Below are 72,089 nucleotides of genomic sequence, written 5' to 3' on the forward strand. Positions count from 1 at the left end.
TGTTTATAAAAATATAGACATGTATCTTTTTATATAGAATTATATATTATCATATATAGACATGTTCTATATATTATCAAATATAAAAATCAAATATATTTGATACTATATATAGACATGTATTATAGACATGTATTATAAATATGTATAGAACGTGTATATACATGTATTATATATAGACATCTATAAACATGCATATACATGTATTTGACATGTATTATAAACATGTCTATATAGACATATTATATACATTATAGTTCATAATGTATTATAAATATGTATAGAACATGAATATACATGTATTATATATAGACATCTATAAACATGTATATACATGTATTTGACATGTATTATAATACATGTATTATAAACATGTCTATATAGACATATTATATACATTATAGTTTATAAATATGTTTATAATACATGTCTATATATTATACATGTCTATATAATACATGTATTATAAACATGTATAGACATGTCTATTTAATTCTTAAGTTTATATTTGATACTATATATAGACATGTATTAATATAATACATGTCTATATATATTTATTATAATACTATAATATAATGTTTATATATAGACATGTATTTATTATAATACTATAAATATATAAACATGTATATTATAATACATGTATATAATGTTTATATATAGCAATTATAGACATGTTCATATATACATGTTTATATAATCTAGATACTCATTAATGCAACAATATTTAACTGCCCATTCATAATATTCACATAGGAATATTAGCATATTCCTTGTAATTAAATAGTAACTTTAATTGAAACAATTTCTGACCAAGCTTTTTATGTAATGAATCAAGCTGAAAAAGAAAGAGGAGTTCCGAGACTAGTTATTAACTATAAACCATTAAATAAAATGTTACAATGGATTAGATATCCAATTCCAAATAAGAGAGATTTATTAAATAGATTATTTAATGCAAAAATATTTTCAAAATTTGATTTAAAATCAGGATATTAGCAAATTATTATAGCAAAAAAAGATAGATATAAAACTGCATTCACTACACCATTTGGACATTATGAATGGATAGTTATGCCCTTTAGATTAAAAAATGCTCCATCAGAATTTCAAAATATAATGAATGACATATTTAATAATCACAGTGAATTCATTATAGTTTATATTGATGATATTTTAATATATTCAAATTCAATAGAACAACATTTTAAACATACTAAAATATTTCAAAATATAGTAAAGAAAAATGGATTAGTATTATCAGCACCAAAAATGAAATTATTTCAAACAGAAATAAGATTTTTAGGACATAATATAACCAGAGGAACTATTAAACCTATTACAAGAGCTCTAGAGTTTACAAGTAAATTTCCAGATGAAATTAAAGACAAAAATCAATTACAAAGATTAGTATACAAAGCCAATATTATTTCATGTAGAATTCAAAGTACCATGGATTTTTTGCTGGAGTTTCAAAATTCATCAAGACCTAGAGAAACCCCTTCCAATGTCATTAGTCAGAGAATTCAAGATTAAATGGTGGACAGGATTCAATCAAGAATATGGAGATCAAACAAATGTGATAAGATTCCTAACAACTGGAGACAAACGCAAGTGGACAAATCAATCAACCACTATGCCAACTACTCCAACCACTATGACAACCACTCCAACCACTATGCCAACCACTCCAAAAAAGAAAGATAAAGAAAAAGGTGTTAGTATGGCATCCGAGGCAATTTCAAACGACTTTCTGATGAAAAAGATGATGCAGAATCCCGAGATGCTTAAAGAATATTTGGACTATTTGCAAAAGCAGGATAAGAATGAAGAAACCGACAAAATTGCAGAGTCAGCTGGATCATCCGAATCTACTTTTGACCCCTTTGGAGGACCATGCGGGCAAGACCCAAATGACTTTTGAAAAAAGATGTCGGCCACATTTCAAAGAAAAGGCAAATGAAATTCAAATGCAGATGAAATGCAAAAGACGATGCTTCTATAAATAGATTCAAAAACAAATGAGAAGGCATCGGTGAAACAACCAAATCCCTATCGTGTAAAAATCCTTAGAAAAATCTCACAAACCATCCTTTATTCAACCACTCTTGTATTCCATATCTCTTGTACCTTTCTCCAACTATTTAATAAGAAGATCAAGGATTTCTTATTACAACAAAGCTTCCGTAATCAAAGGCCACTCTAAATTTTCAGTAAGTTCAATTTATATTACGATTTCTATGAACATTTCAATAGAAAGAAGTGATACCACTTCTACCCAGGCTACTTCTTTCTATTGAAATGTTCATAGAAATCGTAATATAAATTGGACTTACTGAAAATTTAGAGTGGCCTTTGATTACGGAAGCTTTGTTGTAATAATTCTTCTAGTTCTGAAATTCTTTTTTGCATTTTACTTTCTTTTAATTGTTCTTCAATTTTTAAATAAGATTTTTCTTCTTTAATATAATTTATTTGTTGTTGTACTTTAGTAATACTATTTATTGTTTTGTAAATAGAAGAGGTTTGTAACGTTTGTAATTCTCTTTGTTTTACTGGAGTTAGAAATCTAAAAATTACCGTTTTTCCCATTATATTTATTGAAATTCCTTCATGGCTTACTGAGAAGGGGTAAATTTGAATTAAAAAAGGTGTTCCTAATATTATATCATGATTGATATTTTTTACAATTATGAAATTATGTCTAATACAATATTCATTGTTACATATTGATCCTTTTGTAAATTTATATCTTACTTGTAAATTTTCTCCATTAGCTGCCATTAATGTTTCTTTTGTTCTTTCGCAATATTTAGTAGGAATTATTCCTTCTTTAATACGACTTGAATCAGCTCCACTATCTATTAAAGCTACATATGTTTCTTTGAAATCTTCTACAGTGATTGTTACTAAAGCATACCATTTTTGAAATATCATTTTTTCTATAGTATTTAAGTATTGAATTTCATCTGTTGGTTTTTCTGATATATTTATTTCTTCTGTTTTAGAATTGGAAATGGAAGGTTGATTTTCTATTAATGACATTTTTGCTTCTATTTCTAAATCTTTTGTCTTTAATTATATGATTTCTTGTTGTAATTGTTTTACTTGTATTTTAAGGTTATTTATTTCTGTTTGAAGATCTTTAGTGGTTTCTTTTTTCATTATATTTATATTGGGATATTTATCTATTAATTTCGAAATACTAAAAGGTTCTATTATTTTTGGCATTTTATCTTCTTGAATAATTAAACTTTTCAATCTTTCTAAATATTCTCTTTTAGCTATTGGATCTTCTATTTTTTCTATTATGTCTAATATAAATTCCTTATCTTCTTTTTTAGTTATAACATTTATATATTTTGAAGTATTAGAACAATTACAATTTTCTTCACTTTCTGAACTAGATATATCATTATAAAAATCATCTTCAGAACTTTGATTTTTTCATTTATTAATTTATTTTTTATTTCTTCCTCTTCTGCACAAATTTCAGTAATTTTTTCTTTTAACTTACATTTGTTTGCTTTATGTCCTATTTTTCCATATTTATAACAAGCAATTTTTCTTTTAATAAATTTTCTCTTCTTTTCTGGTTTATCTTCTTTAGGTTTTTTATATTTTATTTTCTTATTATATTTTTTAACTTTCTTTTTGTAAGCTGATGGTGATTTAATTCTTTTAATTCCAAATGTTTCGCAAAATGATCCTACTTCTTTTGTTTTAGAACCATATTTTATTTGTAATCTTAATTCTGAACATAACATTAATCCTTCTTTTTTCACAAAAGCAAATAATTGTCCAAAAGTAATATTTTCAAATGAAATTACATCTGTTCCCATTTCTTTTTGTAAACTATCCATTATTCTTTGTGAAAATAAATTTGGTAATCCTGTTATGAATCTTTCTTTCCAAAATGAAGCATTACAATTTGGTCTTCTTAATACATTAATTAAGAACATATCTTTATACCATCTAAAATCTGATAATGTTGGACATCTTAGATTTGTTAGAAATGTTTTATTAGAATTTAATTCTTCTTTTGGATTTCCTATAAAATACATTACTATTGTTACTATTAAAAATTCTGCAGCATCTGATTGTATTTGAATATTTCCTTGATCATCTTCAATTTCTTGTGTATGATCTAATATTGATAATTTATCTTGTAACGTTAAAGCATTATCCCACCAATTTTTTAGTTGTCCAGTGAATCCTGAAACTAATAATGTTGCAATATTTCTTTCTTGAATATTTTTAATTTTATACGCTAGTCTAGCCATTCCCATTTCTTGTAAATTATTTAATACTTCATATTCTGCTTTACCATCTATATTCCATTTATATATTGAATCTCCATCATATTTAGTGGTACGAAATTTTGATCTTTCTTCATATTGAATATCTGGAGGACTAGGTCCTGGATAATAATTTTTTGTACTTATTATTTTCCAATCTTTTTTATTGTTATTATACATTTTTCTTCTTCTTATTTTATTTATTTGATTGTCTTCGTTTTCTTCAAATTGATTTTTTATTGGTAAAATTATATCTTCTAAATCTGAATTTATTGATTCTTCAGATGAATTTTCTAATTCTTCAGTTGAGTTTTCTTCTATTATTTGATCTAAAGTATTTATTCTAGGGGTTGATGGTTTTACTTCTATTGTTAAATTTTGTAATGCCTGAGATATCTTTGTTAATATATTGTCTGTATTATTTACTTTTTGATTATTGATATTTGTTACTAAATCTTGTTCTTTTTCTCTTGTCAGACTTCTAGGTTGAAAATGAGGTGCTGAAATGTCATTAGGAAATTTTAATTCTGGTTTCTTTATGGTATCTATTTTTGTATTTATTACTTCTATATGTTGGGAAATTGTATGAAGAATTTGATTTGTATAATTATTTTGCTGATAGATCTTTTTAATGTCTTCTAAATTTATCGTATTATTTGAACTTGGATTTGTTAGAAATGTTTTATTAGAATTTAATTCTTCTTTTGGATTTCCTATAAAATACATTACTATTGTTACTATTAAAAATTCTGCAGCATCTGATTGTATTTGAATATTTCCTTGATCATCTTCAATTTCTTGTATATGATCTAATATTGATAATTTATCTTGTAATGTTAAAGCATTATCCCACTAATTTTTTAGTTGTCCAGTGAATCCTGAAACTAATAATGTTGCAATATTTCTTTCTTGAATATTTTTAATTTTATACGCTAGTCTAGCCATTCCCATTTCTTGTAAATTATTTAATACTTCATATTCTGCTTTACCATCTATATTCCATTCATATATTGAATCTCCATCATATTTAGTGGTACGAAATTTTGATCTTTCTTCATATTGAATATCTGGAGGACTAGGTCCTGGATAATAATTTTTTGTACTTATTATTTTCCAATCTTTTTGATTGTTATTATACATTTTTCTTCTTCTTATTTTATTTATTTGATTGTCTTCGTTTTCTTCAAATTGATTTTTTATTGGTAAAGTTATATCTTCTAAATCTGAATTTATTGATTCTTCAGATGAATTTTCTAATTCTTCAGTTGAGTTTTCTTCTATTATTTGATCTAAAGTATTTATTCTAGGGGTTGATGGTTTTACTTCTATTGTTAAATTTTGTAATGCCTGAGATATCTTTGTTAATATATTGTCTGTATTATTTACTTTTTGATTATTGATATTTGTTACTAAATCTTGTTCTTTTTCTCTTGTCAGACTTCTAGGTTGAAAATGAGGTGCTGAAATGTCATTAGAAAATTTTAATTCTGGTTTCTTTATGGTATCTATTTTTGTATTTATTACTTCTATATGTTGGGAAATTGTATGAAGAATTTGATTTGTATAATTATTTTGCTGATAGATCTTTTTAATGTCTTCTAAATTTATCGTATTATTTGAACGTGATTCAGCTTCTCTACCTTTTTTAAAGGGTGAGGCTATTATATCTCCTTGCCCTATATTATTTTTACTTCTTGTTGTGACGCCCCCACATCTCCCTAAGACGAACCAAAGGGTATCCGCGGGACGCTTGCCCAACTCTCGCCAGGACTCAAGCAATTCCATTCAATTTAAAACCAAACCGAACATTTCGAAGAGAGCAACATGAATGCAAATAATGCGGAAGCATTCACACTTAACAGGTCACTTAACATGTAACCAGTACATCGGGTAATCATAATACGACTTAAATTCTAAATACACGTCAGGGGCCAAATTTTTACATTTCAATTCCAAAAGTACAACCCAAACCAGGACCTAGCCAAAATATAGTAGGAATCTTAAACAAAAGTACAACGAAGGGTTTCTCCATACTTCTCCGAGATTCGGTCCTGTTAAGGAAAACAAATCTATAGGGTGAGCAAAACGCTCGTGAGGCCAAGAACACACATGAAAGCATATTGCTCAAATAACAATCTCAATTTACAAGTCAAGCAATAATACTGCAATAAATAACAATTCGAGCGGGAAAAGTAAACAGAAACAATTCAAGGATATAGTAGCTCTCAGGAGCTGAGCTCCACTTGCACGAGCAATAACCTCCACGAATTGACACTCCGTCAATCGGGTAGGTTTAGTCCGTAGAACTCCACTTAACCTGTCCCCTTTCACCTTACATACCCCTGTATTAGGCCCGCCTGTCATTAGTTTGTGGCGATACTATTCGAGTATGCCAAGCAAGATCTCTCATTAGGTCAAGCTTATATATGTCATGGTTCGCCAAGGTTCCTGACCAAGCCCATGCCGGCTCGAGTCCAAGGTCGGTCAATGAGATTTGGGCGTCCCCCATGTGCACTTGTGTGTCGAGGAGATTCACTCTAACGACGTATGCAGCTAGCATACCAATACATTTCATTCATTCAATGCATTTCAATCATTCATTCAATGCATTTCAATCATTAAAATTTCATTTCTAATGAGAACGAGTGTGGTAAAGTACACACTCGACTCCACTTTCAAGATTTCCAAATTTTTAATAACAATTAAACATGTAACAAGTTTACATACACCTGACACTCACCAAATATTAGGTGTGAGTAAGGTCAAGGGAAGTTCAAGCGTCCACCGGGGAATCCTCTTGAAGATCCTCGTGTGTGCCTGAGAAAATAATAGTGAATTTATCATTCACATCCCAAATATCGAGGAATAATTCGTTCACTAGCATTAATCGAGGGAATTCCATGAAAATGAACCTCAATTACTCGTAAATCGAGGTTCGAGTGGGGTTTGATAACATTCAAAAGTATTTAAGTCTTTATCTAGGAAATCGGGGATAAAACGTTTAGATAATATCAAAAGAATAAAGAGTTCTTGAAAAACTCTATTTCCTTGAAATTGGAAAATTTTTAGTTTTATTATGAATCTTTGAAAAATCGTAACTCACTCGGCACAAGTCGAGAATTGGAAAACTTTATACCGTTGGAAACCCCTTAGAAAGTACTATAAGTTCCTAGAAGGTACTTTTCCATGAATCGAAGTGGAAAGTGCTCAAAAATGAGCTTGAAGGTACAGACTCGGTTTACAAAGCAGAATTAAGTTGGATTTCGGCCAACTTTGAAAATTCGGCACGATTTACACGTTGCAAACCGGCCTCTGAAATTTGTAACTCAATTAGATTTGCAAGTGAGGTTTATACCAAAGTAAGCAGATCAAGAATCGGAGTTTTGAGTACCGAGATACGGTAGCTCAAAGTTGGGGGAATTCAAAACTGGAGAAGAATTTCCAGATTTGAACCTCCAACACTAGAAATTTAATTAGGTATCGAAACGAACTTGGATTGGTACTAAAATTGGCAGTATTTTACTCCTATATGAAAGGTATCTCTCTGTCAAAATTCAGGGAAAAATACCCTCGGGAAGGTAGTTAACTAATCATCCAAAGTTCCGGAAAATTTCTAAGGCAATCTGCCTTTTGACTTTCATTTCCCAATTCAAATCGTTTAACCAAGAAAGCTATCCAACCATGGTTCATTTGTGAAATAAAGGTCTAAGATACATCCATGATACCTTTGGTAATGGTTTAGCATCAAAATTTCAATTAATAAGATCACTCCCGGGTTTTGTCCCAAATCAGTCCAAATATTACGTTTTTCCAAAACAGGGCAGCCCTCTTGTTTTGGTCACAACTCAGTCAATTTAACTCAGAATTGAGCATGGTTTATGGCGTTGGAAAATACATTCATAGGAATAAAAGTTCACAGAAGGAAACGTTCTGAAATTTGGCAAGCAACCAGCTCGAAATTGAGCCTCAAGTTGCTGCCTCTACAAACCATTCCAGCAGATCCGAGAGACAGGACAGCTATGTTAAAGTGAATGGTTCGGCTCCTACACATGGAATCAGAATACGTATTTTATACCGTTGGAAAGGTATGGCTGTCTAGTTTCGAATGCCACCGACAGCACTCGATTTCGACGTTGGAGGACAAAGTTATAGTCAAAATGCTACCGTTGGACAGGGTTATCCGAAAATAATTTTCCAACTTGCCTAGTTCACGAATAAATTCATTTGCCCATCTAAACGTTAATGTTTTCCAATGAAAATTTTTACACATATAACATAACATATAAACATCAGGTTCACGCCAATAAATCACCAAAAATTGGCCTTATCATGGCCGAACAAAACAGGGGCAGTTTCGAAAATTTCTTATCATGACCTCAACTTTGAGTTTCCAACAATAATACTCCATAAATCCATCATTTTAACCACTAAACTACCATTAAATCCAACATTAATCCTCTAATCAGCAACAACCCAAGTGTGGTAATTCATAGAGCCCACTTTTCAAATTTTCCAACAATATCAAGCCATCCATACACATGCAATAGCTTAAAGATGTATTTCTACCATCATAATCCAAGTTTAAGGTGTAGGATGAGGTTATACCTCCTTAGTGCTTTAAACTAGAAATTTTCGGTCCTCAAGAGGCTCCAAGAAACCGTGAAATGCAGCCCTTTAGTTAGCTAGATCCAACCTCCAAGTAGTTTGCTAGATGGTCTTCAAGTTTGGTGAAGATTGATTGAAGTTTTGTGGTTAATTTGATGAAGAAATTTGTGAAGCAAGGGAGTGAGAGAGAGGGAAGGCTGGCCGGCTGTTGGTGAGAGAAGAAAGAGTGAAATTTGATCAAGGTTAGCTTCCAAGAGAAGATTAAAATGAGTGGTGTACATTCACTCCAAAGTCAACCCTTGTTAGGGCTCGTTTGGTGCGTTTAGGGCTCGATTTCTCTCGCGTTTGGTTCACTAGTGCACTAAACCTCTAATGTACTTATGTTCATATAAATATTATTCACTCTTAATTGTCTCGAAATAAGGGTCTAAAATCCCTCAAATAAAGTCGCGCGTATGAAAACGCGTACCGACAATTTTAACGCTATTACGCGAAACCTCCAAGAAATTCTTATAACGATAATACTATTAACTATCACTTAAGTATTTAAATCTAAAATTACCTATTTTAAAGCCGTTGTACATGTCCCAAAATTTCCGGGCTAATTGTACTCCTAATTGGCAAAAATTCTCCAAACGTATTTTCACCTTTTCTCTAAACAAGCTCCTAAGAAAAATAAATTTTGAAACGAGACACTTTAAAAATATAACGAAATTATATTGACATGTATTTAGGTCTAATGAGACTAGAAAATATTCCTCGTGGTAAAATCCAATTAGATAATTTATTAAGCCATAAATTAGGCTTAAAAATAATAGTTTTTTTTTTTGAGTCCTCACATCCTCTCCCCCTTAAGAAAATTTCGTTCTCGAAATTTATCTTGGTTGATGAACAAGTCTGGATACTTCTCTCTGATTGTCTCTTCAACTTCCCATGTTGCTTTCTCTACTCCGTGGTTCTTCCATAGAACTTTCACTAGTGGTATCTGCTTGTTCCTCAATTCCTTCACCTTTCGATCCAGAAGTTTAACGGTCTCTCCTCATAGGTCAGGGTTTCATCGATCTCAATATTCTCCGGTTGTAAAACATGAGAGGGGTCTGGATGATATTTCTTAAGCATGGACACATGCAGCACGTTATAATTCGAGATAAGCTCGGTGGTAATTCCAGCTTATAGGCTACAATCCCAACTCGTTTTATAATCTTATAAGGCCCTACAAACCTTGATTGTAGTTTTTTCCCTTTTCCGGACATCAAGCTGGCTTTTAAAGGCGTAATCTTGAGAAATACCGTATCTCCAACAGTGAACTCCAAATCCTTTCTTCGATTATCGGCATAACTCTTTTGTCTACTTTGAGCAGTTTGAATCCTTTGCCGTACTAACATTACCTTTTCATTAGCTTCCTCAATCCAAGACACGGTAGTCGGGTCTAAAATTTTTCGTTCACCTATTTCATCCCAACAAATTGGAGACCTACATCTCCGACCATAAAGTGCCTCATACGGGGCCATCTGAATAGAAGAGTGGAAACTATTATTGTAGGCAAATTCCACTAAATTCAAAAAACTTACTCCAACTCTCTCCAAAGTCCAGAACACAAGTCCGTAACATGTTCTCAAGAGTTTGAATTGTCCTCTCCGACTGTCCATCCATCTGGGGATGGTAAGTGGTACTAAAGTTCAATTTAGTCCCTAATACTTCTTGCATCTTTTGCCAGAACCTCGAAACAAATCTTGGATCTCTATCCGATACGATACTGACAGGTATTCCATGCAATCTAATGATCTCATCCAAATACAACCTGACCAACTTCTCCAATGGATATTTCATATTAATCGACAGAAAATGAGCTGATTTGGTCAATCTATCTACGATTACCCAAATCGCATCATGGCTTTTCTGTATTCTTGGTAACCCCGATACAAAATCCATAGTGATATTCTCCCATTTCCACTCAGGTATTTCTAGAGGTTGCAAAAGCCCTGATGGTTTCTGATGTTCGGCTTTAACCTGTTGACAAATTAAGCACGTTTGGACAAATTGGGCAATCTCCTTCTTCATATTTTCCCACCAATAAAGACTCTTCAAGTCCTGGTACATTTTATTCCCTCCTGGATGTACTGTAAACTTTGATCGGTGTGCTTCTTTTAAAATTTCTTTTCTAAGCCCTTCATCCTTTGGCACAACAACCCGATTCTGAAATCTCAATACACCGTTCGTTGCCAAGTTAAAATCCGATTTGTCCCCCTTTTTAACCTTTTCCGACCATTTCTGTGCTTCAGTGTCCTTTCCTTGAGATTCCTTGATACGTTCCATCAAAGGAGAATTCAATACAATGTTCCTCAGAATTACTTTCCTCGGTTCCAATCGAAGATTCCACTGACTAACTTCTTTCAACAATTCAAATTCCTTAATCATCAATCCAGCCATCTGTACTTGACGACTCAAAGTATCAGCCACTACATTAGCTTTCCCTGGATGGTATTTAATCGTACAGTCATAGTCTTCGAAAAATTCCATCCATCTACGCTGCCTCAAATTCAGTTTCTTTTGAGAAAATAAGTACTTAAGACTTTTGTGGTCTGTAAAAATCTCAAATGTCACTCCATACAGGTAATGCCTCAATTTCTTTAAAGCAAAGATCACAGCTGCTAACTCCAAATCATGAGTCGGGTAATTTCCTTCATGCAGTTTCAATTTCCTAGAGGCATACGCTATCACTTTATCATTTTGTATCAAAACACATCCCAAACCTTCCTTAGAAGCATCTGTGTAAACCACAAAACTATCCTGTCCATTAGGTAGAGCCAGAATAGGCACTCTAGTCAATCGTCTTTTCAACTCCTGAAAACTTCCTTCACACTTAGGACTCCATATAAATTTTCCATTTTTCTTGGTCAACTCAGTCATAGGCCCAGCAATTTTTGAAAAATCCTGGATGAATTTTTGGTAATACCCTGCTAATCCTATAAAACTCCGAACTTCCGTTGGGTTTTCCGGTCGTTTCCATTTCGAAACAGCTTCAACTTTGGCTGAATCCACTTTAATCCCATCCTTAGAAATTATATGCCCTAAGAAAGTCATTTCTTTTAACCAGAATTCACACTTGCTAAACTTAGCATATAATTGATGTTCCCTCAAGATTTGTAAAACAATTTTCAAATGTTTCTCATGATCCTTCACATTCTTAGAATATACCAAAATATCATCAATGAACACCACTACAAATTGGTCCAAATAGGGCTTAAAAATCCTATGCATTAAATCCATAAAAGCAGCAGGAGCATTTGTTAACCCAAATGGCATCACGGCAAACTCAAAATGCCCATATCTTGAGTTAAAAGCAGTCTTGGGTATGTCCTTCTCCAAAATCCTTAACTCGTAATAACCCTGTCTCAAATCCAATTTTGAGAATACTACAGCTCCTTGCAATTGGTCAAACAGTTCATCAATGTGGGGTAGTGGGTATTTATTCTTAATCGTAACATCATTTAAGCCTCGATAATCTATACATAACCTCAAACTCCCATCTTTCTTCTTTACAAACAAAACTGGGGCTCCCCACGGGGAATCACTCTCTCGTATAAAACCCCGTTCCAACAAATTCTGTAATTGTAACTTCAATTCCTTTAATTCAGCGGGAGCCATCCTATATGGTGGCCTTGAGATAGGTGCTGTACCCGGAGCTACATCAATTTTAAAAGCTATTTCCCGTTCCGGGGGTAAAGACTCCAATTCTTCAGGAAAAACATCTGGAAAATCCTTTACTACTTGTGTGTCTTCCAAATTCACCTTATCATTAGGAGTGTTAATAAGAAAAGCCAAATACCCTTGAGCTCCTTTACTTAATAATTTTCTAACCCGAATTCCTGAAATAAGTGCAGACGAAGCTAATCTACCCCTTACATCCAGTTTCAGGGTTGCTTCACCTGGAATATGCAACTCTACAATTTTCGTCCTACAGTTTAACTGAGCATTATAACGGGCTAACCAATCCATTCCCAAGATTACATCGTATCCCTTAATCGTCAAACCGATCAAATCGGCCCATAATTTTCGTTCCCCTACATAGATTTCACTATTCTTGTACTCCAGATTAGCAATTAAACTTTTGTCTCCAGTAGGTGTTTTAACCTCCAAGTCATATGGTAACTTAATTGGCTTCAAGTCTATTCCATTCATGAAGTTAGGGTTTACAAAGGAATGAGTTGCACCCAAATCAATTAAAACCCTAGCTAAACGATGAAAGATTGGGATTGTACCTTCTATCATCTCAGTTGCCTCAGGAACTTGTTGATAATCCAGTGCATAAACCCTAGCCGGTACTTTCGGTCGGCTCCCTCCGGCACTGGTCTGCTTAGAAGTTGACTTTTCTGGCCTTTGAGCATTTCCCCCCGTCTTTGGTGATTTTGGAAAATTGGCGACTTGATATTCAGTACTACCACAAAATAAACATTTCCCCAACTTTCTCCAGCAATCGTTCTCAGAATGGTTGGGTTTACCACAATACCCACATGTAACTTGAGGGGTCACAGTCGATCCAACAGAAGGTGCCCCCCTAACTTGAGTCGTCCCGCTACGACCTCCTCTAGATAGAGCTCCCTTAGAAGCTCCAGCAGTTCTCGTTCCTCCTTCCCCTCTTTCCATTTTAGAAGGGTGTACATTCTTACTGGTCTGCCCAGAAGTGCGACTAGGAAAATTCCTTTTTCTGTTGTAGAAATCCCTCACTTGAGATCTTGCATTCTCAACCCTTTGCGCTTTCTCTAAAGCCTCAGTAAAGGTAGAGATTTGGGCTGCAGCCAGGCCCTCCTGAAGTTCCACATTAAGTCCCTGTACAAACCTTCTAATCCTCCTCCGTTCATTGGCTACTAACTCGGGAGCGTATTTGTAAAGTTTAGTGAACTTCCCTTCATACTCTGCTACAATAAGGGTTTCTTGTTTCAACTTAATAAATTCATCATCCCTCTTCTCTTGGATTAAGGGCGGAAAAAACTTTTCATTAAACTCCCCTGTGAAATTCTCCCAAGTCCAAGGGGTTTGAGCCCTTTCCCATTTTCCTTTTATCAGATCCCACCAAGCACGGGCTACTCCCTCAAATTGGAAAGCAGCAAAGTTCATTCGCCTATCCTCAGTGTAATCTAAAGCAGCGAATATGTTGGTCATCCTTTCTAACCAATTCTCCGCGACCTCAGGATCAGGCTCGCCAAGGAACTTAGGCGGGTTAAATTTTAAGAATCTCTCTAGGGCTCTATCCTCTCCTCTTTCCTGACCCCCAGGTTGGTTAAATGGTCCAGATCCTTGTCTATCAGCTAAACGCTCTAGGATATCCGTCATCCTGTTAATGTCAGTAGCCACTTGATTACCCTCTATATTTTCCTGGCCCTGGGTCGGTCCAGTTGCCGATCCCTGGTTATTCCCCTGAGGTTGGGCCGGTCTAGTCCCCCGCCCACGGTCTCGACCCCTTCTTAGCCCTTCCATAACTTAGGCGTGCTTAATGCAACAAATAAATAAATAAATTATGCGGTGCAAAGTAAAGAGCAGGAGCCGATCAAGAAAATATTGAAATTAACAATAATTTACAATCATTAATATATCAAGTTCATACAATTAGCAAGTCATGGGGTAGTCACAAAAATATAGCACACAGGTCCCACAGAAGTACTTTTAGTCACAGAAGACTAAAGTAAGAGCAAGTGCGTCAAAATAAGCCACACAGTCATGCAAAATACAATGGTCTCAGCACTTAGTATCACCCCAACTAATTCAAACTATACTGGTCAAAAGAGTCAAAAGAGTGGTCAAACTGCCTAGACCTAGTCCACAGTAGGATTATCAGGAGGAACCTCCTCCTCAGGATCCTCCTCGGGATCCTCCTCCTCAGCATCAGGAATCACCTCAGTAGCGTCCTCAACCAATCTAGTAGCATCAGCCAGGATCTCGAAAGCCCGGTTACGGACATCCCGTCCTAGCCTAGTGAGTCGAGCCCTAGTATCCCGAAGCTCCTCATTAACCACTGCAGATGTGGCTACCTCACCTTCAATCACCTCCTCGAGCTCGGCAATCCGCTCACCCTGAGCGCTAACCATCTGCCTAAGCTCGTCTACCTCAGCCTGTAGATCGCGGTTGGCATCCACCAACTGACGACGCTCGTCGTCCAGAGCAAGCACTAGATGGTTCGGGTAGGCGAAAGTCAACCTACACGAACATCGAAGGTATCTATCATATGGTGAGTAGCGTACGCGAGCTCCTCCCGCTAGAGCTCGGTAGAAGATAGTCCAAAGAGGCTCATAATGACCATTCGCATGGCCATTCCCGTTAGCTGTCGGGGCTCCATTTCCAGCATCCATCTCTGCAAAATAATAATACTTTTCAGATTAGAAAATTAAATCACTACCTAGTTCCAATATCCTGCAATGCATGCCTAACTTAATCGTTGGTTCATCCAAATTGTCACTTGAGCTAGGACTAACTTAGTTGCTAGCTCGTCTCAAGTATCACTTAGCGTATGATTAAGTCATCCCATATCGAGTCTTAAGGGTAGAGTATCTAATATGTCTCCCATATAGACCTCTAACCTAGTGCTCTGATACCAACTGTGACGCCCCCACATCTCCCTAAGGCGAACCAAAGGTTATCCGCGGGACGCCTGCCCAGCTCTCGCCAGGACTCAAGCAATTCCATTCAATTTAAAACCAAACCGAACATTTCGAAGAGAGCAACATGAATACAAATAATGTGGAAGCGTTCAAATTTAACAGGTCACTTAACATGTAACCAGTACATCGGGTAATCATAATACGACTTAAATTCTAAATACACGTCAGGGCCCAAATTTTTACATTTCAATTCCAAAAGTACAACCCAAACCGGGGCCTAGCCAAAATATAGTAGGAATCTTAAACAAAAGTACAACGAAGGGTTTCTCCATACTTCTCCGAGATTCGGTCCTGTTAAGGAAAACAAATCTACAGGATGAGCAAAACGCTCGTGAGGCCAAGAACACACATGAAAGCATATTGCTCAAATAATAATCTCAATTTACAAGTCAAGCAATAATACTGCAATAAATAACAATTCGAGCGGGAAAAGTAAATAGAAACAATTCAAGGATATAGTAGCTCTCAGGAGCTGAGTTCCACTTGCACGAGCAATAACCTCCACGAATTGACACTCCGTCAATCGGGTAGGTTTAGTCCGTAGAACTCCACTTAACCTGTCCCCTTTCACCTTACATACCCCTGTATCGGGCCCGCCTGTCATTAGTTTGTGGCGATACTATTCGAGTATGCGAAGCAAGACCTCTCATTAGGTCAAACTTATATATCTCACGGTTCGCCAAGGTTCCCGACCAAGTCCATGCCGGCTCGAGTCCAAGGTCGCCCAATGAGATTTGGGCGTCCCCCATGTGCACTTGTGTGTCGAGAAGATTCAATCCAACGACGTATGCAGCTAGCATACCAATACATTTCATTCATTCAATGCATTTCAATCATTCATTCAATGCATTTCAATCATTCATTCAATGCATTTCAATCATTAAAATTTCATTTCTAATGAGAACGAGTGTGGTAAAGTACACACTCGACTCCACTTTCAAGATTTCCAAATTTTTAATAACAATTAAACATGTAACAAGTTTACATACACCTGACACTCACCAAATATTAGGTGTGAGTAAGGTCAAGGGAAGTTCAAGCGTCCACCGGGGAATCCTCTTGAAGATCCTCGTGTGTGCCTGAGCAAATAATAGTGAATTTATCATTCACATCCCAAATATCGAGGAATAATTCGTTCACTAGCATTAATCGAGGGAATTCCATGAAAATGAACCTCAATTACTCGTAAATCGAGGTTCGAGTGGGGTTTGATAACGTTCAAAAGTATTTAAGTCTTTATCTAGGAAATTGGGGATAAAACGTTTAGATAATATCAAAAGAATAAAGAGTTTTTGAAAAACTCTATTTCCTTGAAATTGAAAAATTTTCAGTTTTATTATGAATATTTGAAAAATCGTAACTCACTCGGCACAAGTCGAGAATTGGAAAACTTTATACCGTTGGAAACCCCTTAGAAAGTACTATAAGTTCCTAGAAGGTACTTTTCCATGAATCGAAGTGGAAAGTACTAAAAAATGAGATTGAAGGTACAGACTCGGTTTACAAAGCAGAATTAAGTTGGATTTCGGCCAACTTTGAAAATTCGGCACGATTTACACGTTGCAAACCGGCCTCTGAAATTTGTAACACAATTAGAGTTGCAAGTGAGGTTTATAGCAAAGCAAGCGGATCAAGAATCGGAGTTTCGAGTACCGAGATACGGTAGCTCAAAGTTGGGGGAATTCAAGACTGGAGAAGAATTTCCAGATTTGAACCTCCAACACTAGAAATTTAATTAGGTATCGAAACGGACTTGGATTGGTACCAAAATTGGCAGTATTTTACTCCTATATGAAAGGTATCTCTCTATCAAATTTCAGGGAAAAATACTCTCGGGAAGGTAGTTAACTAATCATCCAAAGTTCCGGAAAATTTCTAAGGCAATCTGCCTTTTGACTTTCATTTCCCAATTCAAATCGTTTAACCAAGAAAGCTATCCAACCATGGTTCATTTGTGAAATAAAGGTCTAAGATACATCCATGATACCTTTGGTAATGGTTTAGTATCAAAATTTCAATTAATAAGATCACTCCCGGGTTTTGTCCCAAATCAGTCCAAATATTACGTTTTTCCAAAACAGGGCAGCCCTCTTGTTTTGGTCACAACTCAGTCAATTTAACTCGGAATTGAGCATGGTTTATGGCGTTGGAAAATAAATTCATAGGAATAAAAGTTCACAGAAGGAAACGTTCTGAAATTTGGCAAGCAACCAGCTCGAAATTGAGCCTCAAGTTGCTGCCTCTACAAACCATTCCAGCAGATCCGAGAGACATGACAGCTATGTTTAAATGAATGGTTCGGCTCCTACACATGGAATCAGAATACGTATTTTATACCGTTGGAAAGGTATGGCTGTGTAGTTTCGAATGCCACCGACATCACTCAATTTTGACGTCGGAGAACAAAGTTATAGTCAAAATGCTACCGCTGGACAGGGTTATCCGAAAATAATTTTCCAACTTGCCTAGTTCACGAATAAATTATTTTGCCCATCTAATCGTTAATGTTTTCCAATGAAAATTTCTACACATATAACATAACATATAAACATCAGTTTCCCGGCAATAAATCACCAAAAATTGGCCTTATCATGGCCGAACAAAACAGGGGCAGTTTCGGAAATTTCTTGTCATGACCTCAACTTTGAGTTTCCAACAATAATACTCCATAAATCCATCATTTTAACCACTAAACTACCATTAAATCCAACATTAATCCTCTAATCAGCAACAACCCAAGTGTGGGAATTCATAGAGCCCACTTTTCAAATTTTCCAACAATATCAAGCCATCCATACACATGCAATAGCTTAAAGATGTATTTCTACCATCATAATCCAAGTTTAAGGTGTAGGATGAGGTTATACCTCCTTAGTGCTTTAAACCAGAAATTTGCGGTCCTCAAGAGGCTCCAAGAAACCGTGAAATGCAGCCCTTTAGTTAGCTAGATCCAATCTCCAAGTAGTTTGCTAGATGGTCTTCAAGTTTGGTGAAGATTGATTGAAGTTTTGTGGTTAATTTGATGAAGAAATTTGTGAAGCAAGGGAGTGAGAGAGAGGGAAGGCTGGCCGGCTGTTGGTGAGAGAAGAAAGAGTGAAATTTGATCAAGGTTAGCTTCCAAGAGAAGATTAAAATGAGTGGTGTACATTCACTCCAAAGTCAACCCTTGTTAGGGCTCGTTTGGTGCGTTTAGGGCTCGATTTCTCTCGCGTTTGGTTCACTAGTGCACTAAACCTCTAATGTACTTATGTTCATATAAATATTTTTCACTCTTAATTGTCTCGAAATAAGGGTCTAAAGTCCCTCAAATAAAGTCGCGCGTATGAAAACGCGTACTGACAATTTTAACGCTATTACGCGAAACCTCCAAGAAATTCTTATAACGATAATACTATTAACTATCACTTAAGTATTTAAATCTAAAATTATCTATTTTAAAGCCGTTGTACATGTCCCAAAATTTCCGGGCTAATTGTACTCCTAATTGGCAAAAATTCTCCAAACGTATTTTCACCTTTTCTCTAAACAAGCTCCTAAGAAAAATAAATTTTGAAACGAGACACTTTAAAAATATAACGAAATTATATTGACATGTATTTAGGTCTAATGAGACTAGAAAATATTCCTCGTGGTAAAATCCAATTAGATAATTTATTAAGCCATAAATTAGGCTTAAAAATAATAGTTTTTTTTTTTGAGTCCTCACATCCTCTCCCCCTTAAGAAAATTTCGTTCTCGAAATTTATCTTGGTTGATGAACAAGTCTGGATACTTCTCTCTGATTGTCTCTTCAACTTCCCATGTTGCTTTCTCTACTCCGTGGTTCTTCCATAGAACTTTCACTAGTGGTATCTGCTTGTTCCTCAATTCCTTCACCTTTCGATCCAGAAGTTTTACCGGTCTCTCCTCATAGGTCAGGGTTTCATCGATCTCAATATTCTCCGGTTGTAAAACATGAGAGGGATTTGGATGATATTTCTTAAGCATGGATACATGGAACACGTTATGAATTCGAGATAAGCTCAGTGGTAATTCCAACTTATAGGCTACATTCCCAACTCGTTGAATAATCTTATAAGGCCCTACAAACCTTGGTTGTAGTTTTTTCCCTTTTCCGGACATCAAGCTGGCTTTTAAAGGCGTAATCTTGAGAAATACCATATCTCCAACAGTGAACTCCAAATCCTTTCTTCGATTATCGGCATAACTCTTTTGTCTACTTTGAGCAGTTTGAATCCTTTGCCGTACTAATTTTACCTTTTCATTAGCTTCCTCAATCCAAGACACGGTAGTCGGGTCTAAAATTTTTCGTTCACCTATTTCATCCCAACAAATTGGAGACCTACATCTCCGACCATAAAGTGCCTCATACGGGGCCATCTGAATAGAAGAGTGGAAACTATTATTGTAGGTAAATTCCACTAAAGTCAAAACTTACTCCAACTCTCTCCAAAGTCCAGAACACAAGTCCGTAACATGTCCTCAAGAGTTTGAATTGTCCTCTCCGACTGTCCATCCGTCTGGGGATGGTAAGTGGTACTAAAGTTCAATTTAGTCCCTAATACTTCTTGCATCTTTTGCCAGAACCTCGAAACAAATTTTGGATCTCTATCCGATACGATACTGACAGGTATTCCAAGCAATCTAATGATCTCATCCAAATACAACCTGGCCAACTTCTTCAATGGATATTTCATATTAATCGGCAGAAAATGAGCTGATTTGGTCAATCTATCTACGATTACCCAAATCGCATCATGGCCTTTCTGTGTTCTTGGTAACCCCGATACAAAATCCATAGTGATATTCTCCCATTTTCACTCAGGTATTTCTAGAGGTTGCAAAAGCCCTGATGGTTTCTGATGTTCGGCTTTAACCTGTTGACAAATTAAGCACGTTTGGACAAATTGGACGATCTCCTACTTCATATTTTCCCACCAATAAAGATTCTTCAAGTCCTGGTACATTTTATTCCCTCCTGGATGTACTGTAAACTTTGATCATGTGCCACTTCTAAAATTTCTTTTCTAAGCCCTTCATCCTTTGGCACAACTACCCAATTCTGAAATCTCAATACACCGTTCGGTGCCAAGTTAAAATCAGATTTGTCCCCCTTTTTAACCTTTTCCGACCATTTCTGTACTTCAGTGTCCTTTCCTTGAGATTCCTTGATACGTTCCATCAAAGGAGAATTCAATACAATGTTTCCCAGAATTAATTTCCTCGGTTCCAATCGAGGATTCCACTGACTAACTTCTTTCAACAATTCAAATTCGTTAATCATCAATCCAGCCATCTGTACTTGACGACTCAAAGCATCAGCCACTACATTAGATTTTCGTGGATGGTATTTAATCGTACAGTCATAGTCTTCCAAAAATTCCATCCATCTACGCTGCCTCAAATTCAGTTCCTTTTGAGAAAATAAGTACTTAAGACTTTTGTGGTTTGTAAAAACCTCAAATGTCACTCCATACAGGTAATGCCTCCATTTCTTTAAAGCAAAGACCACAGCTGCTAACTCCAAATCATGAGTCGGGTAATTTCCTTCATGCGGTTTCAATTTCCTAGAGGCATACGCTATCACTTTATCATTTTGCATCAAAACACATCCCAAACCTTCCTTAGAAGCATCTGTGTAAACCACAAAACTATCCTGTCAATTAGGTAGAGTTAGAACAGACGCTCTAGTCAATCGTCTTTTGAATTCCTGAAAACTTCCTTCACACTTAGGACTCCATATAAATTTTTCATTTTTTTGTCAACTCAGTCATAGGCCCAGCAATTTTCGAAAAATCTTGGATGAATCTTCGGTAATACCCTGCTAATCCTATAAAACTCCGAACTTCCGTTGGGTTTTCCGGTCGTTTCCATTTCGAAACAGCTTCAATTTTGGCTGGATCCACTTTAATCCAATCCTTAGAAATTATATGCCCTAAGAAAGTCACTTCTTTTAATCAGAATTCACACTTGTTAAACTTAGCATATAATTGATGTCACCTCAAGATTTGTAAAATAATTCTCAAATGTTTCTCATGATCCTTCACATTCTTAGAATATACCAAAATATCATCAATGAACACCACTACAAATTGGTCCAAATATGGCTTAAAATCCCTATGCATTAAATCCATAAAAGCAGCAGGAGCATTTGTTAACCCAAATGGCATCACGGCAAACTCAAAATGCCCATATCTCGAGTTAAAAGCAGTCTTGGGTATGTCCTTCTCCAAAATCCTTAACTGGTAATAACCCTGTTTCAAATCCAATTTTGAGAATACTACAGCTCCTTGCAATTGGTCAAACAGTTCATCAATGTGGGGTAGTGGGTATTTATTCTTAATCGTAACATCATTTAAGCCTCGATAATCTATACATAACCTCAAACTCCTATCTTTCTTCTTTACAAACAAAACTGGGGCTCCCCACGGGGAATCACTCTCTCGTATAAAACCCCGTTCCAACAAATCCTGAAATTGTAACTTTAATTCCTTTAATTCAGCGGGAGCCATCCTATATGGTGTCCTTGAGATAGGTGTTGTACCCGGAGCTACATCAATTTTAAAAGCTATTTCCCGTTCCGGGGGTAAAGACTCCAATTCTTCAGGAAAAACATCTGGAAAATCCTTTACTACTTGTGTGTCTTCCAAATTCACCTTATCACTAGGAGTGTTAATAAGAAATGCCAAATACCCTTGAGCTCCTTTACTTAATAATTTTCTAGCCCGAATTCCTGAAATAAGTGCAGACGAAGCTAATCTACCCCTTACATCCAGTTTCAGGGTTGCTTCACCTGGAATATGCTACTCTACAATATTCGTTCTACAGTTTAACTGAGCATTATAACGGGCTAACCAATCCATTCCCAAGATTACATCGTATCCCTTAATCGTCAAACCGATCAAATCGGCCCATAATTTTCGTTCCCCTACATAGATTTCACTGTTCTTGTACTCCAGATTAGCAATTAAGCTTTTGTCTCCAGTAGGTGTTTTAACCTCCAAGTCATATGGTAATTTAATTGGCTTCAAGTCTATTCCATTCATGAAGTTAGGGTTTACAAAAGAATGAGTTGCACCCGGATCAATTAAAACCCTAGCTAAACGATGAAAGATTGGGATTGTACCTTCTATCACCTCAGTTGCCTCAGGAACTTGTTGATAATCCAGTGCATAAACCCTAGCCGGTACTTTCGGTCGGCTCCCTCCGGCACTAGTCTGCTTAGAAGTTGACTTTTCTGGCCTTTGAGCATTTCCCCCTGTCTTTGGTGATTTTGGGCAATTGGTGACTTGATATTCAGTACTACCACAAAATAAACATTTCCCCAACTTTCTCCAGCAATCGTTCTCAGAATGGTTAGGTTTACCATAATACCCACATGTAACTTGAGGGGTCACAGTCGATCCAACAGAAAGTGCCCCCCTAACTTGAGTCGTCCCGCTACGACCTCCTCTAGATAGAGCTCCCCTAGAAGCTCCAGCAGTTCTCGTTTCTCCTTCCCCTCTTCCCATTTTAGAAGGGTGTACATTCTTACTGGTCTGCCCAGAAGTGCGACTAGGAAAATTCCTTTTTCTGTTGTGGAAATCCCTCACTTGAGATCTTGCATTCTCAACCCTTTGCGCTTTCTCTAAAGCCTCAGTAAAGGTAGAGATTTGGGCTGCAGCCAGGCCCTCCTGAAGTTCCACATTAAGTCCCTGTACAAACCTTCTAATCCTCCTCCGTTCATTGGCTACTAACTCGGGAGCGTATTTGGAAAGTTTAGTGAACTTCCCTTCATACTCTGCTATAATAAGGGTTCCTTGTTTCAACTTAATAAATTCATCCTCCCTCTTCTCTTGGATTAAGGGCGGAAGAAACTTTTCATTAAACTCCCTTGTGAAATTCTCCCAAGTCCAAGGGGTTTGAGCCCTTTCCCATTTTCCTTTTATCAGATCCCACCAAGCACGGACTACTCCCTCAAATTGGAAAGCAGCAAAGTTCACTCGCCTATCCTCAGTGTAATCTAAAGCAGCGAATATGTTGGTCATCCTTTCTAACCAATTCTCCGCGACCTCAGGATCAGGCTCGCCAAGGAACTTAGACGGGTTAAATTTTAAGAATCTCTCTAGGACTCTATCCTCTCCTCTTTCCTGACCCCCAGGCTAGTTAAATGGTCCATATCCTTGTCTATCAGCTAAACGCTCTAGGATATCCGTCATCCTGTTAATGGCAGTAGCCACTTGATTACCCTATATATTTTCCTGGCCCTGGGTCGGTCCAGTTGCCGATCCCTGGTCATTCCCCTGAGGTTGGACCGGTCTAGTCCCCCGCCCACGGCCTCAACCCCTTCTTAGCCCTTCCATAACTTAGGCGTGCGTAATGCAAGAAATAAATAAATAAATTATGCGGTGCAAAGTAAAGAGCAGGAGCCGATCAAGAAAATATTGAAATTAATAATAATTTACATTCATTAACATATCAAGTTCATACAATTAGCAAGTCATGGGATAGTCACAAAAATATAGCACACAGGTCCCACAGAAGTACTTTTAGTCACAGAAGACTAAAGTAAGAGCAAGTGCGTCAAAATAAGCCACACAGTCATGCAAAATACAATGGCCTCAGCACTTAGCATCACCCCAGCTAATTCAAACTATACTGGTCAAAAGAGTCAAAAGAGTGGTCAAACTGCCTAGACCTAGTCCACAGTAGGATTATCAGGAGGAACCTCCTCCTCAGGATCCTCCTCGGGATCCTCCTCCTCAGCATCAGGAATCACCTCAGTAGCGTTCTCAACCAATCTAGTAGCATCAGCCAGGATCTCAAAAGCCCGGTTACGGACATCCCGTCCTAGCCTAGTGAGTCGAGCCCTAGTATCCCGAAACTCCTCATTAACCACTGCAGATGTGGCTACCTCACCTTCAATCACCTCCTCGAGCTCGGCAATCCGCTCACCCTGAGCGCTAACCATCTGCCTAACCTCGTCTACCTCAGCCTGTACATCGCTGTTGGCATCCACCAACTGACGACGCTCGTCGTCCAGAGCAAGCACTAGATGGTTCGGGTAGGCGAAAGTCAACCTACACGAACATCGAGGGTATCTATCATATGGTGAGTAGCGTACTCGAGCTCCTTCCGCTAGAGCTCGGTAGAAGATAGTCCTAAGAGGCTCATAATGACCACCCATTCCCGTTAGCTGTCGGGGCTCCATTTCCAGCATCCATCCCTGCAAAATAATAATACTTTTCAGGTTAGAAACTTAAATCACTACCTAGTTCCAATATCTTGCAATGCATGCCTAACTTAATCGTTGGTTCATCCCAATTGTCACTTGAGGTAGGACTAACTTAGTTGCTAGCTCGCCTCAAGAATCACTTAGCGTATGATTAAGTCATCCCATATCGAGTCTTAAGGGTAGAGTATCTAATATGTCTCCCATATAGACCTCTAACCTAGTGCTCTGATACCAACTGTGACGCCCCCACATCTCCCTAAGGCGAACCAAAGGGTATCACCGGGATGCCTGCCCAGCTCTCGCCAGAACTCAAGCAATTCCATTCAATTTAAAACCAAACCGAACATTTCGAAGAGAGCAACATGAATGCAAATAATGCGGAAGCGTTCACACTTAAAAGGTCACTTAACATGTAACCAGTACATCGGGTAATCATAATACGACTTAAATTCTAAATACACGTCAGGGCCCAAATTTTTACATTTCAATTCCAAAAGTACAACCCAAACCAGGGCCTAGCCAAAATATAGTAGGAATCTTAAACAAAAGTACAACGAAGGGTTTCTCCATACTTCTCCGAGATTCGGTCCTGTTAAGGAAAACAAATCTACAGGGTGAGCAAAACGCTCGTGGGGCCAAGAACACACATGAAAGCATATTGCTCAAATAACAATCTCAATTTACAAGTCAAGCAATAATACTGCAATAAATAACAATTCGAGCGGGAAAAGTAAACATAAACAATTCAAGGATATAGTAGCTCTCACGAGCTGAGTTCCACTTGCACGAGCAATAACCTCCACGAATTGACACTCCGTCAATCGGGTAGGTTTAGTCCGTAGAACTCCACTTAACCTGTCCCCTTTCACCTTACATACTCCTGTATCGGGCCCGCCTGTCATTAGTTTGTGGCGATACTATTCGAGTATGCCAAGCAAGACCTCTCATTAGGTCAAGCTTATATATCTCACGGTTCGCCAAGGTTCCCGACCAAGCCCATGCCGGCTCGAGTCCAAGGTCGGCCAATGAAATTTGGACGTCCCCCATGTGCACTTGTGTGTCGAGGAGATTCACTCCAACGACGTATGCAGCTAGCATACCAATACATTTCATTCATTCAATGCATTTCAATCATTCATTCAATGCATTTCAATCATTAAAATTTCATTTGTAATGAGAACGAGTGTGGTAAAGTACACACTCGACTCCACTTTCAAGATTTCCAAATTTTTAATAACAATTAAACATGTAACAAGTTTACATGCACCTGACACTCACCAAATATTAGGTGTGAATAAGGTCAAGGGAAGTTCAAGAGTCCACCGGGGAATCCTCTTGAAGATCCTCGTGTGTGCCTGAGCAAATAATAGTGAACTTATCATTCACATCCCAAATATCGAGGAATAATTCGTTCACTAGCATTAATCGAGGGAATTCCGTGAAAAGGAACGTCAATTATTCGTAAATCGAGGTTCGAGTGGGGTTTGATAACGTTCAAAAGTATTTAAGTCTTTATCTAGGAAATCGGGGATAAAACATTTAGATAATATCAAAAGAATAAAGAGTTCTTGAAAAACTCTATTTCCTTGAAATTGGAAAATTTTCAGTTTTATTATGAATCTTTGAAAAATCGTAACTCACTCGGTACAAGTCAAGAATTGGAAAACTTTATACCGTTGGAAACCCCTTAGAAAGTACTATAAGTTCCTAGAAGGTACTTTTCCATGAATCGAAGTGGAAAGTGCTCAAAAATGAGCTTGAAGGTACAGACTCGGTTTACAAAGCAGAATTAAGTTGGATTTCGGCCAACTTTGAAAATTCGGCACGATTTACATGTTGCAAACCGGCCTCTGAAATTTGTAACTCAATTAGAGTTGCAAGTGAGGTTTATAGCAAAGCAAGCGGATCAAGAATCGGAGTTTCGAGTACCGAGATACGGTAGCTCAAAGTTGGGGGAATTCAAGACTGGAGAAGAATTTCCAGATTTGAACCTCCAACACTAGAAATTTAATTAGGTATCGAAACGAACTTGGATTGGTTCCAAAATTGGCAGTATTTTACTCCTATATGAAAGGTATCTCTCTATCAAATTTCAGGGAAAAATACCCTCGGGAAGGTAGTTAACTAATCATCCAAAGTTCCGGAAAATTTCTAAGGCAATCTGCCTTTTGACTTTCATTTCCCAATTCAAATCGTTTAACCAAGAAAGCTATCCAACCATGGTTCATTTGTGAAATAAAGGTCTAAGATACATCCATGATACCTTTGGTAATGGTTTAGCATCAAAATTTCAATTAATAAGATCACTCCCGGGTTTTGTCCCAAATCAGTCCAAATATTACGTTTTTCCAAAACAAGGCAGTCCTCTTGTTTTGGTCACAACTCAGTCAATTTAACTCAGAATTGAGCATGGTTTATGGCGTTGGAAAATAAATTCATAGGAATAAAATTTCACAGAAGGAAATGTTCTGAAATTTGGCAAGCAACCAGCTCGAAATTGAGCCTCAAGTTGTTGCCTCTACAAACCATTCCAGCAGATCCGAGAGACAGGACAGCTATTTTAAAATGAATGGTTCGGCTCCTATACATGGAATCAGAATACGTATTTTATACCGTTGGAAAGGTATGGATGTCTAGTTTCGAATGCCACTGACAGCACTCAATTTCGACGTCGGAGGACAAAGTTATGGTCAAAATGTTACCGCTGGACAGGGTTATCCGAAAATAATTTTCCAGCTTGCCTAGTTCACGAATAAATTCATTTGCCCATCTAAACGTTAATGTTTTCCAATGAAACTTTTTACACATATAACATAACATATAAACATCAGGTTTACGCCAATAAATCACCAAAAATTGCCCTTATCATGGCCGAACAAAACAGGGGCAGTTTCAGAAATTTCTTGTCATGACCTCAACTTTGAGTTTCCAACAATAATACTCCATAAATCCATCATTTTAACCACTAAACTACCATTAAATCCAACATTAATCCTCTAATCAGCAACAACCCAAGTGTGGAAATTCATAGAGCCCACTTTTCAAATTTTCCAACAATATCAAGTCATCCATACACATGCAATAGCTTAAAGATGTATTTCTACCATCATAATCCAAGTTTAAGGTGTAGGATGAGGTTATACCTCCTTAGTGCTTTATGTTATTCTTGGTTTTGATGATCACAAAAGTTTGTTTATACAGACCAAGAAAGTGAACACTTTGATCAAGTCTGTTGGAACAAAGAAAGCATATGTTCGTTTATCTCCTGACTACGTTGCTTTGGATGTGGCAAACAAGATTGGAATAATATGAATGAATTTAGTCATTATTTTGTTTCGATCAAAGATATTGTCTTTTAAGTATGTCTAGTTTGTCATTCTTGGTACTTTGAAATAATTGTCTAACCTTCTTCAAATACAAGTGTTTTTGTCTATCCAAGAATCAGGTTCAAATATGTCATGAAATGTAAAACAACCAAAATGAGAAGCAAAAACAGGACAATCAGGTCGGACGGCCGAAAGGAAACTGTCGGACGTCCGAAAAGATAAAGAACATCAGGAAGGAAGCACCGTCGGACGCTCACATGGAAGCATCGGACGTCTGGAAGGATCGGACGCTTGCCATCGGACGCTCATCAACCGCATCGGACGTCCGAAAAATTCCAAGATAACTTGCTAGCTCTCGGCCCAAGGTCGGACGCTGTGCTGTCGGACGACAAAAAACTCATCGGACGTCCGAACCTCAACTTGGCTATCATCGGACGATTCGTTCGGACGATGATTCGATCGTCGGACGTCCGACAGCCCCAACGGCTAGTTGACTCTTCAGCTGCCTTCTATCCGTTGGAAGCATTGATGAAGCCCATTTCTGGATCCCTTTAAAATCAAACTGGTCTGAACCAAGAAGGGACTTTTGCACACTTTGTTTACAAGTTCTCAAGAGATATTTTAGCTAGAAAATAGTCTCCAAAGCAGATTTGTTTTAAAGTGGTGTGAATTTCTGTTGAGCATTTCTTTTGTGGTTGAAAGAATCTTTAGTGTAGCTTTGTTGAGGGTTTTCTGAGTGATTGTAAAACTTCTTAGCTTGACTAAGTGCGGCTTAGGGCAAGGAGGAAGTGCTCCCTCCATTGTACATCTAGTTAATCTTCTTTCATCAAGGAGAAGTTGCTCTTCCTAGTGTTTGGTCTTCAAGTTTGAGGACAGCTTGGTAGACACTTGGTTTGATTCCCTATCTTACTTTTCTGTTTAATAAAATCTTCATTGCTTATCTATACTTGCTTCTCTGATCAATATTGCTATTGTCTTCTAATCTACTTGGTTGATCATTACTAAAAAGGAAGGTAAATTTTCATTAAAGAAAAAGTGCATAAACTTGGTTAAGATTTTAATCAACCCAATTCACCCCCCCTCTTGGTTGTCTGTGGGACTTACAATTGGTATCAGAGCTTGGTCTCCTTGAGATTAAGCTCTAACGGCTTGGAGTAAAGATGACAACCAGTCATGCTATGTTTGTTGAGGGGCAATCTGTTACTAGGCCTCCCATGTTCAGTGGCTCTAACTATGTTAGCTGGAAAGAACGGATGATTTTCTTTTTGCAATCTATTGATATTGAACTATGGTTTATTGTGAGTGAAGGACCGCATGAAGCTAACTTTCTTGATGCAGATACAGGGTTGCTTCGGCAAAAAACAAGAGCTGAAATGAATGCTCAAGATAGGACTAACCTCACATTGAATGCCAAGGCCATGAATGTTATTTATAGTGCCCTAGATTCAAATGAATCAATCAGAGTAAAAGGCTGCAAATCGGCTAAAGAAATGTGGGATAAACTAAGAGAAATCCATGAGGGTGGTGACAATGTGAAAGAACAGAAAAAAGCCATCTTGGTCACGAAATATGAATCATTTAAAATTGAACCTCTTGAGGATATTGACAAAATGTATTGCAGGTTCACTGACTTGATCAAAGATCTCGAGGCGTTGGGCAAAGAGTACACCTTGGGAGAGAAGAACAGGAAAATTCTCAATGCTTTGGGCAAAGAATGGGAAAATAAAGTGACTGCAATAGAGGAGGCTAAGGATTTAAGTTCTGTGCCTATTGAATCTATCATTAACTCACTAACCTCTTATGAGTTGAAACTGAAATCTAAAGTGCAGGAGGAAGAGGATGCTAGAGCAAAGAGAAACATTGCTCTAAAGACTACTCAAGGTGAAGATGATACAGCTCACTTGGATGATGAAGACTCAGATGGTGATGATAATGATCTTGCTCTCATCACCAGAGGCTTCAAGAGAATCTTGAATAAAAGAAAGTTTAGAAGGGGAGGACCTAGCAATCAATTCCAGAATCAGCCATCTATCACAAAGTACAAAGGAAAACAAGATTTCAACAAGAAACAGTTGGACAAATGCTTCGAATGTGGACAGCCTGGACACTATGCAAACGAATGCCCCATGAAGAAGATGAAAGATGGAAAAGCTGATCGGAAGCCAAGATTCAACAACTTTCAGATTACTTGGAATGAATGCAACTCCGAAGGGGAAGTTGAAGAAGAGGAAGAATCAGCTCAAATGGCCTTCATGGCTATTGGAAATAATGAGGTAACTTCCCCACACTCTCAATCTGAAAGTGATAATGATGAAGATGATGATCTTGAATCTTTTGTTGAAAAACTGCATAATGCCTTGAAGGAATCTTATGATAAAAACAAGCAGTTAAAACAGAAAATGGCTTTTCTCATTCAAGAAAATGCAAGTCTTTTTCAACAAAATAAACAACTAAAGACCGACAATGAAAGTCTAGTAAGAGCCGGATGTAATGTTCAAGATGAGCTTGATAGAAAGACAAATATTTGTGAAATGCTGAAGGAAAGACAGGGTGATTTGAAAAAAAGAATGGACAACTTGGATGAGACTTTGAAAGCAAGAAAGTAGGAGTTTAGCAAAAGGAACATGTTATTTACCCATCCTACTACTTTTCAAAGAACATTTGCACACAACAAAATTGCACATGGTTTCACAACATATAGAAGAGGTGGATTGAGATATATCAAACCAGTACATGTTAAGGACTCTTCCATTATGTGTGGCTTTTGTTGTCAAAGAGGGCATTTGAAAGATAATTGCTATGTGAAAAGAAATCTGAACAAAGGAATGAAGTGCATGTGGTTAGTTAGATACAATGCTAACTATTATGGACCCAAAAATTAAAAAGGGTACCAAACACCTTTTCTTTTCAGGAAAAATGCTCAAACAAGTCCAAATGGTTCATTGATAGCGGTTGCTCAAGGCACATGACCGGTGATCCTTCCTTGTTCATAAAGCTGAAATCAAAATCAAGTGGAAAGGTAACATTTGGTGATGATGTGAAAGCTAAGACAATTGGAATAGATGATGTTGGTAAGGATGGTGAAACTTTTGTTCATAATGTGCTCTTGGTTGATAACTTGCTCAGTGTTAGTCAATTGTGTGATAAAGACTTGTATGTGTTGTTTAAAAAGCATGAATGCATTGTACTTGATTCCAAATATAATATTGTGTTCAAAGGGAAGAGGTTTAATGACATATATATTGTGATTCTTGATAAAGTTGATTCTTCTAACTTAAAATGTCTTAAAGCTTCAAATGAAGATCCTTGGTTATGGCATAGAAGACTTTGTCATTTTAACATGGATTTACTAAAGGAAATTTCGAAAAAGGAGTTGGTTAGAGGCTTGCCAAAAATCAGTTTTGATAAGGACAAAATATGTGATGCATGTCAATTTGGGAAGCAAACAAAAATTTCTTTTAAACCAAAAATGTGTGTATCTACTTCAAAACCTCTGGAACTCTTGCATCTTGATTTATTTGGTCCCACTCAAATCACTAGCTTGGGAGGTAAGAAATATTGTTTTGTAATTGTTGATGATTATTCTAGATACACTTGGGTGATATTTCTTACTCATAAAGATGATGCCTTCAAAAATTTTACTTCAATGTTTGCTAAAGTGCAAAATCTGCTTGGGTTAAAAATTGTTAGGATTAGAAGTGATAATGGGACGGAATTCAAGTATTGTGGTTTTCCAGAATTTTGTGATCATAATGGTATAACACATGAGTTTTCTATTGCAAGGACTCCACAGCAAAATGGTGTTGTAGAAAGGAAAAACAGGACTCTCCAAGAGGCTGCTAGAACTATGTTGAATGAATATAGGTTGCCTAAATATCTGTGGGCTGAAGCGGTAAACACTGCATGTTATGTGATGAATAGAATACTCTTGAGACCTATTTTAAAGAAAACTCCTTATGAGCTGATTTTTGATAAGAAACCTACGGTTGGTTATTTCAAAGTATTTGGTTGTAAATGCTTTATTTTGAATCTAAAGGAACATCTTGGTAAGTTTGATAAAAAATCTGATGAAGGAATATTTTTGGGGTATTGTGAGAATAAAAGAGGATATAGAGTTTTTAATAGAAGGACTCTTGTGATTGAAGAAGCTATACATATAACTTTTGATGAAACCAATGATGATAATTCTAAAAGTTCGTGTGAGGATGATGATGTAGGTGTTCGAGAAGGAATGGAAAAGTTATCAATTGGAAATGAAGGAAGTTCTAAACCAGCAGCAACTGAAATGGAAAATGAAGTTCATAATGATCAAGAAGAGGAAGATGAAGACAAAAATGATGATCCACTCAAAGATCTTCCCAAGGCTTGGAAATTCAGCCAAAATCATCCAAAAGAGCTGATAATTGGTGATCCATCCGAGAAGGTAAACACTCGTTCCTCATCTAGAAAATTGATTGACAATTTTGCTTTAGTTTCTCTTTTTGAACCCAAAAATATCAATGATGCCTTAAAGGATGAAAACTGGATTTTGGCTATGCAAGAGGAACTCAATCAATTTGAGAGAAATGAAGTTTGGACACTTGTTGATAGACCTCAAAATCAACCTATCATTGGCACAAAGTGGATATTTAGAAATAAGTTGGATGATAAAGGTGTTGTTGTAAGAAATAAAGCCAGATTAGTTGCTAAAGGATATGCACAAGAAGAAGGAATCGATTTTGATGAAACATTTGCTCCCGTAGCTAGATTAGAATCTATTAGAATGCTACTTGCTTTTGCTTGCTTCAAAGGCTTCAAATTGTTTCAAATGGATGTTAAAAGTGCCTTTTTAAATGGTTTTATTGATCAAGAAGTATATGTGGATCAACCCCCCGGTTTTGAAAATACAAAATTTCCAAGTCATGTGTTTAAACTATCTAAAGCTTTATATGGTCTAAAACAGGCTCCTAGAGCTTGGTATGAAAGACTAAGTGGTTTTCTGATTGAAAATGGTTTCAAAAGGGGTGTTGTGGACACCACACTTTTTACTAAGCAAGTGTTGAATGACCTTCTTATTGTGCAAATATATGTTGATGATATTATTTTTGGTGCTACTAATGAGTATCTATGTAAGGAGTTTTCCACCACTATGCAAAGTGAATTTGAAATGAGTATGATGGGAGAATTAAATTTCTTCCTTGGACTTCAAATACATCAAGCTCTTGAGGGAATTTTTATAAATCAAGCAAAATATACCAAGGAATTGCTGAAAAGGTTTGGCATGGAGGACTCAAAACAAGTTGGAACTCCAATGTGCACTTCTACAAAGCTTGACAAAGATGAAGAAGGTAATCATGTGGATGAAAAGCATTATAGAGGTATGATCGGAAGCCTACTTTATTTAACCGCAAGTAGACCTGATATTATGTTTGCTGTTTGCTTGTGTGCTAGATTTCAATCTTGTCCAAAAGAATCACATTTGAATGCTGTAAAAAGAATTTTTAGGTATTTGAAAGGTACATTAGACTATGGTCTTTGGTATGCTAGATCTAATGAGTTTGCTCTATATGGTTATTCGGATGCTGATTTTGGAGGTTGTCATGTGGATAGAAAGAGTACGAGTGGAACTTGTCATTTTCTTGGAAATTGTTTAGTCTCTTGGTTTAGCAAGAAACAATGTGCAATCTCTTTGTCTACCACCGAAGCGGAATATATTGCCGCTAGTGCATGTTGTGCTCAACTTCTATGGATGAAGCACACTTTGAATGATTTTGGATTGTTGTATGACTGCATGCCTGTATTCTGTGATAATACTAGTGCTATCAATTTGACCAAAAATCCTATTCATCATTCTAGGACAAAGCACATAGATATAAAGCATCACTTTATTCGTGATCTTGTTCAAAAAGGTGAAATATGTGTAAATTATGTTTGTTCTAAAGATCAATTTGCTGATATTTTTACGAAATCTTTGCCATTAGAACAGTTCATTCATCTAAGATCAAAATTAGGAATAATCGAAAAATCATCTTAATTTTCTTTGGGTCTTCGGACGTCCGAAAGAAGATGAACGGACGTCCGATGATGTTCTTCAGCCATTTTCCAGATTGCACCTGTTCGGACGCAACTGTCGGACGCACAACTTCGTTCGGCCGTCCGACAGTGCAACGGCTCATTTTTTAAAAACAACTTTCTTCCGCATTTGCTTCAGACTCTTCCCATCCTATTTCCTCTCGGACGAAAACTCTCTCTTCCCTCACTCTCAAATTCGTACCATTTTGTAGCTACCATTCCCAAATTGACTCAACCAAAACATTTCCCCATCGTTTGCGTTTCATTTCTCCTGATCATTTCACCAAACTGAATAACATTTCGCAAATCCCCAAATTTTCCTCACAACCCTACTCTTGCATAACCGCTCTGTCAAATCTCGTTCAAGGTGTTTTTGTCCCAAAATTTCTGTGCGATTCACTTCCCTACTGCTGTGTGCATCATTTGCATCCTCCATTCCACACATTTAGAAAAATGGTGAATCTAAGAGGAGGAAAAGTTACTGCCGGACGCAAGTATCCACTCAGGGATGAGGATGAGGATCTTCCTACTGTCAAACGGACATCCAAGCGCTTCAAAAGGGGAGCTATCAAGGGTCAGATGTCACGACCTACTCCACAACCCACTTCTCAACCAGAATCTGGACAGGGGACCTCTTCTCAACCGCCTCCTAAATCAGTCCCTCTCCCTCCATTCTTTGATGATGCTGCGAAAGACAGATACGCCTGGATATCCCAGAAGGGTGTCATCCCTCAAAGAACTGTAAATCCCTCTGAATTTCGCTCCATAGGTTTAGAATCCATTCTGAATCTATTTGCTTTCCAGAAATGGTCACATCTCATTTCCATGCCCAATGTCTACTATCCTGATATGCTGCATCAATTTTTTGCCAACCTTAGGAAAGGAACTGACCAAACTGAGATCATGTCTAGGGTAAATGGGGTAGACCTCATCTTTGATTCTGATACTGTGAATTCCATTTTAAATACTACCATTGAACGTTTATGCAAAGATAAGGTTGCTAATTTCTTTTCCTATGAAGAGCTTCCTACTGCTGCAAATCATTTTGATTGGACAAAAATGTTAACTTATTTCAAAAGAAGTTTTTCCTCACCTGCTGATGCTAAGTTGAATGATCTGGCCCCTGTGAATTTAATTGCCTTTTCTATCATTTCAAACCTGCTTGTGCCCACTGATGGCTACAGAACTGATGCAAACAAAATGGAGTTGTATCTCTTTTATTGTTTTCGAGAAAAAATGTGGATTGATTTTGGTTTTGTTATGTGCAAGTTTTTACTTCGCTATGCTACTGACTCTCGAAGAAAACTATCCTATGGAAAGTTTCTTCAAAAGATTTTTGAGTTTTACAAAGTTCCAATTCTAGGTGTTTGTCCCAAAGAAGCATCTTCTTATGCCTTTACCAAAGCATATTTTGAAAGAAAAAATCTTGTTTTTAAAGATAATCTGTGGGCATATAAGGGGGCATCATCTAGTGAACAGAGGTCTAAGACTGTACATGATCCTTCACCCATTTCACTCACTCCCATTCACCCTAGAAAGTCTGCCACTAAAGCATCTTCCTCTTCCAGTAATGAAGTAATTGAGCTTCTTCAAGAACTCAAACAGCATGTTCTTCTTCTAGAACATGGTCTCATGCTCACCATGTCTTCTGAGCAACAAACTGCCTTTCTTGACAAAAAGAATCTTCTTTTTCCTCCACCTGTGGTTGAGGAAGTTTCCCATGACAAAGAGTCACACCCCACTGATCTAAGTTCATCAATTCCGGATCCTGGTTCTTCAACCCCTGTGACTCCTCATGGCACCTCTACATTAGATAAAGGCAAGGCACCAGTTGAAGAGGCTGCTGAAGATGATGAAGAGACTGAAGAGGAGGATCTTGACCAATATCAGCTCTCTCGGAGGACACCTGGATCCACTTAGATCATCATTTAGGACATTTGCATTTTGTTTGTCTCTTTTAGGTGTTTGTGGAATTCAACAATGAATATGTTATGTAATGGATATTCTAAGTTTCTTTTGGTGTGTTTTGATGGATGTTCTAAGTACTGTGGTGTAATATAATGGATATTCTTGTTTATGTTTAAGTCCTGTGATGTTTATGTACTGGTGGTCTAAGTATCTTGATGGAAGTTATTGGTGATGTTTAAGTACTGGTGATGTTTGTCTATTCTGTTTGTGTGAATGGAATGAATTGTTTTTGGTTTGTATTTGTGGATAAGATGTATTTGTGTATAAGATGGAGGTTTTTGGTTTGCCCTTTTGTGATGACAAAAAGGGGGAGAGATCTGATTGATGATTGATATGTTGGATTTGATGATGTTGGATATGTTGAATTGATTGATGGTTTAATTAAATTTGGATTTTGATGATGGATTGAATTGGTAATATGTTGGTTGTGAGTTGCTTAATTGTCATGTTTTTGGAACTCGGTTGGGCAGCCTAGTGAGGGGGAGGTTTTCAAATTTTTTATGATTCACTAAGAAAGGGGGAGTTCTAGTCTATTTAGAAAGGGGGAGTTTTCATTGCAATCAATCAAAATTCATTTCAAACTTTTGTTTTGTCATCATTAAAAAGGGGGAGAATGTTATTCTTGGTTTTGATGATCACAAAAGTTTGTTTATACAGACCAAGAAAGTGAACACTTTGATCAGGTCTGTTGGAACAAAGAAAGCATATGTTCGTTTATCTCCTGACTACGTTGCTTTGGATGTGGCAAACAAGATTGGAATAATATGAATGAATTTAGTCATTGTTTTGTTTCGATCAAAGATATTGTCTTTTAAGTATGTCTAGTTTGTCATTCTTGGTACTTTGAAATAATTGTCTAACCTTCTTCAAATACAAGTGTTTTTGTCTATCCAAGAATCAGGTTCAAATATGTCATGAAATGCAAAACAACCAAAATGAGAAGCAAAAACAGGACAATCAGGTCGGACGGCCGAAAGGAAACTGTCGGACGTCCGAAAAGATAAAGAACATCAGGAAGGAAGCACCGTCGGACGCTCACATGGAAGCATCGGACGTCCGGAAGGATCGGACGCTTGCCATCGGACGCTCATCAACCGCATCGGACGTCCGAAAAATTCCAAGATAACTTGCTAGCTCTCGGCCCAAGGTCGGACGCTGTGCTGTCGGACGACAAAAAACTCATCGGACGTCCGAACCTCAACTTGGCTATCATCGGACGATTCGTTCGGACGATGATTCGATCGTCGGACGTCCGACAGCCCCAACGGCTAGTTGACTCTTCAGCTGCCTTCTATCCGTTGGAAGCATTGATGAATCCCATTTCTGGATCCCTTTAAAATCAAACTGGTCTGAACCAAGAAGGGACTTTTGCACACTTTGTTTACAAGTTCTCAAGAGATATTTTAGCTAGAAAATAGTCTCCAAAGCAGATTTGTTTTAAAGTGGTGTGAATTTCTGTTGAGCATTTCTTTTGTGGTTGAAAGAATCTTTAGTGTAGCTTTGTTGAGGGTTTTCTGAGTGATTGTAAAACTTCTTAGCTTGACTAAGTGCGGCTTAGGGCAAGGAGGAAGTGCTCCCTCCATTGTACATCTAGTTAATCTTCTTTCATCAAGGAGAAGTTGCTCTTCCTAGTGTTTGGTCTTCAAGTTTGAGGACAGCTTGGTAGACACTTGGTTTGATTCCCTATCTTACTTTTCTGTTTAATAAAATCTTCATTGCTTATCTATACTTGCTTCTCTGATCAATATTGCTATTGTCTTCTAATCTACTTGGTTGATCATTACTAAAAAGGAAGGTAAATTTTCATTAAAGAAAAAGTGCATAAACTTGGTTAAGATTTTAATCAACCCAATTCACCCCCCCCCTCTTGGTTGTCTGTGGGACTTACACTTTAAACCAGAAATTTTCAGTCCTCAAGAGGCTCCAAGAAACCGTGAAATGCAGCCCTTTAGTTATCTAGATCCAACCTCCAAGTAGTTTGCTAGATGGTCTTCAAGTTTGGTGAAGATTGATTGAAGTTTTGTGGTTAATTTGATGAAGAAATTTGTGAAGCAAGGGAGTGAGAGAGAGGGAAGGCTGGCCGGCTGTTGGTGAGAGAAGAAAGAGTGAAATTTGATCAAGGTTAGCTTCCAAGAGAAGATTAAAATGAGTGGTGTACATTCACTCCAAAGTCAACCCTTATTAGGGCTCGTTTGGTGCGTTTAGGGCTCGATTTCTCTCGCGTTTGGTTCACTAGTGCACTAAACCTCTAATGTACTTATGTTCATATAAATATTATTCACTCTTAATTGTCTCGAAATAAGGGTCTAAAGTCCCTCAAATAAAGTCGCGCGAATGAAAACGCGTACCGACAATTTTAACGCTATTACGCGAAACCTCCAAGAAATTCTTATAACGATAATACTATTAACTATCACTTAAGTACTTAAATCTAAAATTACCTATTTTAAAGCTGTTGTACATGTCCCAAAATTTCCGGGCTAATTGTACTCCTAATTGGCAAAAATTCTCCAAACGTATTTTCACCTTTTCTCTAAACAAGCTCCTAAGAAAAATAAATTTTGAAACGAGACACTTTAAAAATATAACGAAATTATATTGACATGTATTTAGGTCTAATGAGACTAGAAAATATTCCTCGTGGTAAAATCCAATTAGATAATTTATTAAGCCATAAATTAGGCTTAAAAATAATAGTTTTTTTTTTCGAGTCCTCACACTTGTAATGGAGGATGTATAGATGTTATTATTTGTTCATCTTTTAATTTTCATTTTTTATATAAGTTGGTTTAAACATTTATTTGAGGTGTACTATATATATCATTTATTCCTAATTTCGAAGTATAAAATGATAACCAAGTAAAGAAAGGGAAATCAAATTTTTGTTGTTGTAATTCATCTTTCCATTCTAAAATTAATTTTCTTTTATATTCTGATTCTAGTTGAAAAAATCAAATTCTTTTTTCAGTATTTTCTTCATCTTCAAAATCTTCTTGTAAATATTTATGATTTATTTTATATGGTCTACTTATAACATTTATTTCTCCTTTCATTTGTGAATGTGTTGGAGAATATTCCGATTGATTTTGATTTATAACTTCTGGAATAGGAGTTTTATATTTAAAATTTGAGGTACTTTCTGTAGGGAAATTTATTTCAGTTGCTTCATAATTAGAATGTCTTGCTGGTAACCAAGAATAATTTGAATCATGTTTTTCTCTCAATGATGAAAATCTAATTAGGGTACTTCCATCAGATTTTTCTATAATATCTTCTGCAGTAGTTTGTTCTATATTTCTTGCTATTTGTGGATTTTTAATTTCAAATTCACTAGGTATAGTTATTTCATTCCATTTTAGTCTTTTGGGAATATATGTTGTAGGTCTGTCTGCATCTACTTGTAATAAAGTTGTTTCTTCTTTAAGAGTTGAGGTCATTATAAATTTAGAATTTAGGTGTGAAGATAAAGGTCTATAATATATTCTATATATTATTGCAAAATTCTTTGTATGTTTTTCAAATTCATTTCCTTGTAGATGAAAATCTAATATGACTGAATTCAAAATGTGTGGGTCTGTTAAATCTATTGAAAAGTTTGGGGCACAGTTAAAATATATGGGTCCATTACATACATTTGTTTGGATGATAGAAAGTAAAGAAGTTTTATATCGTTTGAGTCTAGTATCTCTTAATGCTAAGTATATAGGAGCATCTACTTCTAGATGGAATAAAGGTTTTACTGCAATTTGTATTAATCCTATATGAATATATCAATATCCTTTACTTAAGTATCTTTGAATAGTATTATGATTTAATAATGGAATTGATTGATATTCTTCCTGAATAGATATTGTTTCTTCATGTGTTTTAACTGATAATGCTAGTTTGAAGTCTAAAGGGCATATTCTATAAATATGTTCTATCTTTTCTTCTGGAATAGTCCAATCTGAATTATTTATAGGCATATGATATTCATGACTTTGTACTATATTAGCTTGCTTTGAATTAGATCCTATTTTTAGTTGTCTAAGAAATGCAGCCATGTTTAATATTCAATTTAAATTTTTTACCTAACCAGGAACAACTGAGCACTATGCCGGGAACATCCTATCCTGGACTTACCAACGGTCTCACAAGGCATCAAAGTCTTACCAATGATTTCAGTAAAAATTTAATAAAATATGTAAACATAAATGCATGAATTAGTCAATTTGAAATAGAAACGGAATTCAAACAGAGTAATAATAGTTCAAAATCTTAAATATGCATGTCTATGCAAATATGTAAGTGTGGCTCTGATACCACTTCTACCCAGGCTACTTCTTTCTATTGAAATGTTCATAGAAATCGTAATATAAATTGGACTTACTGAAAATTTAGAGTGGCCTTTGATTACGGAAGCTTTGTTGTAATAAGAAATCCTTGATCTTCTTATTAAATAGTTGGAGAAAGGTACAAGAGATATGGAATACAAGAGTGGTTGAATAAAGGATGGTTTGTGAGATTTTTCTAAGGATTTTTACATGATAGGGATTTGGTTGTTTCACCGATGCCTTCTCTTTTGTTTTTGAATCTATTTATAGAAGCATCGTCTTTTGCATTTCATCTGCATTTGAATTTCATTTGCCTTTTCTTTGAAATGTGGCCGACATCTTTCTTCAAAAGTCATTTGGGTCTTGTCTGCATGGTCCTCCAAAGGAATCAAAAGTAGATTTGGATGATCCAGCTGACTCTGCAATTTTGTCGGTTTCTTCATTCTTATCCTGCTTTTGCAAATAGTCCAAATATTCTTTAAGCATCTCGGGATTCTGCATCATCTTTTTCATCAGAAAGTCGTTTGAAATTGCCTCGGATGCCATACTAACACCTTTTTCTTTATCTTTCTTTTTTGGAGTGGTTGGCATAGTGGTTGGAGTAGTGGTTGGAGTAGTTGGCATAGTGGTTGATTGATTTGTCCACTTGAGTTTGTCTCCAGTTGTTAGGAATCTTATCACATTTGTTTGATCTCCATATTCTTGATTGAATCATGTCCACCATTTAATCTTGAATTCTCTGACTAATGACATTGGAAGGGGTTTCTCTAGGTCTTGATGAATTTTGAAACTCCAACAAAAAATCTATGGTACTTTGAATTCTACATGAAATAATATTAGCTTTGCATACTCTTCCCCCCTGGCTTTTTTGAGGTAGGTTTGAAATCCCATTAAGACATTTGGAGGTAGTATCTCTTTTTGAGGGCCGAACCATTGCCACCAATGGCTGAACCAAATTGGAAATTCTCTGTTGCAGCTTTCTTTGAAGGTGAAAAACCATGAATGGTTGAATGGTTTATATAGGAAAGCACGATACCATGCTATTTTGTAATCTTGATATGTAAATCCATCTGGAATAAATCTTACTGAGAAAGATTTTTTAGAATAAAGAGAAGTCCATTCATTTGGAGAAAAAACTTTCTTTATTATACACTTAGAATGACGGATTATATTTGGATTCTTTCTATCTGGAATAGGGAATATTTCTACAGATTGAGTGTCTGTAAGAATCAATTCATAATAATCCAAATTTTTTGAAGAATCATCTGGTTGCCAATAACATTTTTGAGGAAAGATTTGTTGAACAAGCTGGTTTAGTGTAGAATACAATGGGGTTTCTTGGAATCTGGTCAAAGTGATATGTTGAGTAAATGGCTTTGTAAAATAAGAATTTTCATTAGATTTTTCTATGGGTTTTGGAATTTGTTGAAGAGGTCTTATTTGAGAAGAGGTTGGAGTACGAGCAGCTTGACTAAGGTTAAGGCTGGAAAATCTTGTAATATCTTAAATCTATTTTGAGTTATAGGAGTAAGACTCATCTCATAATCCTGAGGAGTCTTAGGTCTAGAATTCCCTGCTTTTGAATCCATTTTCCTACAAGATCAATAAACAATATCTTTAAGTTGGTTAGATAATTTTTTTATTTTGATCTTTGTAATGTTGAAGAAATTCTTCATTCCTTCCTGATCTTCGTAGGACTTGAATTCTAATAATGTTTTTTTTTTTTGAATTTCTCTCTAAATAAGAAAGGCTCTCTCTTTTGAAGTAAGAGTTGCATAAGGACTTTGCTAAATATATACTGTATCATGATTGGGAATTTGGTAGGCTGGAATGCTCCGTCTTCCATTATTGGTCTGAATAAAATATTGATATCCTCTGGATTGAAGAACTGCTTCTTTGTTTAAGAGTTTGGGAGAATCTCTTTGGATTCTTAAATAATTTGTATATTCTCGATCATTTCTTTGAGTCATCATTTTCGGATCCATGTCCTTGTAAAAATTCTCGAGTAAGAAAATCTGGTAATGAATTATTTTCTCCTTTAATAAATTCTATGTCAAAATCGAAAACAGATAAAATAGCTTGCCATCTAGCAAATATTTGTTTTGAAACTATATTTTGGACATCTTTTTGTAAAATTTCTTTTGCAGATTTACAATCTATTCTGATCAAAAATTTTTTATTATATAAATCATCTTGAAATTTTGATATGCATAAAACTATTGATAAAATTTCTTTTTTAATAGTTGAATAATTCTTTTGTGGATCTGACCATGTTCCTGAATGAAATCTAACTAATTCTTCTTTTGATTCTATTTTTTATTTTAATATACCCCCATATCCTAATTCTGATGCATCTGTTTCTACTATCATGAATGCTTTAGGATGTGATAAACATAAACATGGTAATGACTTTATTTTTTCTTTTAAATATTTTATTTTTTGAGTATGTTCTTCTGTCTAAGGTTTTGGATTTTTCTTTAATCTATTAAATAATATTGAACATTCTTGTCTTAATTTAGGAAAGAAATCTGCTATATAATTTAAGCATCCTAAAAATCTTTGTAATTGATTTTTATCTTTTATTTCATCTGGAAATTTAGTAGTAAATTCTAAAGCTCTATTGATTGGTTTTATTGTTCCTTGGTATATATCATGTCCTAAAAATCTTATTTTTGTTTGAAATAATTTCATTTTTGCTGCTGAAATTACTAATCCATTTTTCTTAATTATTTTTAAAAATATATTCAAATGTTTAAAATGTTGTTCTAATGATTCAGAAAATATTAAAACATCATCTATATAGACTATACTGAATGAACTGTAAGGATTGAAAATATCATTCATTATATTTTGAAACTTTGATGGTGCATTATTTAAACCAAATGGCATTACATTCTATTCATAATGTCCAAAGGGTGTTGTGAATGCTGTTTTGTATCTATCTTTTGGTGTTATTAATATTTGTCAATATCCTGATTTTAAATCAAACTTTGAAAATATTTTTGCCTTAAATAATCTATTGAGTAAATCTTTTTTATTGGGAATTGGATATCTTATCCATTGTAAAACTTTATTTAATGGTTTGTAATTTATAACTAATCTTGGAACTCCTCTTTCTTTTTCAGCTTGATTCATGACATAAAATGCAGCACAACTCCAAGGTGACTTTGAAGGTGTTATTAATTTTTTATCTATTAATGCTTTTATTTCTTTTTTACAAAATTCTAATAAATCAAAATTCATTTGTATTGGTTTAGCCTTAGTTGGAATATTTTTTTCATTAAAACCTGCTTCGTAAGATAATTCTACCATATGCTGTTTTCTATCCCAAAAAGCATTAGGAATGTCTGCACATATTTCTTTTTGTAATAATTCTTCTAGTTCTGAAATTCTTTTTTGCATTTTACTTTCTTTTAATTGTTCTTCAATTTTTAAATAAGATTTTTCTTCTTTAATATAATTTATTTGTTGTTGTACTTTAGTAATACTATTTATTGTTTTGTAAATAGAAGAGGTTTGTAATTCTCTTTGTTTTACTGGAGTTAGAAATCTAAAAATAACCGTTTTTCCCATTATATTTATTGAAATTCCTTCATGGCTTACTGAGAAGGGGTAAATTTGAATTAAAAAAGGTGTTCCTAATATTATATCATGATTGATATTTTTTACAATTATGAAATTATGTCTAATACAATATTCATTGTTACATATTGATCCTTTTGTAAATTTATATCTTATTTGTAAATTTTCTCCATTAGCTGCCATTAATGTTTCTTTTGTTCTTTCGCAATATTTAGTAGGAATTATTCATTCTTTAATATAGCTTGAATCAGCTCCACTATCTATTAAAGCTACATATGTTTCTTTGAAATCTTCTACAGTGATTGTTACTAAAGCATACCATTTTTGAAATATCATTTTTTCTATAGTATTTAAGTATTGAATTTCATCTGTTGGTTTTTCTGATATATTTATTTCTTCTGTTTTATAATTGGAAATGGAAGGTTGATTTTCTATTAATGACATTTTTGCTTCTATTTCTAAATCTTTTGTCTTTAATTCTATGATTTCTTGTTGTAATTGTTTTACTTGTATTTTAAGGTTATTTATTTCTGTTTGAAGATCTTTAGTGGTTTCTTTTTTCATTATATTTATATTGGGATATTTATCTATTAATTTCAAAATAATAAAAGGTTCTATTATTTTTGGTATTTTATCTTCTTGAATAATTAAACTTTTCAATCTTTCTAAATATTCTCTTTTAGCTATTGGATCTTCTATTTTTTCTATTATGTCTAATAGAAATTCCTTATCTTCTTTTTTAGTTATAACATTTATATATTTTGAAGTATTAGAACAATTATAATTTTCTTCACTTTCTGAACTAGATATATCATTATAAAAATCATCTTCAGAACTTTGATTTTTTTCATTTATTAATAAATTTATTAATTTATTTTTTATTTCTTCCTCTTCTGCACAAATTTCAGTAATTTTTTCTTTTAACTTACATTTGTTTGCTTTATGTCCTATTTTTCCACATTTATAACAAACAAATTTTCTTTTAATAAATTTTCTCTTCTTTTCTGGTTTATCTTCTTTAGGTTTTTTATATTTTATTTTCTTATTATATTTTTTAACTTTCTTTTTGTAAGCTGATGGTGATTTAATTCTTTTACTTCCAAATGCTTCGCAGAATGATCCTAGTTCTTTTGTTTTAGCCCTTATATTTTATTTGTAATCTTAATTCTGAACATAACATTAATCCTTCTTTTTTCACAAAAGTAAATAATTGTCCAAAAGTAATATTTTCAAATGAAATTACATCTGTTCCCATTTCTTTTTGTAAACTATCCATTATTCTTTGTGAAAATAAATTTGGTAATCCTGTTATGAATCTTTCTTTCCAAAATGAAGCATTACAATCTGGTCTTCTTAATACATTAGTTAAGAGCATATCTTTATATCATCTAAAATCTGATAATATTGGACATCTTAGATTTGTTAGAAATGTTTGGTAATTAGCACACATAAATCATTTACAAGATTTTTAGGACATGATATATACCAAGGAACAATAAAACCAATCAATAGAGCTTTAGAATTTACTACTAAATTTCCAGATGAAATTAAAGATAAAAATCAATTACAAAGATTTTTAGGATGCTTAAATTATATAGCAGATTTCTTTCCTAAATTAAGACAAGAATGCTCAATATTATTTAATAGATTAAAGAAAAATCCAAAACCTTGGACAGAAGAACATACTCAAAAAATAAAATATTTAAAAGAAAAAATAAAGTAATTACCATGTTTATGTTTACCACATCCTAAAGCATTCATGATAGTAGAAACAGATGCATCAGAATTAGGATATGGAGGTATATTAAAACAAAAAGTAGAATCAAAAGAAGAATTAGTTAGATTTCATTCAGGAACATGGTCAGATCCACAAAAGAATTATTCAACTATTAAGAAAGAAATTTTATCAATAGTTTTATGCATATCAAAATTTCAAGATGATTTATATAATAAAAAATTTTTGATCAGAATAGATTGTAAATCTGCAAAAGAAATTTTACAAAAAGATGTCCAAAATATAGTTTCAAAACAAATATTTGCTAGATGGCAAGCTATTTTATCTGTTTTCGATTTTGACATAGAATTTATTAAAGGAGAAAATAATTCATTACCAGATTTTCTTACTCGAGAATTTTTACAAGGACATGGATCTGAAAATGATGGCTTAAAGAAATGATCGAGAATATACAAATTATTTAAGAATCCAAAGAGATTCTCCCAAACTCTTAAACAAAGAAGCAGTTCTTCAATCCAGAGGATATCAATATTTTATTCAGACCAATAATGGAAGACGGAGCATTCCAGCCTACCAAATTCCCAATCATGATACAGTATATATTCAGCAAAGTCCTTATGCAACTCTTACTTCAAAAGAGAGAGCCTTTCTTATTCAGAGAGAAATTCAAAGAAACACTATTAGAATTCAAGTCCTACGAAGATCAGGAAGAAATGAAGAATTTCTTCAACATTACAAAGATCAAAATAAAAAATTATCTAATCAACTTAAAGATATTGTTTATTGATCTTGCAGGAAAATGGATTCAAAAGCAGGGAATTCTAGACCTAAGACTCCTCAGGATTATGAGATGAGTCTTACTCTTGTAACTCAAAATAGATTTCAGATATTACAAGATTTTCCAGCCTTAACCTATAGTCAAGCTGCTCGTACTCCAACCTCTTCTCAAATAAGACCTCTTCAACAAATTCCAAAACCCATAGAAAAATCTAATGAAAATTCTTATTTTACAAAGCCATTTACTCAACATATCACTTTGACCAGATTCCAAGAAACCCCGTTGTATTCTACACTAAACCAGCTTGTTCAAAGAATCTTTCCTCAAAAATGTTATTGGCAACCAGATGATTCTTCAAAAAATTTGGATTATTATGAATTGATTCTTACAGACACTCAATCTGTAGAAATATTCCCTATTCCAGATAGAAAGAATCTAAATATAATCAGTTATTCTAAGTGTATAATAAAGAAAGTTTGTTCTCCAAATGAATGGACTTCTCTTTATTCTAAAAAGCCTTTCTCAGTAAGATTTATTCCAGATGGATTTACATATCAAGATTACAAAATGGCATGGTATCGTGCTTTCCTATATAGACCATTCAACCATTCATGGTTTTTCAGCTTCAAAGAAAGCTGCAACAGAGAATTTTCAATTTGGTTCAGCTATTGGTGGCAATAGTTCGGCCCTCAAAAAGAGATACTATCTCCAAATGTCTTAATGGGATTTCAAACCTACCTCAAAAAAGCCAGGGGGGAAGAGTATACAAAGCCAATATTATTTCATGTAGAATTCAAAGTACCATGGATTTTTTGTTGGAGTTTCAAAATTCATCAAGACCAAGAGAAACCCCTTCCAATGTCATTAGTCAGAGAATTCAAGATTAAATGGTGGACAGGATTCAATCAAGAATATGGAGATCAAACAAATGTGATAAGATTCCTAACAACTGGAGACAAACTCAAGTGGACAAATCAATCAACCACTATGCCAACTACTCCAACCACTCCAACCACTATGCCAACCACTCCAAAAAAGAAAGATAAAGAAAAAGGTGTTAGTATGGCATCCGAGGCAATTTCAATTGACTTTCTGATGAAAAAGATGATGCAGAATCCCGAGATGCTTAAAGAATATTTGGACTATTTGCAAAAATAGGATAAGAATGAAGAAACCGACAAAATTGCAGAGTTAGCTGGATCATCCGAATCTACTTCTGATCCCTTTGGAGGACCATGCGGACAAGAGCCAAATGACTTTTGAAGAAAGATGTCGGCCACATTTAAAAAAAAAAGGCAAATGAAATTCAAATGCAGTTGAAATGCAAAAGACGATGCTTCTATAAATAGATTCAAAAACAAAAGAGAAGGCATCGGTGAAACAACCAAATCCCTATCGTGTAAAAATCCTTAGAAAAATCTCACAAACCATCCTTTATTCAACCACTCTTGTATTCCATATCTCTTGTACCTTTCTCCAACTATTTAATAAGAAGATCAAGGATTTCTTATTACAACAAAACTTCCGTAATCAAAGGCCATTCTAAATTTTCAGTAAGTCCAATTTATATTACGATTTCTATGAACATTTCAATAGAAAAAAGAAGTAGCCTGGGAAGAAGTGAAGATTTACTCAGTAGATTATTTAAGGCAAAAATATTTTCATTGTTTGATTTAAAATCAGGATATTGGCAAATATTAATAACACCAAAAGATAGATACAAAACAGCATTCACAACACCCTTTGGACATTATGAATGGAATGTAATGCCATTTGGTTTAAAAAATGCACCATCAGAATTTCAAAATATAATGAATGATATTTTCAATCCTTACAGTTCATTCAGTATAGTCTATATAGATGATGTTTTAATATTTTCTGAATCATTAGAACAACATTTTAAACATTTGAATTCAGTCATATTAGATATTCATCTACAAGGAAATGAATTTGAAAAACATACAAAGAATTTTGCAATAATATATAGAATATATTATAGACCTTTATCTTCACACCTAAATCCTAAATTTATAATGACCACAACTCTTAAAGAAGAAACCCCATATAATTGAGTATATTTAAACTCAATTATTTGATATTTATATTTTAATAAGTATAATTGCCATGAATAATAGTATTTATTTATAATATATTTGATAATACAGATATTTTATAGAATACATGTCTATATTTGTACATCAGATAATAGATATTTGATATAATATCTTTATAATATGTTTATAAAAATATAGACATGTATCTTTTTATATATAATTATATATTATCATATATAGACATGTTCTATATATTATCAAATATAAAAATCAAATATATTTGATACTATATATAGACATGTATTATAGACATGTATTATAAATATGTATAGAACGTGTATATACATGTATTATATATAGACATCTATAAACATGTATATACATGTATTTGACATGTATTATAAACATGTCTATATAGACATATTATATGCATTATAGTTCATAATGTATTATAAATATGTATAGAACATGAATATACATGTATTATATATAGACATCTATAAACATGTATATACATGTATTTGACATGTATTATAATACATGTATTATAAACATGTCTATATAGACATATTATATACATTATAGTTTATAAATATGTTTATAATACATGTCTATATATTATACATGTCTATATAATACATGTATTATAAACATGTATAGACATGTCTATTTAATTCTTAAGTTTATATTTGATACTATATATAGACATGTATTAATATAATACATGTCTATATATATTTATTATAATACTATAATATAATGTTTATATATAGACATGTATTTATTATAATACTATAAATATATAAACATGTATATTATAATACATGTATATAATGTTTATAATGTTTATATATAGCAATTATAGACATGTTCATATATACATGTTTATATAATCTAGATACTCATTAATGCAACAATATTTAACTGCCCATTCATAATATTCACATAGGAATATTAGCATATTCCTTGTAATTAAATAGTAACTTTAATTGAAACAATTTCAGACCAAGCTTTTTATGTAATGAATCAAGCTGAAAAAGAAAGAGGAGTTCCAAGACTAGTTATTAACTATAAACCATTAAATAAAATGTTGCAATGGATTGGATATCCAATTCCAAATAAGAGAGATTTATTAAATAGATTATTTAATGCAAAACTATTTTCAAAATTTGATTTAAAATCAGGATATTAGCAAATTATTATAGCAAAAAAAGATAGATATAAAACTGCATTCACTACACCATTTGGACATTATGAATGGATAGTTATGCCCTTTAGATTAAAAAATGCTCCATCAGAATTTCAAAATATAATGAATGACATATTTAATAATCACAGTGAATTCATTATAGTTTATATTGATGATGTTTTAATATATTCAAATTCAATAGAACAACATTTTAAACATACTAAAATATTTCTAAATATAGTAAAGAAAAATGGATTAGTATTATCAGTACCAAAAATGAAATTATTTCAAACAGAAATAAGATTTTTAGGACATAATATAACTAGAGGAACTATTAAACCTATTACAAGAGCTCTAGAATTTACAAGTAAATTTCCAGATGAAATTAAATATAAAAATCAATTACAAAGATTTTTAGGATGTTTAAATTATGTAGCAGATTTCTTTCCAAATCTTAGAACAGAATGTAGAATATTATTTCAGAGATTAAGAAAGGACCCCTCTCCCTGGACAGAAGAACATACTCAAAAAATAAGATATTTAAAAGCTAAGATTATAGACTTACCCTGTTTAGGTATTCCAAACCCTAATGCTAAAATGATAGTAGAAACAGATGCCTCTAAAAAATGATATGGTGGCACACTCAAACAAAAAGTAATTGCAAAGATGATAAAGAAATAAGTTCAGATGAATGTAATTGCAAAGATAAAAAATATATAAATGTTATAACTACAAAGGAAGATAAAGAATTTTTATTAGATCTAATAGAGAAAATAGATAATATAGAAACAAGGAAGACGTATTTAGAAAAATTAAAAGGGATAATATTAGCAGAAGAAAAAATTCCAAAAATAACTGAACCCTTTAGTATTTCTAGATTATTAGATAAATATCCTATAGAAGGAATAATTAAAAAAGATACAACTCATTCTTTACAAAAGGAAATCAATGAATTAAAACAACAGGTAAAAGTTCTACAAAAAGAAATATTAGAATTATATACAAAAGATTTAAGTTTAGAAACTAAGGGCCTGTTTGGAAGTGAGTTTTTTGACCAAGTTTTTTACCTACTAGTTTTTTAACAACTTTTTCTACAGGAACTCCAAAAAACTTCTTAAAATTTTTTCCCTACACATTTCAAAAATCTAATATACAAAAAATTTTCCAAAATCTTTTCTTCTTTTCCTCCCTCATCTAACCCACCATGCCAGCCACCACCTCCACCACCTGTACCGGCGCCGATCACCTCAAAAAAATTTTTTTCTGTCCCTCACCCTCACCCCCTCTCCTCTGCAGAAAGAGGAGTAACACTGTTGTTTATGCCGGGGGTTGGGCCAACTGTCTCTCTTTATTTATTGTTTTTTTTTTTTACAAATCACCCAAAGTGGAGTTAGGGTTGGGGGGATCCGTTATTTCCATGGCGGGCATGGAAGGAATTGTAGCGGCGGGAGGAACTGGAATTAGAAGTGGAAGTGGAATAGGGGGAGGAGGAGGAGGTGTCTCAGTCTCAGAGGGGGGGAGAGGAGAAAAGCAAAAAAAAAAAAAAAAAGAATAGAGCCAAGCAGGGGCATGGAGGTCGAACGACTGCGCGCGCGTTACGACTGGAGTGCGTTGTGGTCGCGCTGTGGAGAAGGCACACCAGGAGCTGGGCTGGCTGATGCGCGTGCAGAGGAGGTCGAGGCCGCTGGAGTTCTGGTGCACCTGTGTTTCTGGTCGAAGAGGCGCGGGAGGTGGTGGTCGGCGCTCCAAGAAACAAGGGGAGGGAGAGGGGGGAAGGGGCAGTGGGGGAGGGGGTGGCAAGGCAGAGAAGGTGGCGGTGCAGTGGGGAAAAGGGTGGCAAGGCAAAGAAGGTGGCGGGGTAGCGGGGGAAGGGGTGGCATGTAGAGGGGAGGGGGAAGAGGGGGAGGTGGTGGCGGAGCAGCGAGGGAAGGGGCAGCGGGGGGAGGGGTTGGTGTGCAGAGGGGAGGGGAAAGGCAGAGGAGAGAGGTGGCGGGAGAGGGAAGGAAGAAGAAGAAGAAGAAAGAAAAAGGAAAGAAAGAAAAAGGAAAGAAAGAAAAAGAAAAAGAAAGAGAAAGAAAAAAAAAAGGGAAAAAAATTTTACCATACAAAAACTTCTACAAAAATTTTTACCTTATAAAAACTTCTACAAAAAATTTTTTCACCTTTCAAAAACTTCAACAATGCACTACAGTAAAGTTTTAAATAAACTCTCAAAAAACTCAGGTTCCAAACAGACCCTAAGATTACTATATTACAAAGCCAATTAGCCTCAAGTTCAAAAATACCAATAGAACCAATTCAAAACCCCATATTAGAAATAGAAGACAGAATTGAAAACAAAGAAAAGATTATGTAAATATCAATGATAAAATAAATTATCAAAAATGGTATGGATTAGTTACAGTCAAAGTATTAAGGGCCTGTTTGGAACCTGAGTTTTTTGGGAGTTTGTCTAAAACTTTACTGTAGTGCACTGTAGAAGTTTTTGAAAAAATTGTTTGTAAAAGTTTTTGTAAGGTGAAAAATTTTTTTGTAGAAGTTTTTGAAATGTTACTGTAGACGTTTTTTGGATTATTTTTAAAGGTATTTTTAAAACATATTTTTGAGTATTTTATAATTTATAATTTTTATATTTTTATATTCTTAAACATTTATGCATTTATAATACATTTATAAATATTTAGAAATAAATATATTCATATATTTATATAAAAATATATAAATGTATTATATTATATATAATACGTAATATACATATATTTATAAATGTATAAATGTATAATTAATATAAATGTATAAATTATAAATGAATATTATATAAATGTATAAATTATAATTTATAAATGTATATGATGATTATGTATAAATGTATTAATATAATTAATATAAATGTATAAATGTATTAATATTATGTATAAATGTATAATTAATATTGTTTATAATTTATAATTTTTATTGTTTAAATATTTATATGCATTTATGCATTTATAATACATTTATAAATAAATATATTTTTATATTTTTATATAAATGTATTATATTATATATAATACATAATATACATATATTTATAAATGTATAAATGTATAATTAATATAAATTTATATATTATAAATGAATATTATATAAATGTATAAATTATAATTTATAAATATATATGATGATTATGTATAACTTTATTAATATAATTAATATAAATGTATAAATGCATTAATATTATGTATAAATGTATAATTAATATTGTTTATAATTTATAATTTTTATTGTTTAAATATTTATATATATTTATGCATTTATAATACATTTATAAATAAATATATTTATATAGTTATATAAAAATATATAAATGTATTATATTATATATAATACATAATATAAATATATTTACAAATGTAATAATTGTATATTATTATAAATGAATATTATATAAATATATAAATTAATATATTATAAATATATAAATATATAATATTATTCTCTAAGAAATGTTAATCCTGTTCTGGTAAGGATCATGCCATGATATGCCTGTAAGATAAATGATAGTCCTAATATCATTTTTGATAAGGAAAACTTCTAATATATATTTCTGTTATCGGATATGGTTGTGTACAGTGTATGCTATCTATTTCAAAAAACAATAAAGAATTATATAATGTTGTATCATATGTGTATGTACTCCCATCCATTTGTCTAGCTATTCTAGTATGGTATGCTTTTTCATAATATTTTTCTGGAATTAATTCTTGTTGGATTACTATATTACTAGCTCCTGTGTCTATTACTGCTAATAATTGTGTTTCAAAATCTCCTATTTTTATTCGAGTTTTTACTTCTATGGATGTTAAATTTGATGTTCCTGCTTGTAATAATTCTAAATCATAATTATGTTTTATTTCTTCTATTTCTGGAAAGATTTCTAAATCTATGTTTTCAATAGATACTTCGCTTTCTGTTGTTTTTCCCTTGTTTAATTTTTCTATTTTTTGCTCTAAATGTTCAACTTTATTTTCTAAAATTCTTATCCTTCTTTCTAAATAATGTTCTAAAGGCAGATTTTCTTCAGTGTTTTCTTTTTTAATATTTTCTATTAAAACATATTCCTGTGTAAATTTTTCTAAACAGAATTTGCATCCTTCTATATAACATAGCTGACATTGAAACCTCAATTCTATTGACAGATATTTATTACAGTTATAACATGGTTTACTATAATTTCCTTTTCTATGTTCCCATTTATGGATACATTCTACTTCAACTAATTCTAAGTCTTCTAATACTTTAAAATCTTCTTTCATTTCTTCTAAATATATATTATCCATGATAGTTCTATTTTCTGATTTTTCTAAAATTTCATCTATAAAACTTGTGTCTTCTTGTTCTATAAAATCTGTTAAATCTAAGTCTTCAGATACTATACTATAAATACTTTCCGTTTCTAATATATTATCATCTATTTCTATTAAATCTTCTGAAAATAATTCTATTAAGTGAGCTTCCCTATTAAAAGAGTTATGTTTTTGTGCACAATTTGTTGCTAAATGATTTGGTTGTTTACAAATAAAACAAGATAATCTATTTCCATAAGTTCTTTCTGGTCTATATCTTCTAACATGATGTTCTTTTTTAAGAAATGGTTTTCTAGCTTTGCTTTTTCTAAGATAATATTGTTTTCTAGGGTATCTTTTATAATTTTTATAAGGCTTTCTATATTTTCTTTTTTCTTTATCTTTTTCTCCATATTTTTGTGGTGTGTATATTTCTGAGCAAAAACTATATTCTCCTTTTAATTGCCTTTGTATTTTTATAAAAGTACATTCTTCTACTAGCCTATTGATTATAAATCTTACTGCCGTACTTACATTTTTTAATGTTGGTTCCATAGGCGTTGCTTTGTATAAGGTATATATTTTCTTTCCTAAGTCATCTGGTAATTTTGCAAATAATTTTTCTATAATTCCTTCATCATAAAAACATCCTGCTAAACAACTATAATATAAAAAGTCTTGTAAAAAAGGTTTAATATATTTCCAATTTCTAATTGATAATTGTTCTAGTTTTCTTACTGATTCTATCTGTGTCATTACTCCTCCTCTGTTTGGGCTTGTTGCTAATAGAATTTCTTCTACTCGATTCACAAAATTCATTGGATTGACTCCATGTGCCTGATCTTGTTGTAACCTATCTGGAAATTTCTGTTTAAATGCCTCCCATGTTGCTCTTGCTACTCCTCCTAAAAATGTTTCTAAATATGTATACATCTCTATTACGTTATGATCGAATCCTTTTTGTATATAATTTCTTACTACCCTGGCTTTCCAACTTCCTATTACATCTTCTATCATTTGTGGATCGTAAGATGTTAACATTAAAGTTTTTCCTTCATCTACTGAATGCTCTTTTATTTCTAATTCTAATGGTCTTCTTTTTCCCTTAGAACTATATTTTTCCTCTGGTTCTCTATATTCATTATAGACTATCCTGGGTGGTTGTCCTGGTTCGTATGTTCTAACATTTCCTGTTTGACTAGGATCAGTCTGCATATCTGTTGGTCTGTTACTACTTTCACCACTTTGTTGTTGTTGATCCATTAATTCTCTATATGACATTATGCTGGCTACTTCTAAATTATCTTCTTCAGAAATTTCTTCTTCTTTTTTAACTCTAATATTTCCTATGTTATCATAGTATAATACTTCGTTTAATGCTAATTGTCCATTTGCTTTTAATTTTCTTTCTAAATCAAATAGTTCTTTCTCTGTTAAGTCCATTTTTAATTCTTTTGGATAAAGAATCCTGTGATTTATTTCTATTAATTCTTCATCTAATAAATTTATTTCTATAAGGTTTGATTCTACGTCAAATTTGTCTATTTCTTCATTATCTGTTCCTAAAGCTGTTGGTTCGTAATTGAAAAATCTAAGGCTTGTTCTTCCTTGACTATTTTTATATATTATACTATCTTTTGGTACCATTGGATTATTTTCTTCTATGAATTTGCTAATCTCCCATTCTTCTCCTGCCAAGTTTTCTGAGCTTACTTCTATTGGTTTTATTAATTTTATTCCTTTACTTGCCATAGCTTCTACTATTGGCTTTATTTCTACCTTATATCTGGTTTTACTACTATTTGTTAATCTTCCTATAAATCCGATACTTATTGTTAAATTATCTCCTTGAAAATTTTCATATCCTTTAGTTTGTATTCCTACTTCTAAATTTTTTATGTCTTCTAAAGTTATCATAAAATCTGGGCTGCAATAAAATATTCCTCCATTTTGATTCATATCTACTTCTATACTGGCTATCAATGCATCTTCTAATTTTTTATGTCTCTTATCTAATACTGCTAATAATACTTTTTTCCCCAATCCTTTTCTTGTTAGTCCTTTTATTCCTATAATTATTAATCCTATATGCATATATGTATACTGTCTTCTGATTTGATTCATGCTTTGTTGTGTTATCATTCTAAGATTTACGGGGTTACTTAATGCGCTCACTGGTTCTTCTCTGCTTTGTCTAAATAATCATGTATTACTTCTAAAGAATCCTACTGAGTATAAGGTTCTTGGGTTTAATAAACTTATTTCATTATTTCTATATATTTCTAAGTCTCTATCTACGTCTATTGCTGCTTCTAAATGCATGCTTCTATTCCTTCTTAATTGTCTTCCTATATTTAATACACTAGTTCCTACTTGAGTATTTTCATTTACTGTCCTACTAGGTCCTGAAAATGATCTTCTGCTAGCCATCTTAAAATTTTTGTGGTTTAGGATTTACTGAAAATATATTACTAAGATGTGGTTTACTTTCTTTTTTCGTTACAGGTAATCTTTTAAATTGGTCTGTTATTTCTTCGAAATCTTTTTCAAACTTATCTATTTGTAGTATTCTGACCTTTTCTGTTATTGTATCTACTTTTTTATGTAAGGATATTAATAATGCTATTATAGCGTTATTTTGTTTAGGATATATTTTATCTGATGCACTAACTCCTGAATAATCTGTTAATCCTAACGAGTCTGGATGATAATATTTTAATTCTTCTAGTGTTTTTAGATAATCTGGATAAAAGACATAGTGTGAGGGGAGTGGCTTATTACTATTACTACTCATATATTAACTTGAGATAATTTTTTCTATTTTATGTAATAGTACTTCTACTTGATTATAAGATTGTTTCAATTCTATAGATTTTTATCTTATTTCTTCTAATACTTCTTTAGCTGTTTTTCTATGTTGATTTTATGTTCTATTTTTAATTGTTTTAGTTCTTCTAAATATTTTATTCTTTTTATTATCTTATTATTTTGTTCTTTTAGATAATCCTGATTTTCTACTAGTGTCTTTATTATCTTATTTTTATTTTTTGTTGTTTCTAATAAATTTTCTATTATCCGAGAATTATTTTCTTTGTGTTTTTCTAAAGATTCTCCTAAAGATATTACTAGATCAATAAGGCTATTATAATTTTTATCTTCTTTGCTGTGTAAAATATGTTTATAGGTGTTTTGAAAATAACAAATATGCTTATGATTATCTAAAGTTATTATGTTTCTAGATCTATTTTTAATTTCTAAATCTAAATATTCTAATTTTTTTATCTATTATTAAAATTGTTTTTGGATCAGGCTCACCAAGAAGGCAAGCTCTGATACCAAACTTTTCAGATGTGCGGACCTTTGGTATGTTTGGTATGTGGAGCAGAGTTTTTTTTTTTTTTTTAGTCCGATATACCACAGATCTTGTTACAAAAGATCTTTTTACTATTATATTTTTCTCGTTCTTCTAATTTTTGTCTTTCTATTAATTTTAATTCAGAGTATCTATGCCAAAGTAAATCTACTTTTGCTTGTCTTAAATTTTTAAGAAATGACGCGGGATGGTGGTGTGCTACTTTAGATAACCTTAATTCTTCTATTTGTATATGTGCTAAACACTGGTCTGTTGTTTCTAATTCCTCCAAAATTTTTTCAAAATAATAATATGTACCTGGTTGTCTGAGGGTTTCTAATGCTAGTCTGTATGCGTTTTCTGGAGTGGATGTAAATTGAAAAGGCGATCCAAAATTCATATAGGAATTCAGAAATTAAAGTATATATATCAAAATAAATAACTGAATTTTAGAAATGATGACTACTAGATACTTTAGGAAAGATAACTGAGATTTTACCTTCCTTGCTTTAAATCCAAATTTTCCTTCCGATGCTATGAAAATGGGAATCTTGAGATTAGAAGTTTTGTCTCACCGGATCTTCCCCTGACGCTTGCTTCCCAACTGAAAGGCTTTAATGGGTACTACACCGTCTTTTGGTCTAATAAACTTATTTCATTATTTCTATATATTTCTAAGTCTCTATCTACGTCTATTGCTTCTTCTAAATGCATGCTTCTATTCCTTCTTAATTGTCTTCCTATATTTAATACACTAGTTCCTACTTGAGTATTTTCATTTACTGTCCTACTAGGTCCTGAAAATGATCTTCTGCTAGCCATCTTAAAATTTTTGTGGTTTAGGATTTACTGAAAATATATTACTAAGATGTGGTTTACTTTCTTTCTTCGTTACAGGTAATCTTTTAAATTGGTCTGTTATTTCTTCTAAATCTTTTTCAAACTTATCTATTTGTAGTATTCTGACCTTTTTTGTTATTGTATCTACTTTTTTATGTAAGGATATTAATAATGCTATTATAGCGTTATTTTGTTTAGGATATATTTTATCTGATGCACTAGCTCCTGAATAATCTGTTAATCCTAACGAGTCTGGATGATAATATTTTAATTCTTCTAGTGTTTTTAGATAATCTGGATAAAAGACATAGTGTGAGGGGAGTGGCTTATTACTATTACTACTCATATATTAACTTAAGATAATTTTTTCTATTTTATGTAATAGTACTTCTACTTGATTATAAGATTGTTTCAATTCTATAGATTTTTGTCTTATTTCTTCTAATACTTCTTTAGTTGTTTTTTCAATGTTGATTTTATGTTCTATTTTTAATTGTTTAAGTTCTTCTAAATATTTTATTCTTTTTATTATCTTATTATTTTGTTCTTTTAGATAATCCTGATTTTCTACTAGTGTCTTTATTATCTTATTTGTGACGCCCCCACTTCTCCCAAAAGCGAACCAAAGGGTATCCGCGGAACGCCTGCCTAACTCTCGCCAGGACTCAAGCAATTCCATTCAGACTTATTATCGGACCACACAATACGATCAATAACCTAGATACAATAAATGCGGAAGCATTCAAGTTTAATAAAAGTCATCCATTATCCAACCCGCACATCGGGTGTTCAACAACCATCATAAATCCCAAATATACATCATGCTCCAAAAGTTACATTCGGATTTCAAAAATACAACCTAAAAGCCAAGTCATAGCCAAAAGTAATAGAAACCCTAAACAAAAGCGTATCAGGAAGGTTTCTTCGATACCTTGCCAAGTTCAATCCTGTTAAGGAAAACAAATCTACAGGGTGAGCAAAAACGCTCGTGAGGCCAAGAACACACATACAAGCACATTGCTCAAATAACAATCTCAATTTACAAGTCAAGCAATCATATTTTAGTAATTAACAATTTACTGGAAATATAACCAGAAACAATTCAAGGATATTGGAGCCCTCAGGAGCTATATTCCACTTGCACATTCAATAACCTCCACGAATTGACACTCCGTCAATCGGGTAGGTTTAGTCCGTAGAACTCCACTTAACCTGTCCTATTTCACCTTACATACCCCTGTATCGGGTCCGCCTGTCATTTGTTTGTGGCGATACTACTCGAGTATGCCAAGCAAGACCTCTCACTAGGTCAAACTTATATATCTCATGGCTCGCCAAGGTTCCCGACCAATCTCATGCCGGCTCGAGTCCAAGGTCGACCAATGAGATTTGGGCGTCCCCATGTGCACTTGTGTGTCAAGGAGGTTCACTCCAACGACGTAGGCAACTATAGCATACCATTACATTTCATTCATTCATTCAATACATTTCAATCATTCATTCAATTCATTTCAATCATTCATTCAATACATTTCAACCATTAATATTTCATTTCTAATGAGAACGAGTGTGGTAAAGTACACACTCGACTCCACTTTCAAGATTTCCAATCATTAATAACAATTAAACATGTAACAAGTTTACATACACCTGACACTCACCAAGTATTAGGTGTAAGTAAGGTCAAGAAAAGTTCAAGCGTCCACCGTGGGATCCTCTTGAAGGTCCTCGTGTGCGCCTGAGCAAATAATAGTGAATTATCATCCATATCCCAAATATCGAGGAATAATTCGTTCACTAGTATTAATCTAGGGGATTCCGTGAAAATGAACCTCAATTACTCGTAAATCGAGGTTCGAGAGGGGTTTGATAACATTCAAAAGTATTTAAGTCTTTATCTAGGAAATCGGGGATAAAACGTTTATATAATATCAAAAGAATAAAGAGTTCTTGAAAAACTCTATTTCCTTGAAAGTTGGAAAATTTCAGTTTTGTTATGAATCTTTGAAAAATTGTAACTCACTCGGCATAAGTCGAGAATTGGAAAACTTTATACCGTTGGAAACCTATTAGAAAGTACTACAAGTTCCTAGAAGACACTTTTCCATGAATCGAAGTGGAAAGTGCTCAAAAATGAGCTTAAAGTTGCTGTTCCAAATCACACAGGATTGAGCCGGGGTTGGTTTTTCACTAACTTTGAAAATTCGGCAGAATTCACTCGTTGCAAACCAGCCCTTAAAATTTATAGCTCAATTAGAGGTGCAAGTAAGGTTTAGGAAAGAACAAGCGGATCGAGAATCGGAGTTTCGAACACCAAGATATGGTAGCTCAAAGTTGGGTAAATTTCAAGACTGTTAACAAATTTCCAGATTTGGTTCCGACTTTGTACCTTTAGTTTAGTGTCGAAACGGACTTGGATTAATACCAAATTTTTCAGTATAATACTCCTATATGAAGGGTATCTCTCTATCAAATTTTGTGGAAAAATACCTTCGGGAAGGTGGTTAACCAATCAACCAAAGTTTGAAATTACTAAGGCCAAACTGCCTTTAGCTCTCTTTCTCTCCGTTTCCAAACATTCGGCTAAGGAAAACCTCCAAGCATGGTTCATTTGTGCAAGAAAAGTCTAAGGAGTATACATGGTACATTTGGTAGGTGTTTAGCACCAAGAAATTCATTTGGTAAGGCCACAACAAGTCTCACATCTAATCTGTCCAAATCTAAGGTTTTCAAGAACAAGGCAGTCACTGTATTTTGATCATAACTCACTCAATTTAAATTGGATTTGGGCATGGTTGATACTGTTAGAAAATACATTCATAGGGATAAAATTTCACAGAAGAAATTGTTTTAAGTTTCAACATGCAACTGGCTCAAAATTAAGCCTAGAGTTGCAGCATCATCAAATCATTTCGGCAGAACGGAGAAATAGGGCAGCTGAATTCAGAAGAGTGGTGCGGTTCACACACATGGAACCAGAATGTGCATTTTATACCGTTGGAAAGAAGGGGATATCTAGTTTCAAATGCCACCAACGGGACTCGATTTCGACATCGGAGGACAAAGTTACGGCCGAAATACGAACACTGGTCTGGTCATTTCGAAAACAGTTTCCAGATTACTAGCTTTGGGAATAAATTCATTTGACCAACCAAAACTCAATATTTTTCAATGAAACTTTTACACAACTACTACAACATATAAACATCATATTAAAGTCATCAGATCTTCAAAAATTGGCCTAAAAATAACCGGACAGGTAGGGGCAAAATCGGAACTTTTTGCTTCAAGAGCTCAATGAAGTTTCTGGCAATAATGCACCTTTAATCTACTTCCTTAAGCACTAATTCAACAATAAAACCATCATCAAACATCATCACAGCCATCAACTCAAAGTGGGAGTTCATAGAGCCCACATTTAACAATTTCCAACAATAATAAGCTACCCATAAGCATAATCAAGCTCTTAAGTGTGAGTTGGCCTTCATTGAACAAGAATTGAAGAGTGGATCATGGTTACCTTACTTGTGTGCTAAAAGGTCAGATTTTGGTGTCCCAAAAGCTCCAAGAAAATCCATGAATGTGCAGCTCCTTCTTTGTCCAAGTGACTGTCCAAGTTGTCTTGAGCTTGTGTGGTGAATCTATGAAGGTTTGGTGGTGATTTGGGTGAGTTTGTAGAGGAAATGTTGGAAAAGTTTTCGGTTGTTTCTGCAGTTGCTAGCCGACCATGGAGTTTGGAGAAATGAATTGTTGATCTGACACTTTGGCGTATAAGGAACGCTACTCGTCTAATAGTTTAAGTGCGGAAAAGAATTAATTGCAAATAGTGTGCCTACGCGCGCGTTTTGTGCTCGGTTTCTCTTAAATTCGTTGCACTAGTGCACTAAACCTCTAGGGCACTTACATTCATATAAATATTATTCATTCTTAATTACCCCAAAATAATGGTCCAAAGTCCCTCAATTAAGCGCGCACGTGAAAACACATATTTCCAATTTAGGCGCAATAAAATGAAACCTTCGAGAAATTCTTATAACGATCGTACCACTAACTATCACTTGAGTCTTTAAACCTAAAATTGCCTATTTTAGGACCATTGTAAATGTCTCCGAATTTTCGAGTTTATTGTACTCCCAATTGGCTAAAGTTTTTAGACACGTTTTCACTTTTTTCACTAATTAGGCTTTTAAGAAAATAATAATTTTTTTTTGAAACGAGACACTTTAAAAAAATATAAAGAAACTATAAAACCATGTACTTAGGTCTAATAAGGCTAGAAAAATATTGTTCGTGGCAAGAATTCAAATAGATAATTAATTTAGCCAAAATTAGGGATTTTAAAATAATAGAATTTTCGAATCCTCACATCCTCTCCCTCTTAAGAAATTTCGTCCTCGAAATTTACCTTGATTGGTGAACAGGCCTGAATACTTTTCTCGAATTGCTTCTTCAACCTCCCAAGTTGCTTCCTCCAACCTCCCAAGTTGCTTCCTCCAACCCATGGTTCTTCCAGAGGACCTTTACTAATGGTATCTGTTTATTTCTCAATTCCTTCACCTTCCTATCCAGAAGCTTAACCGGTTTCTCCTCATAGGTCAAAGTCTCATCAATCTCAATATTCTCTGGTTGTAAGACATGTGATGGATCTGGGTGGTACTTTTTAAGCATAGATACATGGAACACATTATGAATTTGAGATAAACTCGGCGGTAATTCCAACTTATAGGCTACACTCCCCACACGTTGGATAATCTTATAAGTCCCTACAAATCTTGGTTGTAATTTCTTTTATTTCCCGGACATCATGCTTGCTTTCAAAGGTGTAATCTTGAGAAATACCAAATCTCCAACAGTAAACTCCAAATCCTTTCTTCGATTATCGGCATAACTCTTTTGGCGGCTCTGGGCAGCCTGAATTCTCTGGCGCACCAACTTTACCTTTTCATTAGCTTCCTCAATCCAAGATACTGTGGTGGGATCTAGGATTTTCCATTCACCTATTTCGTCCCAACAAATTGCAGACCTACATTTCCGACCATAAAGTGCCTCATACGGGGCCATTTGAATAGAAGAGTGGAAACTATTGTTGTAGGCAAATTCCACTAAAGTCAAAAACTTACTCCAATTTTCTCCAAAGTCCAGAACACAAGTCCTTAACATGTTCTCAAGTGTTTGAATTGTCCTCTCCGACTGTCCATCAGTCTGGGGATGATAAGTGGTACTAAAGTTCAAGTTAGTCCCCAATACCTCTTGCATCTTTTGCCAAAATCTCGAAACAAATCTTGGATCCCTGTCAGACACGATACTCACAGTTATGCCATGCAACCTAATGATCTCATCCAAATACAACCTGGCCAACTTCTCCAACGGGTACTTCATGTTAATCGGCAGAAAATGGGCCGACTTGGTCAATCTATCCACTATTACTCAAATCGCATCATGGCCTCTCTGTGTTCTTGGTAATCCCGATACAAAATCCATAGTGATATTCTTCCATTTCCACTCAGGTATTTCTAGAGGTTGCAAAAGTCCTGATGGTTTCTGATGTTCGGTTTTAACCTGTTGACAAATTAAACATATTTGGACAAATTGGGCAATTTCCCTCTTCATGTTCTCCCACCAATACAGACTCTTTAAGTTTTGGTACATTTTATTCCCTCCTGGATGTACCGTAAACTTTGATCGGTGTGCCTCTTCTAAGATTTCCTTTCTAAGCCCTTCATTCTTTGGCACAACTACCCGATTCCGAAATCTCAATATTCCATCTGACCCCAGATTAAAATCTGTCTTTTCTCCCGTTTTAACCTTTTCCGCCCATTTTTGCACTTCCGTGCCCTTTTCTTGAAATTCCTTAATACGTTCCAATAAAGTGGAAGTTACTATAATATTCACCAAAATTACCTTCCTTGGTTCCAATCGAGGATTCTAGTAGCTCACTTCTTCCAATAATTGAAACTCCTTAATCATCAATCCAGCCATTTGCACTTGACGGCTCAAAGTATCGGCCACTACATTAGCTTTCCCTGGATGGTACTTAATCGTACAGTCATAGTTTTCCAGAAATTTCATCCATCTACGTTGCCTCAAATTCAGCTCATTTTGAGAAAAAAAGTACTTAAGGCTTTTGTGGTTCGTAAAAACCTCAAATGTTACTCCATACAAATAATGTCTCCATTTCTTCAAAGCAAAGACCACGGCCGCTAACTCTAAATCATGAGTCGGGTAATTCCCTTCATGCGGTTTCAATTTCCTAGAAGCATATGCTATCACTTTATCATTTTGCATCAAAACACATCCCAAACCTTCCTTAGAGGCGTCCGTGTAAACCACAAAACTATCCTTTCCGTTTGGCAAAGCTAACACAGGTGCCCTTGTTAACCTTCTTTTCAATTCCTGAAAACTTTCCTCACACTTAGGACTCCATATAAACCTCAAATTTTTCTTGGTCAATTCAGTCATGGGTCCAGCGATTTTTGAAAAATTCTGAATGAATCTCCGGTAATACCCTGCTAAACCAATAAAACTCCGAACCTCGATAGGGTTTTCCGGTCGTTTCCATTTCGAAACGGCTTCAACTTTAGCTGGATCTACTTTAATCCCATCCTTAGAAATTATGTGTCCCAAGAAAGTCAATTCTTTTAATCAAAACTCACACTTGCTAAACTTAACATACAATTGGTGCTCCCTTAAGGTCTGCAAAACAACTCTCAAGTGTTTCTCATGGTCTTTCACGTTCTTAGAATACACCAATATGTCATCAATAAAGACCACCACAAATTGGTCTAGATAAGGTTTAAAGACCCTATGCATTAAATCCATAAAAGCAGCAGGAGCATTCGTTAACCCAAATGGCATCACGGCAAATTCAAAATGTCCATATCTCGAGTTAAAAGCAGTCTTGGGTATGTCCTTCTCCAAAATCCTCAACTGATAATAACCCTGTCTCAAATCCAACTTAGAGAATACTACAGCCCCGTGTAATTGGTCAAACAACTCATCAATGTGGGGCAGCGGGTATTTATTCTTAGTTGTAACATTATTCAATCCTCTATAGTCTATACATAGCCTCAAACTCCCGTCCTTTTTCTTAACAAACAAAACTGGAGCTCCCCACGGAGAATCACTCTCTTTAATAAAACCCCTTTCTAGCAAATCTTGTAATTGCAATTTCAACTCCTTCAATTCGGCTGGTGCCATTCGATATGGCGTCCTAGAAATAAGGGCTACTCCCGGAGTTACATCCATCTTAAAGGCTATTTCCCGATCCGGGGGTAGGGACTCCAATTCTTCAGGAAAAATATCAGGAAAGTCTTTCACTACAGGCATGTCCTCCAAATTCACCTTATCACTAGGGGTGTTAATAAGAAAAGCCAAATACCCTTGAGCTCCTTTGCTTAATAATTTTCTAACCCGAATTCCTGAAATAAGTGCAGATGAAGCTAATCTACCCCTTACATCTAGTTTCAGGGTTGCTTCTCCTGGAATAAGCAACTCCACAACCTTCGTCCTACAGTTTAGTTGAGCATTATAACGGGCTAACCAATCCATCCCTAAGATTACATCGTATCCCTTAATCATCAACCCCATCAAATCAGCCGATAATTTTCGTTCCCCAATCCAGACTTCACAATCTTGATACACCAAGTTAGCAATTAGACTTTGATCCCCAGTAGGCGTTTTAACCTCTAGATCATATGGTAATTTAATTGGCTTCAAGTCTATCCCACTCATGAAATTAGGGTTTACAAAAGAATGTGTAGCACCTGGATCAATTAAAACCCAAGCTAAACGGTGAAAGATTGGAATCGTACCTTCTATCACCTCAGTTGCCTCAGGAACTTGTTGATAATCCAGTGCATAAACCCTGGCCGGTACTTTCGATCGACTCCCTCCGGTACTGGTTTGCTTAGAGGCTGACTTTTCTGGTCTTTGAGCATTTTCCCTTGTCTTTGGTGATTTTGGACAATTGGCGACTTGATGTTCAGTACTACCACAAAATAAACATTTCCCCGACTTTCTCCAGCAATCGTTCTCAGAATGGTTGGATTTACCGCAGTATCCACATGTAACTTGAGGAGTCACAGCCGATCCAATAGGAGGTGCTCCCCTAACTTGAGTTGTTCCACTACGGCCCCCTCTAGTTAGAGCTCCCCTAGAAGCTCCAACAGACTTCACTCCTCCAACTCCTCTTCCTATCTTGGAAGGTTGTGCACTCTTACTTGCTTGACCAGAGGTATGGCTAGGAAAGTTTCTTTTTCTACTGTGAAAGTCTCTCACTTGCATCCTTGCATTTTCTATCCTCTGAGCTTTCTCTAGTGCCTCCGTGAATGTAGAGATTTGGGCTGCAGCCAAGCCCTCTTGTACCTCCACATTAAGTCCCTGAATAAACCGTCTAATCCTCTTGCGTTCATTGACAACTAGCTCAGGGGCAAACTTGGAAAGCTTAGTGAATTTTCCTTCATACTCCGCTACACTAAGAGTTTCCTGTTTCAGCTTGATAAATTCATCCTCCCTCTTCTCTTAGATTAAGGGCGGAAAAAACTTTTCATTAAATTCCCTTGTAAAATTCTCCCAAGTCCAAGGGGTTTGAGTTCTCTCCCATTTTTCTTTTACCAGATCCCACCAAGCACGGGCTACTCCCTCATATTGGAAAGCAGCGAATTCACTCGCCTATCCTCAGTGTAGTCTAAAGCAGCGAAAATGTTAGTCATCCTTTACAACCAATTCTCCGCCATCTCAGGATCAGGTTCGCCAAGAAACTTAGGCGGGTTGAATTTCAAGAACCTCTCTAACGCTCTATACTCTCCTCTTCCCTGACCCCCAGGTTGGTTGAACGGTCCAGGGTCTTGTCTATCAGCCAAACGCTCTAGGATATCAGTCATCCTATTAATGGCAGTAGCCATTTGATTACCCTCAATATTTTCCTGACCTTGGATCGGTGCAGTTGCCGATCCCTGGTCACCCCTTTGAGGTTGGGCCTGCTTAGTCCCTCGACCACGACCTCGACCCCTTTGAGGTTGAACCTCCTCCTCAGGATCCTCCTCTGGATCCTCCTCCTCAGGACTAGGAGCTACATCCATCGCATCCTCTACTAGTCTAGTGGCATCAGTTACGATATCAGAAGCCCTATTACGGACCTCCTCCCTCAACCTAATAAGCTGAGCCCAAGTACCCTGAAGCTCATCACGGACCACAGCAGACGTGGCCACTTCACCCTCGATCACCTCCTCGAGCTCAGCAATCTGCTCACCCTGAGCGCTAACCATCTGTCTAAGCTCGTCCACCTCTGCTTGAAGATCCCTATTAAGATCCACTAGTTGACGACGCTCGTCGTCCAGAGCAAGCACAAAGTAGTTCGGGTAAGTAAAGGTGACGCTACAAGCACATCGGGGGTATCGAGTTGCAGGCGAGTAGCGTGCACGAGCTCCCCCACCTAAAGTTCGGTGGTAGATAGGCCTAGGAGGCACTACCTGACCATTCGCATGGCCATTCCCGTTAACTGCCGGAACTCCATTTCCGTTTTCCATCCCTGCAAAATAATAGCACCTTTCGGGTTAGAAATTTAAATCACTATCTAATTCGGATGTCGTTTATGCATGCCTAACCCAAGCTCTAGTATGCCCCAAATACCTCTTAAGGTATAACTAAATTATCCGGTCTCAGGTTTTAAGGGTAGAGTATCCAATATGTCTCCCATATAGATCTCTAACCTAGCGCTAACCTAGCGCTCTGATACCAACTGTGACGCCCCCACTTCTCCCTAAGACGAACCAAAGGGTATCCGCGGGACGCCTGCCTAGCTCTCGCCAGGACTCAAGCAATTCCATTCAGACTTATTATTGAACCACACAATACGATCAATAACCTAGATACAATAAATGCGGAAGCATTCAAGTTTAATAAAAGTCATCCATTATCCAACCCGCACATCGGGTGTTCAACAACCATCATAAATCCCAAATATACATCATGCTCCAAAAGTTACATTTGGATTTTAAAAGTACAACTTAAAAGCCAAGACATAGCCAAAAGTAATAGAAACCCTAAACAAAAGCGTATCGGAAGGTTTCTTCGATACCTTGCCAAGTTCAATCCTGTTAAGGAAAACAAATTTACAGGGTGAGCAAAAACGCTCGTGAGGCCAAGAACACACATACAAGCACATTGTTCAAATAACAATCTCAATTTACAAGTCAAGCAATCATATTTCAGTAATTAACAATTTACTGGAAATATAACCAGAAACAATTCAAGGATACTGGAGCCCTCAGGAGCTATATTCCACTTGCACATTCAATAACCTCCACGAATTGACACTCCGTCAATCGGATAGGTTTAGTCCGTAGAACTTCACTTAACCTGTCCCCTTTCACCTTACATACCCCTGTATCGGGCCCGCCTGTCATTTGTTTGTGGCGATACTACTCGAGTATGCCAAGCAAGACCTCTCACTAGGTCAAACTGATATATCTCATGGCTCGCCAAGGTTCCCGACCAATCTCATGCCGGCTCGAGTCCAAGGTCGACCAATGAGATTTGGGCGTCCCCATGTGCACTTGTGTGTCAAGGAGGTTCACTCCAACGACGTAGGCAACTATAGCATACTATTACATTTCATTCATTCATTCAATACATTTCAATCATTCATTCAATTCATTTCAATCATTCATTCAATACATTTCAACCATTAATATTTCATTTCTAATGAGAACGAGTGTGGTAAAGTACACACTCGACTCCACTTTCAAGATTTCCAATCATTAATAACAATTAAACATGTAACAAGTTTACATACACCTGACACTCACCAAGTATTAGGTGTAAGTAAGGTCAAGGAAAGTTCAAGCGTCCACCGTGAGATCCTCTTGAAGGTCCTCATGTGCGCCTGAGCAAATAATAGTGAATTATCATTCATATCCCAAATATCGAGGAATAATTCGTTCACTAGTATTAATCTAGGGGATTCCGTGAAAATGAACCTCAATTACTCGTAAATCGAGGTTCGAGAGGGGTTTGATAACATTCAAAAGTATTTAAGTCTTTATCTAGGAAATCGGGGATAAAACGTTTAGATAATATCAAAAGAATAAAGAGTTCTTGAAAAACTCTATTTCCTTGAAAGTTGGAAAATTTCAGTTTTGTTATGAATCTTTGAAAAATCGTAACTCACTCGCCATAAGTCGAGAATTGGAAAACTTTATACCGTTGGAAACCTATTAGAAAGTACTACAAGTTCCTAGCAGACACCTTTCCAGGAATCGAAGTGGAAAGTGTTCAAAAATGAGCTTAAAGTTGCTGTTCCAAATCACCCAGGATTGAGCCGGGATTGGTTTTTCACTAATTTTGAAAATTCGGTAGAATTCACTCGTTGCAAACCAGACCTTGAAATTTATAGCTCAATTAGAGGTGCAAGTAAGGTTTAGGACAGAACAAGCGGATCGAGAATCGAAGTTTCGAGCACCAAGATATGGTAGCTCAAAATTGGGTAAATTTCAAGACTGTTAACAAATTTCCAGATTTGGTTCCGACTTTGGACCTTTAGTTAAGTGTCGAAACAGACTTGGATTGATACCAAATTTTTCAGTATGATACTCCTATATGAAAGGTATCTCTCTATCAAATTTCGTGGAAAAATACCTTCGGGAAGGTGGTTAACCAATCAACCAAAGTTTGAAATTACTAAGGCCAAACTGCCTTTAGCTCTCTTTCTCTCCGTTTCCAAACATTCGGCTAAGGAAAACCTCCAAGCATGGTTCATTTGTGCAAGAAAAGTCTAAGGAGTATACATGGTACATTTGGTAGGTGTTTAGCACCAAGAAATTCATTTGGTAAGGCCACAACAAGTCTCACATCTAATCTGTCCAAATCTAAGGTTTTCTAGAACAAGGCAGTCACTGTATTTTGATCATAACTCACTCAATTTAACTTGGATTCGGACATGGTTGATACTGTTAGAAAATACATTCATAGGGGTAAAATTTCACAGAAGAAATCGTTTTAAGTTTCAGCATGCAACTGGCTCGAAATTAAGCCTAGAGTTGCAGCATCATCAAATCATTTCGGCAGAACGGAGAAACAGGGCAGCTGAATTCAGAAGAGTGGTGCGGTTCACACACATGGAACCAGAATGTGCATTTTATACCGTTGGAAATAGGGGGATATCTAGTTTCAAATGCCACCAACGGGACTCGATTTCGACATCGGAGGACAAAGTTACGGCCGAAATACGAACACTGGTCTGGTCATTTCGAAAACAGTTTCTAGATTACTAGCTTTGGGAATAAATTCATTTGACCAACCAAAACTCAATATTTTTCAATGAAAATTTTTACACAACTACTACAACATATAAACATCATATTCAAGCCATCATATCTTCAAAAATTGGCCTAAAAATAACCGGACAGGTAGGGGCAAAATCGGAACTCTTTGCTTCAAGAGCTCAATGAAGTTTCTGGCAATAATGTACCTTTAATCTACTTCCTTAAGCACTAATTCAACAATAAAACCATCATCAAACATCATCACAGCCATAAACTCAAAGTGGGAGTTCATAGAGCCCACATTTAACAATTTCCAACAATAATAAGCTACCCATAAGCATAATCAAGCTCTTAAGTGTGAGTTGGCCTTCATTGAACAAGAATTGAAGAGTGGATCATGGTTACCTTACTTGTGTGCTAAAAGGTCAGATTTTGGTGTCCCAAAAGCTCCAAGAAAATCCATGAATGTGCAGCTCCTTCTTTGTCCAAGTGACTGTCCAAGTTGTCTTGAGCTTGTGTGGTGAATCTATGAAGGTTTGGTGGTGATTTGGGTGAGTTTGTAGAGGAAATGTTGGAAAAGTTTTCGGTTGTTTCTGCAGTTGCTAGCCGGCCATGGAGTTTGGAGAAATGAATTGTTGGTCTGACACTTTGGCGTATAAGGAACGCTACTCGTCTAATAGTTTAAGTGCGGAAAAGAATTAATTGCAAATAGTGTGCCTACGCGCGCGTTTTGTGCTCGATTTCTCTTAAATTCGTTGCACTAGTGCACTAAACCTCTAGGGCTCTTACATTCATATAAATATTATTCATTCTTAATTGTCCCAAAATAATGGTCCAAAGTCCCTCAATTAAGCGCGCACGTGAAAACACGTATTTCCAATTTAGGCACAATAAAATGAAACCTTCGAGAAATTCTTATAACGATCGTACCACTAACTATCACCTGAGTCTTTAAACCTAAAATTGCCTATTTTAGGACCATTGTAAATGTCTCCGAATTTTCGAGCTTATTGTACTCCCAATTGGCTAAAGTTTTCAGACCGTTTTCACTTTTTTCACTAATTAGGCTTCTAAGAAAATAATAATTTTTTTTTTGAAACGAGACACTTTAAAAAAATATAACGAAACTATAAAACCATGTACTTAGATCTTATAAGGCTAGAAAAATATTGTTCATGGCAAGAATTCAAATAGATAATTAATTTAGCCAAAATTAGGGATTTTAAAACAATAGAATTTTCGAGTCCTCACATCCTCTCCCCCTTAAGAAATTTCGTCCTCGAAATTTACCTTGATTGGTGAACAGGCCTGGATACTTTTCTCGAATTGCTTCTTTAACCTCCCAAGTTGTTTCCTCCAACCCATGGTTCTTCCAGAGGACCTTTACTAATGGTATCTGTTTATTTCTCAATTCCTTCACCTTCCTATCCAGAAGCTTAACCGGTTTCTCCTCATAGGTCAAAGTCTCATCAATCTCAATATTCTCTGGTTGTAAGACATGTGATGGATCTGCGTGGTACCTTTTAAGCATAGATAC

The sequence above is a fragment of the Coffea arabica genome, chromosome 3c (assembly GCF_036785885.1).
Source record: "Coffea arabica cultivar ET-39 chromosome 3c, Coffea Arabica ET-39 HiFi, whole genome shotgun sequence".
Taxonomy (NCBI): Eukaryota; Viridiplantae; Streptophyta; class Magnoliopsida; order Gentianales; family Rubiaceae; genus Coffea; species Coffea arabica.